The 71862-nt window shown below is 39.4% G+C and overlaps 6 protein-coding genes across 7 annotated transcripts in view; 5 read left to right on the top strand and 1 right to left on the bottom strand.

Annotated features, from left to right (window-relative positions):
* Nucleotides 1-901, top strand: part of LOC122032402 — a 3582-nt gene extending 2681 nt beyond the window's left edge. The window contains exons 3-5 of the mRNA XM_042591692.1: nt 1-216; nt 303-380; nt 744-901. The exon at nt 1-216 is cut by the window's left edge and continues 91 nt beyond it. Of these exons, the coding sequence (XP_042447626.1) occupies nt 1-216; nt 303-380; nt 744-800 (351 nt within the window). The 3' untranslated portion in view covers nt 801-901. The remainder of the gene's footprint in view (nt 217-302; nt 381-743) is intronic.
* A 17958-nt stretch (nt 902-18859) lies between these two features.
* Nucleotides 18860-20497, top strand: LOC122032286 (CBL-interacting serine/threonine-protein kinase 12-like). Its single transcript, XM_042591566.1, has one exon. The coding sequence runs from the start codon at nt 18915-18917 to the stop codon at nt 20358-20360; it is 1446 nt and encodes a 481-aa protein (XP_042447500.1). The 5' UTR covers nt 18860-18914; the 3' UTR covers nt 20361-20497.
* A 94-nt stretch (nt 20498-20591) lies between these two features.
* Nucleotides 20592-29415, bottom strand: LOC122032285 (protein MALE DISCOVERER 2-like). 2 transcript variants are annotated; one of them, XM_042591564.1, is made up of 14 exons: nt 29261-29415; nt 28801-29084; nt 28596-28728; nt 27950-28021; nt 27139-27282; nt 26908-27048; nt 23341-23436; nt 23171-23247; nt 22647-23090; nt 22121-22311; nt 21891-22023; nt 21646-21800; nt 21369-21557; nt 20592-21202 (listed from the first exon to the last, which is right to left on the bottom strand). In XM_042591564.1, exons 2-14 carry the CDS (start codon nt 28895-28897, stop codon nt 20942-20944), a joined length of 2133 nt encoding a protein of 710 aa, XP_042447498.1. In that variant the 5' UTR covers nt 28898-29084; nt 29261-29415; the 3' UTR covers nt 20592-20941. The 2 variants fall into 2 exon arrangements, with proteins under 2 accessions (XP_042447498.1, XP_042447499.1); XM_042591565.1 differs by having other exon boundaries at nt 28801-29109; nt 29261-29384.
* Nucleotides 29416-40883: 11468 nt separating this feature from the next.
* On the top strand, nt 40884-43026 carry LOC122030935 (RING-H2 finger protein ATL40-like). The gene is made up of 2 exons (XM_042589972.1): nt 40884-41176; nt 41300-43026. Exon 2 carries the CDS (start codon nt 41992-41994, stop codon nt 42886-42888), a length of 897 nt encoding a protein of 298 aa, XP_042445906.1. The 5' UTR covers nt 40884-41176; nt 41300-41991; the 3' UTR covers nt 42889-43026.
* Nucleotides 43027-56748: 13722 nt separating this feature from the next.
* Nucleotides 56749-59418, top strand: LOC122032373. The gene is made up of 4 exons (XM_042591659.1): nt 56749-56963; nt 57966-58130; nt 58216-58557; nt 58636-59418. Exons 1-4 carry the CDS (start codon nt 56885-56887, stop codon nt 59232-59234), a joined length of 1185 nt encoding a protein of 394 aa, XP_042447593.1. The 5' UTR covers nt 56749-56884; the 3' UTR covers nt 59235-59418.
* A 1330-nt stretch (nt 59419-60748) lies between these two features.
* On the top strand, nt 60749-61928 carry LOC122031646 (gibberellin 2-beta-dioxygenase 3-like). Its single transcript, XM_042590737.1, has 3 exons — nt 60749-61122; nt 61199-61544; nt 61641-61928. The coding sequence occupies exons 1-3, from the start codon at nt 60749-60751 to the stop codon at nt 61926-61928; spliced, it is 1008 nt and encodes a 335-aa protein (XP_042446671.1).
* The last annotated feature ends 9934 nt before the right edge of the window (nt 61929-71862 follow it).

Below are 71862 nucleotides of genomic sequence, written 5' to 3'. Positions count from 1 at the left end.
AGCGACGCTGCAGATCCGGACCAAAAGCAGCCACCGCCATCGGATCCGAACCCAAGCATGGCGAAGGAAAGAATCAATCTGGATCATTTCGAGTGGCCGAGGATCCAACTCTGCCTCTCGAGGAAGGAGAAAGAGGACGATTTCCTGGCCATGAAGGGCACCAAGCTCCCCCAGCGCCCCAAGAAGAGGGCCAAGAACATCGATAGAACCTTGCAGGTATAATAAATAAATAAATAAATAAATGTTTTTTTTGTCTCAAAATTTGATTTTTGTCTCTTTTTTTTTCGGTGGTTGGAAATCAGTATTGCTTCCCAGGGATGTGGCTTTCGGATTTGACGAGGGGGAGGTACGAAGTAAGGGAAAAGAAATGCGCGAAGAAGGTATGTATGATTCTGATGGTTTCTTCTTCTTCTTCTTTCTTCTCTGTTTTACTTCGCCTGAATTTTGACCTTTTCTAGCCTTTACTGATGCATAATAAATGATTTTAATTGGCAGTAGCTTTTATTTCGTTTCCTTATTATTAATTTTCAGTATGGGTATGACTTTGTTGGCCCCTTCACGTGACGCCACGTATGTGCGGCGTGGCTCCCTCTCTTACGCTTTTGTTGTTTGCCTTTTTCCTCGATGAGGATCTCGATGCTTTCATTTATATCTATTCATTAATGTTTTAATAAGAATAACTATTATTATTATTATTATTATTATTATTAATATTAATATCTTGCTTGCTATTGATCGTGCAGAAGCAGAAGCGAAGGGGATTGAAGGGAATGGAGAGTCTGGACAGTGATTCCGAGTGAAGTCATTTTCCCTTTTTTTAAAATTGTTTTTTCCTTGTTTCTTTCTTTTATAAAAGAATTAATTGAAGATGCTGTGTGTTAATGAATTTTTGTTGCCTGAATCTTCAATGACCCAACCATTCAATTGAGTTCATAACCAAAAAGGGTTAGGGCCCAGTTTACTTGCAGAGATAGAGCGCCCTCCTGTTTCAGTCTGGTCCACGTTCTCCAACTCGTTTCGGCATCCAACTCGAACGCCAACAAAGAAATTGAAGCGCGGCAATTAAACAATAAAATGAAAGATTTGAAGCTTGTTGTGAGATTATAGCTTGCTAAACAATGTACTTAGCTGTATATGAGCCGAGTTTTGGTAAATTTTACGATGTTCAAGTTGTTTTTGTTAGATTATATGATTTTATTAGAATTATTTGTTTATCATTTTTAAGGTAATTTAATTTTTTATCTTTTCAATTTAGGGATTAGATTTTTCTTATAAATTTTTTTTAGTACAACTGTACAGTTTGGATTCGGTTTCTTTTATTTACGTAATACTTGATTTTATTTGGTGTTAGGTTATTTATGAGCATAATTTGTTCTATCATCATGAGTGGTCGCACAGAAGATTTACTTTAATCGAGCAGTGTTTGATTAGATGGAAAAAATTATTCGTATTGGGTATATATTTTAGGTATGCGAGTTCAACCAACGAACATCAATGTTGATGATTATATAAAGTCGTTGGATGTTTGGGAGATCGATAATGCGAAGATTATTACTTGGATCAATAATTCTATTTCACATTTTATTGGTGCTTAGTTGGCCAAGTACGAGGCAACCAAAAAGGTTTGGGATCATCTGACAAGATTATACACGCAATCTAATTTTATCAAACAATATTAATTGGAAGCAGATATCCGTGCACTTCGACAGTAAAATATAGGCATCTAAGAATTTTATTCTACTATATCAGAACTATGAGAACAGTTAGCACTCATAAAATTCTCAAAATTACGAGCATTCCGGGCTTATGTCACTCATAGAGAAGAACATCTGGTCCAATTCTTGATGGCTTGTCGTATTGACTTTGAAGGATTGTGTGAAATAATTTTACATCGTAGTCCTCTCCCTTCTGTTGATTCAGTAATACATGAATTGCTAGCTGAGAAGATTCGTTTTAAGTCTCAGGTTGATAAGAGGACTATATTGCACCATCTACGCCATTTATTTTTGTAGCACCATAGCGATCTATGTCGTATAATCAAAATAGGTTGACTTCGAAGGTTTCTAGTGATGCGTGTGCTTATTACAAAGAAAAAAGATATTAAAAGTCTCAGTGTCCGTTATTATTTAACAAAGGTAAACTATCGCAACAACAAAAACGACCACCGCAACAGCAATATTAGCAACCACGACCTCAACAACCACCATTGCTACATCAGAATGTTTCATGGAAATCTGATAATCAATCACAACAATTGCTAAATGGACTATCTCAGTCTAGTAATACAGTGGCTGCCTCCTCTTTAAATTCACATATACTTGAGCAGTTTTAACAATTCCTTGCTTCACAGCCCTCTGCTATGTTTGCTTCTTCTCATATAGGTTTATCATCCTCTAGGACATCAGGTATATCTTCCTTTTTGTGGATCTTAGATTCTGGAGCCTCTAATCATATGTCCCCTAACTTGTCATCTTTTATCTCCTTATCTTCTGATTCATCTTTATCAATTATAACGCCTGATGGTACTTCGATGTCATTATTAAGTGTTGGTTCTGTTGTTACAACTTGCTTATCTTTTCTTGATGTTTATTATATTCCTAGTCTTACACTTAATCTTGTTTCTGTTAATCAATTGTCTGAGTATGGATTCAATTTCTTTTTTTTTTTCATCCAATTGTTATGTGCAAGACTTGTGATCCCATAAGGTGATTGGGATAGGTTGTAGAAAAGAAGGCCTCTATGTCTTGGATAAGTTTCAAGTACCAAATATTACAGCTTCTAGTGTCAATTTGTTATCTTTTCGATTGAGTCATTCTTCTTCTGATTTTACTAGATTATGTTTCAGCATCTCGTTTACAATTTTAGCTTCGTCCAGAGTATTAGGAACTTTAAAAAGTCATGATATTTCAAATTGTAATGGTTGTAAACTAGTAAAATTTTCTACATTACCTTTCAATAAAAGTCTATCTTTTTCTCCTAATCCTTTTGATCATGTTTCTTTTGATGTGTAGGGGTCTTCTTCTGTTACTACAAAGGGGGATCTAGATATTATGTTTCTTTTATTAATGATTGTACTTATTGTACTTGGGTTTATCTTATGAAACACAAATCTGATTATCTTACCATCTTCAATGTCTTTAAAGCTCTTGTCAAAACTCAACATTCGATGGTTATCAAGTATTTTCATTGTGATTTGAGGGGTGAATACACTTCCAATAGTTTTTCTTATTTACTTACATCAAAATGTACTATACATCAAACCTCATGTCCAGAAATACGTGAACAGAATGGGGTTGCAGAGAGAAAGCATAGATATCTTGTTGAGACAACTCGTTTATTCTTATTATCTACAGATATTCCTAGTATTTTTTTAGAGAGAAGCAATTCTTACTGCTACTCATATAATTAATAAGATTCCAACTTCTCACAATTCATGTTTGTCTCCTTTTTAAAAATTGTATGGTTATGCTCCTAACTATTCCTCTTTACATGTTTTTAGTTGTACATATTTTGTTCTCCGACCACACGTCAAGCATGATAAGTTGTCCTCTAAGTCTGCTTTATATGTCTTCCTTGGTTATGGTGTTGGTCAAAAGGGATATTGTTATTTTGATCCAGTTAGTAAAAAATTGTATGTCTCTCATCATGTTATGTTTCTTGAACATATTCCTTTATTCTCCATACATCTTCTACCACATGACATGACTCATGCAGCTCTTATTCGCATTGATCCCTTCAGTACCAACACCGACGAAGCCTCCCCCATGACTACTCTTCCACATGACGGCTTCACTGAATCTGGTATTCTAGAGACATCTCCACCTCCCCCTCCTGCGACTGTTCTATCACCTCTAGAGATTGCGTACAATCCTATTCGTCGGTCGATATATCCTTGTAAGTCTACTAAGCAATCTAATTTTACTTATTCTTGTTATTCCACTTCCTTTGTTTCTTTTATTGCCTCTGTTTATCCTCTTTCTGAGCTTTTGTCATATAGAGAAGTTGTTGGTAATCCTCTTTGGCAGAATGCTATAGACGAGGAATTAATTGCTCTGCATCATACTCATACTTAGTATTTAGTACCTCTCCCACCAGGGAAACACGACATTGGTTCTCGTTGGATCTCTAAAATTAAAACTAAATCTAATGGTTCTATCGAAAGGTACAAAACTCATCTTATTTCTAAAGGTTATTCTCAGGAGTATGACATGAATTATGAGGAAACTTTTGTCCCTGTTGCTAAAATGACCATTGTTATATGTTAATTGTCATTGCCTTTGTTCATCAATGGAAAATATCTCAGATGGATGTCAAGAATGCTTTCTTAAATGGTGATCTTCAAGAAGAAGTGTATATGGTGCCTCCTCCTTGAGTTACTCATCGATTTGGTGAAGTTTGCAAGATTCACAAAGCTTTCTATGGACTCAAACAAGCACCACGTGTTTAGTTTGCGAAGTTCTCCATGGTGATTACCTCACTTGGCTTTCGCCCCAGTAATCATGATTCAGCTTTATTTGTCAAGAGTACGCGTACAGATCGTATACTTTTATCGTTATATATGGATGACATAATAATTACTGATGATAGTTTTGATGGAATTAAGTCTTTGAAGTTTAAATTATCTTGTTGTTGTAGGATCGATGACGTGCTAAAGGGGAAGGGGTGAATAGTGTTGGTGCGGGAAGCATCCGACGATCGAACTCGTGTTTTGATAACGACAAAGAATTCAAAGTTAAGATGTTTTTTAGTCTAACAAGTCTACTTGAGGATTTCAGGAAAGTCCTAGCTGCGGTTAGGCAAAGGGAAAACCCTAGGGGGCGGTAACCCTAGGTCATAGGGGGTGGTAACCCTATGCGGAAAGTCTTGGCAGGTCGATGACTTCAGGCAAAAGTCCTAGGGGGTGGTAACCCTAGGTGGAAAGTCCTGGTGTCGCGAACCAGGTGAAAGTCTGGACTAGCCGGGAAGCGGATGTCCAGCAGAAAGTCCGGAAGCATCGAGTGCTGAGCAAAAGTCCAGTCGATCTGGAGGATCGCACTGGCAACAGGTAAATCTCCTGAGTGGAGTAGGTGAGGACGCGTTCCCCGTAGAGGGAACAGTAGGCGTCGGGTAGACCTAGGATTTCCGGCTAAAAATCCAAAGTTAGACTCGGACAGTCCGAAGACTGTCAATTATTACTTACTGTGTTTTATCATATTCTAACATTGTCGTGCAGGGTATTTTGCTCGGACTAACCTTTGTTTGCAGGTGAGGAACCTGCTGGAAAAAGGCTGTCCGGGCGCCCGGGACCAAATTCTATCCCCTGCGCAACTTCGCCACGTGGAGCATCCTGGTTGGTTGGCCACGTCACACTCCAGGCGCCCGGAAGGGATCAAGGCGCCCGGAACCGCATATAAAAGGAGGGTTGAGGTGCAGCTTTAAAGGACAACGAATTCTAAGTAATCTTTCATCTACACGCTGCTCCAAAAGACGCTTCGAAGTGCTACTACAAGTGCCCGACGACCCGAAGCTTCAGAATTAGCATTTCTTGTTGTCGGTATAATTTTTGATAGCTTTTATTTGTATTCATAATTGTAATCTTTTAACGAGCTTATAGTTGTTGCCCACCGGAAACGATCAAGGATCGCGGGCCTTCGAGTAGGAGTCGACTTAGGCTCCGAACGAAGTAAAATCGACCTGTCTCTTTATGTTGTCTCTTTATTTTATTTCCGCTTATTCCGCTGCACATTTTAACTCCGATAGTTTTCCGATAATCGAACGAAATAGCCACGAGCGCTATTCACCCCCCCTCTAGCGCGTCTCGATCCAACAATTGGTATCAGAGCGGGGTCGTCTTGAATCAGTGCAACCATTATTCGAGACAATTTTTTTTGTGGTTTTGTTCGGAGTCGATTAGAATTTAGCCTCATAGCTATATTCTAATTTTTTTTACGAATCAATTTTCTGCTCAAAGACGGTCAATACCACTTGAGCCTGTAATTTTTTTTCCTCCCGCACTACTAATCCAAGACTTAGTCTTGGAATAGATCTTGTTGTTTCTGTTTTTTAGATCTAAATGGCCCAACAAGAAGGATTTAGCACCGTTCGTCCCCCATTATTTTCCGGAGAAGACTTCGGATATTGGAAGGGGCGAATGGAAATTTATCTAAAGATCCAGTTCGACACCTGGATGATCGTCAAAACAGGATTGCAACTACCAACAGGTACAGACGGTAAGCCTACATCCTGTGAGAACTGGGAGCCAACATTTATCAAAAAGGTGGAAGCCGACGCCAAAGCCACCTGCACAATCCAGTGCGGTCTCACCAAAGAAGAGCTCAACAGAGTCGGTCCATTCTCCTCCGCAAAGGAACTATGGGAGAAACTGATCGAACTACACGAGGGCACCTCGGAAACCAAGGTAAGTAAGCGTGATTTGTTACTAAATAAACTATACAATTTGAAAATGCAGGAAGGTGAGACGGCAAGCTCTTTGCACGCCCGAATTCAAGATATCCTGAACTCTCTACATGGAATCGGGCAGAAGGTAGAAAACAGAGATATAATAAGGTATGCCCTTAACTCATTTCCTAGGAGTACACTATGTGCATCAATGGTAGATGCCTATAAAGTCTTTAAGGATTTGTCCTCCTTGAAATTAGACGAGTTATTTAGTGAATTTGAACTCCATGAACAAACTAATGCACAGCCATCCGAGAAAGGTATTGCTTTGATTGCAGGAACGAGTCGAACACGGGAATCAAGACGACGGCGAAAAGTTGAATCAGAATCAGAAGACGAACCCAATTCAGAAGATTCAGAAGATGAACTGGCCAGCGAGTTTGTGAATCTTGTAAAGAAACTCTACAAGAAGAAGAAGGACTTCAACAAGTAAGATCTAAAGAAGGCAGTCCAATCCAGGGAGGCCCAATAAAACTCAAAGGTAAAGTTCAAAGTCACATGTTACGGGTGCAACCAGAAAGGACATATCAAGGCCAACTGTCCCAACCAAAAGGAGGCCAAAAAGCAAAGAAGAAAGAAGGCACTAAAGGCAACCTGGGACGAATCTTCTTAGGAGGACGAAGACGACGAACTCGACCAAACAAGTTTACTCGCATTGATGGCCCTGGACCAGATCAGCGAATCCGAGAGCAAGTCAGAAGCCGACTCCGAGCAAAGCCACGGATCCGCATCCGTTTCCGAAGGGCCAGACTCCGCTGTAAGTATTCCTAGACTTAATAATTTAGTCAATTATTTACTTCGCAAATTAGCCAAGTCAAATTTGAAAATTAAGTCACTTTTAAAAGAAGTAACCATTCTTAAAGAAGTAACTAACTCAAAATCTTTACCTGATCAAGTTCAAATTGAAGACTCAACTCAAGTACAACAACTTGAGAAAGAAAATTCAAATCTGAAAAATCAGTTAAAAGATTTAAAAATTACTTTAGAAAAGTTCTCTCTGGGCTCCAAGAATTTGGATCTAATTCTTGGGACACAAAGAGCCGTCTACAACAAAACTGGACTGGGATATAAAAGTAAAAAGAAATATAGATCTTATTTATCATTAATAAAACAAAATAGCAAATCAGTCCAAGCATGGGTCCCCAAGTCCAAATTGATCAATCAAGTTGGACTTGGCCAATACTGGGTTCCGAAGGATCAAATATACTACCTCGACAGACCGTATCGAGGCCGTGATCCAGGGAAAACTAATATGAAAACGATCTACAAAATCTAAATTCTAAATTCGAATTTAAATTAAAAATTCAAAATTAAATTAAAAATTCAAAATTAAATTACAAATTCAAAACTTAAATTACAAAATCTAAATTCTAAATTCAAAATTAAATTACAAAATCAAAATTCTAAATTCGAATTTAAATTAAAAATTCAAAATGTAATTACAAAATCTAAATTCAAAATACAAAATTAAATTAAAAATAGATGGAGGATCCAAACTAGCTGGCACCTCTAACAGAACTACCCGGCAGGGTAACTGAACCTAATTTACCCAGAATGGGTAAAACAAGAGTAGACTACCCGGTAGGGTAATTAAGGATAGATTAAAAAGGATAAGTTTAACTTGAACCACAGTACTGGTGAAATTTTTGGATGATAGTACGTTAGGGAAGCTTGGGCATCGCATGTCTAGGAAGATATGGCTTCGACCTGGTGCATTTGGCCAAGTGGAACTGACCGAAGCTACCCTTAAATGGATCCTAACTAGTTAGACCAAGGATTAGTATTAAGTTCAATGGGTAGGACTATTTGGAAGACCTCGAAGGCATGGTTACATTAATGAGCTCCTTGTGACTCACCATAGCCCAGAAGTTTATCCAAAGAATGCTTACTTGTTGAACCCAAAGCTAAACCTGAATCTAACACAAAGTTAAACCAGACCCTTGAATTCAACAATAAATCATCTCACAACAATTATAGGATTCCCTGATTAACAATTTAGATCGGGTGAGATGACTAAGAAACAAAATTATTTAAATCTTTTCAAAATTATTTAAAAATCTTTTCAAAATTAATTTCAAAATTATTTCTTTTCAAAATTAATTTCAAAATTAATTTCAAAATTATTTAAAAATCTTTTCAAAATTAATTTCAAAATTATTTAAAAATCTTTGCAAAATTAATTTCAAAATCTTTTAAAAATCTTTTCAAAATTAATTTCAAAATCATTTAAAAATCTTTTCAAAATAATTTAAAAATCTTTTCAAAATTAATTTCAAAATTATTTAAAAATCTTTTCAAAATCATTTAAAAATCTTTTAAAAATAATTAAAAAATCTTTTCAAAATCATTTAAAAATCTTTTCAAAATCAATTTAAAAATCTTTTCAAAATTATTTAAAAATCTTTGCAAAATTAATTTCAAAATTATTTAAAAATATTTTCAAAATTAATTTCAAAATCATTTCAAAATTATTTAAAAATCTTTTCAAAATCTTTTCAAAATTATTTAAAAATATTTGTAAAATTAATTTCAAAATTATTTAAAAATCTTTTCAAAATAATTTAAAAATCTTTTCAAAATTAATTTCAAAATCATTTCAAAATAATTTAAAAATCTTTCCAAAATTAATTTCAAAATCATTTAAAAATCTTTTCAAAATAATTTAAAAATCTTTTCAAAATCAATTTAAAAATCTTTTTCAAAATAAATTTCAAAATTATTTAAAAATTCTTTTAAAATTAATTTCAAAATTATTTAAAAATCTTTTCAAAATAATTTAAAAATCTTTTCAAAATTAATTTCAAAATTATTTAAAAATCTTTTCAAAATAATTTAAAAATCTTTTCAAAATTAATTTCAAAATCATTTCAAAATAATTTAAAAATCTTTCCAAAATTAATTTCAAAATCATTTAAAAATCTTTTCAAAATAATTTAAAAATCTTTTCAAAATCAATTTAAAAATCTTTTTCAAAATAAATTTCAAAATTATTTAAAAATCCTTTTAAAATTAATTTCAAAATTATTTAAAAATCCTTTCATAACTAATTTCAAAATCATTTAAAAATCTTTTCAAAATCATTTAAAAATCTTTTCAAAATCAATTTCAAAATTATTTAAAAATCATTTCAAACTTAAATTTCAAAATTATTTTAAAACTTAAATTTCAAAATTATTGCAAACTTAGATTTCAAAATTTAAAATTCGAAATTAAATTAAAAATTAAAAATTAAAACATTAATAAAAAAAAAATTATACCAAGGTCAAAAACCGGGGGCAGGCGCCCCCGGTATTCAGACCCCGGGCGCCCGGACTCCCTTATATATAGGGGGCAGCAGGCGCCCCCTACCCTTGCACCCAAGTCTTCCTTAAGCTTCTTCTTAGCTTCCCTGCGAAGTCTTTTAAAATTAAAATTTGTTTTCCGTGGTCGATACGAAGTCGTGACTCAACCGAGGTCGTCAGTTCTAAAATTTCTAACAATGGCTCCTCGGTAAAATTTCTATCCCTTCCTAAAATTCATTTTTATAATTTTTTCTGTCTTCTTCTTCTTCCTTAGTATAATATTAGTTTCAAATTTAGGAAGCGTACTAAATCTGGTGCTGGGCCCTCTACCCCTAGCATTGACCCTAGGTTTCCCACCGACGAACTTAGGATTAAGTTTATGTCAACAAATTATATGACCATTAGAACCAAATGTATAGACAGATCGTTCTTTTTACGCTCTTGTATTCCAGTCTCCGAGACTATAAACCACTATAGGCTGCGAAACCTAGGTGAGTGCACCAGCGCAGTAAACATAAGTTTATGTGCCGAATTTTACAACAACCTAGTGAAAGTAGATGACTACTCCTATACCACTAGGGCAGCTGGCACGGATATCACACTATCTCCCACAACCATCCGTGAGTTTCTAGGATTACGAGAGTCACCATGCACCTTTTTATGCTATCCTCCTAGGGAGCTACCTTTTGGAGATCCCTACTCACATATTACCCTCGATACGATCTATTCGTTCCTCTTTGAGGACCAACGTGATCCCACTGAGACCCAGTTTAGGTCACTTAACCTTAGAATTCAGGACTACGCCCTTTATAGGGTTCTAGTACTTTGTATTCTACCGCTAACCACTCATGACATTGCGGTGATGCGTCCATTTCACTCCTTCCTGCTCTATGCTCTGTGTCAGAGGTTAGACATAGACATCAGTCTTCACATCTTTTCCACTATTATTTATGCAGCTAGATACGTGACCAGCAGACGAGTACATATGCCTTATTGTCATATTCTGACAGCTTACATGTCCTCATTACACATTGATGTCACCAGAGGTGACATCCGCTACATGACCGAGTTTGACATCATAGGAGCTAGGAACTTTTCCCTAGCAAATATCCATATAGACGATGAGGGTACCATGTCCTGGCGTAGGGGGGCACAGCACCAGCAGGCGGAGGAGGCAGAGCATGATGAGTTCATGTTGGCACTATTTCCTGAGGAGGCTGCTCCTGCCCCACCACCACCTCGAGCACCACATCCAGCTCCCCGCACTCTCGCTGATCGAGTTTCCGGACTAGAGAGGGCTATGTCGAGTCTCCAGCACGAGAACTCCGAGTTTCATCAGTCCATGCGACGAGAGGTCTCCGATCTTCGACGAGAGGTTCGACAGGAGGTCTCCAACTTACGACGAGACGTACGACAGGAGCTCTCCGACTTGCGCCGAGATCTACGAGAGGACAATCGGGCTCGTCACACTGAGATCCTGACACTACTCCGGTCGCTGGGTTCCGGACCACCTCCCTCATCATCTCAGTAGCTCCCACTGTTGCTTTATTATGACTCTAGTACAGCTTGTAGCAGCTCTATTATGACTCTTTTATCTATGTCGACTTTTTAGTCTAATGGATGGTTTCATTTCAGGCTTGATTGACTATACCTTAATCTAATTAGTCTTTTAGTCACATTTTTTTAATATAAATTCTAGGAATAACAGTTTTTCAAAACTCCAATTTTACTAGACTCTCAAAAGTTGGGTTTAGTCTAGGATTTCCCCCCTAGATAGCATGTTCCCCTAGAATTAAGCCAGAGCATCTCACAAAACACCTAGGTTTACCTTGATTGTGAATAAAAAATATAGAATGGCGTGAGATGCATATGGTATAGCCTGGACTCAAGAATGCTTATATCTGTGCATCAATATGAGTCTGGGCGTTAAATATGCAATAAACATTAATCAAGTTAAAGTTCTCCAGCTCTATCTGGACCTAAATAACTTAACTTGACTAACCTAGTAAAAGCTATTGTCCTATAGACAATCAGCAAGTAACTAAAGGTTAGACAGCTGGCAAAAGATACTCAATTTCTTTTTCAAGAATGTTTTGTTCTCTATGGCTCTGATACCTAATATATAAACATGACTTGTGCTTGGACTTAAGGACCAACTGAACTTAAATGAATAAACTGGTCCTAAAAATTTAAATTTCAATTGACCTTAACTTCCAAACTCTGTTGAATATTGCTAACTTTAATCATGTACAACTCTTTATACATTGCCTATTTTTTGAGTTATGACAAAGGGGGAGAGTAGCAAAAATGTAAACATAAAATTCAAGAAGTTAAAAAACTAAGGGGGAGCAAAAGTTAAGGGGGAGCCAAAGTTAAGGGGGAGTATATAGGGCAAAATTTACTTTAGTTACATTGTTCAGCTATACTTAGCAAATTTTACCTGTGTTTAAAATGACTTTCTATTCGCTTGTTTACTTAACTTCGAATTTGTGTTGCCATAATCAAAAAGGGGGAGATTGTTGGTGCGGGAAGCATCCGACGATCGAACTCGTGTTTTGATAACGGCAAAGAATTCAAAGTTAAGATGTTTTTTAGTCTAACAAGTCTACTTGAGGATTTCAGGAAAGTCCTAGCTGCGGTTAGGCAAAGGGAAAACCCTAGGGGGCGGTAACCCTAGGTCATAGGGGGTGGTAACCCTATGCGGAAAGTCTTGGCAGGTCGATGGCTTCAGGCAAAAGTCCTAGGGGGTGGTAACCCTAGGTGGAAAGTCCTGGTGTCGCGAACCAGGTGAAAGTCTGGACTTGCCGGGAAACGGATGTCCAGTAGAAAGTCCGGAAGCATCGAGTGCTGAGCAAAAGTCCAGTCGATCTGGAGGATCGCACTGGCAACAGGTAAATCTCCTGAGTGGAGTAGGTGAGGACGCGTTCCCCGTAGAGGGAACAGTAGGCGTCGGGTCGACCTAGGATTTCCGGCTGGAAATCCAAAGTCAGATTCGGACAGTCCGAAGACTGTCAATTATTACTTACTGTGTTTTATCATATTCTAACATTGTCGTGCAGGATATTTTGCTCGGACTAACCTTTGTTTGCAGGTGAGGAACCTGCTGGAAAAAGGCTGTCCGGGCGCCCGGGATGGATCCGGGCGCTCGGAGGTCCGGGCACCTGGAGGTCCGGGCGCTCGGAACAGGTCCGGGCGCCCGGGACCAAATTCTATCCCCTGCGCGACTTCGCCACGTGGAGCATCCTGGTTGGTTGGCCACGTCACACTCCAGGCGCCCGGAACCGCATATAAAAGGAGGGTTGAGGTGCAGCTTAAAAGGACAACGAATTCTAAGTAATCTTTCATCTACACGCTGCTCCAAAAGACGCTCCGAAGTGCTACTATAAGTGCCCGACGACCCGAAGCTACAGAATTAGCATTTCTTGTTGTCGGTATAATTTTTGATAGCTTTTATTTGTATTCATAATTGTAATCTTTTAACGAGCTTATAGTTGTTGCCCATCGGAAGCGATCAATGATCGCGGGCCTTCGAGTAGGAGTCGACTTAGGCTCCGAACGAAGTAAAATCGACCTGTCTCTTTGTGTTGTCTCTTTATTTTATTTCCGCTTATTCCGCTGCACATTTTAACTCCGATAGTTTTCCGATAATCGAACGAAATAGCCACGAGCGCTATTCACACCCCCCCTCTAGCCGTCTCGATCCAACAAATAGTACTCATGGCTAATTCGTTCGTTTCAGAAAACTCAGAATAACGTAGCGAAATAAAGAAAAGAAACAAATACAATCATTAACAAGTTTCTTTTACTTGGTTCAGAGCCTGTGACGACTCCTACTCCAAGGTCCGCGATCATTGATTGCTTTTGATGGACAATCACTAATAGCTCGGAAATTCTTTACAAGTAAGTAATTACAAGTACAAAACTAAACAAAGTATACCGATAATATAAGGATGAGTAAAAGAGTTGTCGATTGTCGGAGCAGCAGTTAAACGTTGTTGAAGTGTTTCGAAGCAGCACATAGGAGCACAAGTAGTCTGATTTTCAGTGTCTTTGAAGTGTTGGCTGAGACCCCTTTTTATAGCTTCTTCAAACCTGATCCAGATCCTCTGATCTCGGGATCAAGTTTTGACTCAACCCGGATTGGTCGACCAATTCCCAGGTTTGGTCGATCAAACCTGCTGAATCCACCCGACCTTCCATCCAAATGCAGTCTCTCTGGATGAGCTTTCATTCGATCAATCAATCCCTCCGTTCGGTCAACTGATCAGCTGATGGTCTCCGCCTTATCTGATCCGATCAACCTGGTTTGATCTGGTCACTGCTTATCCTTGGTTTGGTCGAATGATCCCAAGGTTCAGTCGACCGATCCCTCAATGGAACCAGGTCTAATCTCTCGAAATATAATCCCACTGTACTGGGGTTCGATCGACCGATCAGGTCATTCGATCAACCGATCAAGGCTAAGTCCGACCCTACAAAACTTCTTACTTTCTTGCAAAACAGAGTTAGACAAATATCAATTAATATGTAAATAAATAACTTGACAGCTTTCGTACTGTCTGGTTCTGACTTCGAATTTCCTCCGGAAACCCTAAGTTGAACCGACGCCTACTGTTCCCTCAACGGGGAGCGCGCCCTCACCTACTTCTCTCAGGAGAAGTTACCTGTTGTCAGACTGATCCTCCAGACAAATTGGAATTTCCATCTAGGGTTATCACCCCCTAGAACTTAGGGTTACTATCCTCTAGGACCTAGGATTACCACCTCCTAGGGTTTTCCACCTGCCTAACCGCAATTATGACTTTCCATGACTTAGGGTTATTGGCCCCTAGGACCTAGGGTTACCACCCCTAGGATTTTCTATCTATCTAACCACAGCTAGGACTTTTCATGACATAGGGTTATCACCCTCTATGACCTAGGATTACCACCCCCTAAGGTTTTCCACCTGCCTAACCGCAGCTAGGACTTTCCATCACCTAGGGCTACTGCCTCTATGACCTAGGGTTACCACCCCCTAGGGTTTTCCATAACCTAGGGTTACCACACCCTAAGACTTAGGGTTACCTTCTCCTAGGGCTTTCCATAACCTAGGGTTACTATCCCCTAGGACCTAGGGTTACCTCCCCTAGGGTTTTCTATCTGCCTTGAATCCACTAGGACTTTCCTGCAAGCTCAATCACGCTTGTTAAACAACAAGACATCTTAACTTTTGAATCCTTTTCCATTATCAAAATATAGGTTTGATCGTCTAGTGCTTCTTGCACCAACAGTTGTTTCGCTATAAAAGACTTAGGTTTACTACGCTATTTTCTAAGGATCGAGATCGCCTCTTCACTTAAAGGTTATCTCTTATCTCAGTCAAAGTACATAGCTAATCTATTTGAGCATACACGTCTCACTAACAATAGGATAGTTGATACTCGGATACTCCCCTTGAGACTATTGCTAGGTATTCTCCATCAGATGGTTCTCATTTGCCAGATCCTAACCTTTATCGTACAGTTGTGGTAAACTTAGTTTATCTCACTATGACTCGTCTTGATATTGCATATGTTGTACATGTGGTTAGTCAATTTGTCACTACATCAACCACAGTTCATTAGGTTGTTGTTCTTCACATTCTTCGATTCTTTGGAGAACTCAGTTTCGGAGTCTTTTATTTTCTTCAACCTCCTCATTAAAGCTCTATGCATTCTTTGATACTGATTGAGCGGGTGATCTTACGGATTAGAAGTCGACTATCAGCTTCTGTATTTTTCTTGGAGATTTTCTTATCTCTTGGAAGAATAAGAAAAAGATTGTATTTCCAGATCCTCCATAGAAGCTGAGTATCGTGCTATGACTTCCACCACTTATGAGATTGTTTAGTTACGTTTGTTCCTTGTAAATATGGAAAATTTTCTTCAGAAACCTACCGCTCTTCATTGTGAAAATCATTCAGATTACACGCAATATAATTTTTCATGAGAGAACGAAGCATATTGAGATAGATTGTCATTTCACTCGTCACCATCTACAGTTTGGCACTATCACACTACCTTTTATTCCTTCCTCATTGTAAATAGCAGATATGTTTACCAAGACTCATTCAGCTTCGCGCTTCCGATTTTTGTCTAACAAACTCTCAATGCTTGTGATTGTAGCATCGTAAGTTTGATGGGGGATGTTAGATTATATAATTTTATTAGAATTATTGTTTATAACATTTAGTTCAATTTAGTTTTTTATCTTTCCAATTTAAGATTTAAACTTTTTTTATAATTAATTATATAAGGCTTTGTACTATCTATTTTTAATATTTTTTGGATTTATCAAATTAGATGGCGACTTTTACTCTGGTGTCAATTTATATATGTTTAATAAAGTAATTGAATTGAATCAAGTTTAAAATTAATCAAGTCGTGGACATGGTTCTTCAAGTTTGAGTTTTTTTACTAACTTAAAATTATTTAATGTAGATCGGTTATATTAACGGTTTCTTAATGACGGTCTTATGAATATGAAGAGAGATACATATAGATACACAAATGTCAGGTGCGTGATGAAATAAATTTTAGATCATTAATTCTTAAGAATCGATCCTTGGTTATTATGTTAAAGATGTTATATGTCCATTATATATGCTATGTCTGGAGGATAACTTAAGATTATTCTGATATTTGTTCAAACTCTCATATTAAATTTATTTGTTTGTTGAAAATTTTTATAGTTTTAAGCGATTGACCTTATTGGCTCATTTAAAAAAATTATTTATGTATGAATATCGTGAATAATATTTGTCAACAAAACTAATTAACTTTATTCACGTGCAAAACACTTAAACTATATTCATGAATATTATTTTATGAACTCTACATGATCAAAATTATGTAATACTGTTTAAATTTATTTATTTAATTATATATAGTGGCCTCTGTTTTTCACTTCCATGTATCTTCTTTACATAAAGCTTAGAGCATTTCTAATCTTCAGAGCTCTAAATCAATTTTTTTTTTATGATTTCAGTATCTCATATGAATGTTATAAAAATTTATTGAAACATTTATAATAATTAGAGTTCTAAAATTTTTTTATAGTCAAATTCATATCATATAATTACATGACTTCATATATATTATATTAATTTTAAAACAAAAAAAATTCATTATTACTTTTAAATAACAAATTTTAAATCTCATCTCTATAATGGTACAATTTTTTTTATTCAATTTTTTAAAAAAATTTTATAAACCTTTTACAAACATTATATTGGAGATGCCGTTAGATCCACGTTCCAACTCATGAGATTCAACATCCTGTGATGTAACACAGGTTAAGCTTGGGTCAGTTTGTTAGCACAGCTCTTTCGATGTTCAAGTCAGTTACCGACAAAGAAGAAAGAGTTGGGTGGAGAAAAGTCATCTCCACTTGCGAGAATAAGAAGACCGACGTACCTTATATCTTACCTGTGCTTAAATAGACCTTTGAAAGGAATCTACACGTCATCCACCTTCGCGCCCTTTTACCTCTTTCCGCCAGAGTGAGATTGAGGTTTCTAGTAATCCATTATATACCGTTTCTCCATTTACCGATCTCCATGTAAGATGAGGAAGGAATCAATGGAACCGTCTCCGACACTCACTACTTGTTTCTCAATTGATCGATCGCCACATAAGATAAGAAAGGAATCAGGGGACCCGTCTTTGACACCTACTACTTGCTTCCTCATTGATTGCTCGCCACATAAGATGAGAAAGTTATCAAATGAGCTACTTTTGACACCTCTCCATTCAATCATCACCACATGTTGATAGAAGCTTCATAACACTTGGTACATGATGAAAGAATCACTTTAACAAAGGAAGATATCATCCTTGCCCAGTGGAAGACTCCCTCAAGTACCAATATGCAATACTATATTGCTAAGGGGAGCTTAACGATATTGCTTGATAGACTTTCAGGATTATTGTTATGTGGAAACCTCCATAACATTATTCTACCAGACTTAGCCTTATTGTTCGGCAGACTTTTAGTAATATTGTCATGCGAAACTCTATCATTATTGCTATGTAGAAAACTCCATATGTTATTCTGCAATGAACCTAGTTATATTGTTCGGGAGAATTACATCATATTACTTAGGAGCAAATTGTATCGTTCTGCAAAACTTTGACGCTATTGTCCCATAGAGCTTTGATAATATCCCTTTGTCATACTTAACCAATTTGCGGAGATAGAACTCGACAGTATATTGTTCCGCAAAACTTTGACGCTATTATATTGCCTTGTAGAACTTTGATAATATCACTTCGTCATACTTAACCAATTCATGAATCAAAGTATATTGCTAAAAAAACCCTTACTAATATGGCTCGGGACGACTACCATGAATATATATATTGAACCAACCTAAACTATATCCCAAGTGAAACATCAAGTTTATCTCCGGCTTATCTCTTTAAGTGAATATAGCTTTGTCCTATAGTTAGGGGTGAGCATTCGGTTAATTCGATCCATAAATTAATCGAAAATCGATTTAGTGTTGACTAATCGAATCAAATCAAAAGTTTACTATAATTGAATTAATCAAATTAATTATTTCAGTTAATACTGAATTAACTAAATTTATTTAAAATAATAATAAAAAAAATTATATAAAATTAATATTAAATTAACTGAATTAATCGAATTAATCAAATTCTCACCCGCATTTTCCAAATTTATTCATAACCTAAAATCACCGTCCAAAATTATATCGCTTACGTATCACGCGTGGCATAAAGCCGACACGAATCATTGATTATTCCGCTCAGAAGAAACGGGCGGCCTTGTTTGACCGACTACAGTTAGATCCTCACACAATTGAAAACGTCGTCATTTTCGCGCTCTCAGATTATTTATTACACATGTTTTTTTGTTTTTGTTTTTGTTTTTTGGCGCGTGGGTAGTAGAAAACAGAGTTTTGTTGACGGGGCAGCGACTTTGTTTTATTAATTCTTCGAATTTATTTGATATATATATAAAGAAAAAAAATGAAAAATAGTGACAGAACAAACACGGTGGGAAACGGGGAAGAAGGAACCGTGAGAAAGCGACAGACTGCCGTCGCGACGCCCGCAGACGCGCAAATCTTTCCAATCGAGCGATCACCAAATTTAATGCTTCGGGGCTAAGGATTGGAAAGAAACGAGATTGGAATCTCTCCCGTCCCCGATGGCGGAGCCGGCCGCAACGAAGGCGGCGAACGAGCGGGAGGCGATGGGCGAGAAAGGTGGCGGCGGAAGAGGCAAACGGCTCCTTCTCGGGCGGTTCGAAGTCGGGAAGCTCCTAGGTTCTGGAACCTTCGCCAAGGTCTATGTCGGCCGCAACGTGCGCACCGACGAGCTCGTCGCCATCAAGGCCCTGGACAAGGAGTCGATCCTCAAGGGAGGACTCGTGGCGCACATCAAGCGCGAGATCTCCATCCTCCGCCGCGTGCGCCACCCCTACATCGTCGAGCTCTTCGAGGTCATGGCTACTAAGACCAAGATTTACTTCATCATGGAGTTCGTCGGCGGCGGCGAGCTCTTCTCCGTGGTCTCCAAGGGCCGCCTTTGCGAGGACACCGGCCGCCGCTACTTCCAGCAGCTCATCTCCGCCGTGGCCTTTTGCCACGCTCGCGGTGTCTACCACCGCGACCTCAAGCCGGAAAACCTCCTCCTGGACGAGAAAGGTGACCTAAAAGTCTCCGACTTCGGGCTCTCCGCCGTCGCCAACCAGATTCGGAGCGACGGCCTTTTCCACACCTTCTGCGGAACCCCGGCATACGTCGCGCCCGAGGTCCTCTCCCAGCGAGGCTACGACGGTGCCAGAGTTGACATTTGGTCGTGCGGCGTCATTCTCTTCCTGCTAATGGCCGGCCACCTACCCTTCTACGACCGAAGCGTCGTGGCCATGTACCGCAAGATCTACAGCGGCGTCTTCAGGTGCCCCCGGTGGTTCTCGCAGGAACTCACCGATCTCTTACACCGCCTTCTCGATGTTAATCCCCAAACCCGGATCACCATCCCCGAGATAATGGAGAATTCCTGGTTCAAAAAAGGGTTCCGCCACGTCCGATTCTATATCGAAGACAACGAACTGCACAGCATAGCCGAACCGGAAGAAGACGGCCGATCGCAAAATGACCACGAATCAGGGTCCGAGTCCGACTGCTCAGTCGCTTCCTGTCCGGCTTCCTTTTCAGACGATCATCGAGAGCCGCTAGGTCTGCCGAGGCCGCCGAGCCTTACGGCATTCGATATCATTTCTTTCTCCGAGGGATTCGACCTCTCTGGATTGTTTGAAGAAACCGGGGAGATGACCAGGTTTCTGTCCAAGGAGCCTGCGCCGAAGATCGTAGCGAAACTAGAGGAGATTGCGAATGTCGCAGGCTTCAAGGTTAGAGGGAAGGATTGCAGGGTCTTCTTGGAAGGGACGAGGGAGGGGGAGAAGGGCCCCTTGACGATTTGCGTGGAGATATATGAGTTAACCCCTTCAATGGTCGTGGTTGAGGTGAAAAAGAAGGCTGGGGATGAAAAGGAGTACGAAGAATTCTGCATCAACGAGCTGAAGCCTGGATTAAAACACCTCATGTGCGAGTCGCCTCCTGTATCGAAAACCACCGCCAGCATCGGATAGGGATACTTTGTGTCAGTTATGTTGTTATTTTCCAGATTCGATACCATTAAAAAAATTTTACATAGAAACAATAGTTTTGACTTGGATAGAGAAACTCTGCAATTCCATTTGAAATCAAAGCTCCAAGAACCAAATCAGCATTCGTGTCAAAAGAATACCCTACTCAAGCAAACGGGTGGGCTTCAGTAGCCTTCAACAAGAATTCAGTTTGCCACAAGCACAACACTCTAATAGTCTTACAAATTAAAGATCGAGTTCATAAAGGAATTTAAGAATATACACTCCGGCCATATAATCTTGGTCCTGAATGCGCCATACTGCAGTAATTGAACACGAAGATTATACATATTTTAGTTCTTATGAGATCTACTTTGACACACCTTAGTTTCTCACAAAACTCGCAGATTGCAGCAGAACTCCCCTTGTTCACAACCATAAGTAATGGCTAAAAAAAAGTAGGACAATGCATCACCTTGAGTATATGCACATTCAACCACCTACTACAAAGGGCTATGAATGTATAAGGCTGGTGAATAAGTGGACAAAAGGATTTGTGTTTGGAGCATGTTACGGATTTCAGATCAACTCGCTTCAACTGACAGGATCTCAAGTTCAGCCCACCAAAGGGGAGAAAGTCTTGGAGTAGCTGCTTCAGGTGAAATTGTAATCACCTCCCGTAATATGTTAGTGACTTCCTTCATACTTGGCCTCTTGCTTGGATCAGGATTGATGCAATGTTGGATTACCTTACAAAGGATATCTAGGTCCTTGTCTTTGTGCAATTTTAAAGTGGATTGAATCAAAGAGTCAGCAGTGTCATTGCCACTAAGGTACTCTGCAACCTGTTATTACAAAAAAGTTGACACCTTAGACAACAGTGCATATCTAACCATCCAAAATGATGAGATTTCCACTAAAACTTCTCAAAAGGCTAAAGAAATGATGAGAAAAAAAATATCAAAAAGAAGAACAAAGATACAAGATACAGTTAGTGATGTCTCAACTCACCACATTAAGAAGTTGCGTATGTTCTTCAGAATATGGAACCTTTCCAGAAATTACTTCCAATACCAGTAGTCCAAAATTATAAACATTACTTGCAGGATCAGCAGAATGGTTTCCAGGCTGATCAAAGTCCTTGTCACCATTTGTCTTTCCCTTGGCAAAAATTTCATTCCAAACATTAACATCCACTACCTGCATTTAATGTATATCAGCATCTATTCATCCATGTATTTTTAGATAACATAATCAGCCATGTTATAATCTAACAAAGAATCATTACCTTAGCAGCAGAATCCTCTGATACAAGGATAGAGCTTGATGAGAGATTTGGATGAGATATGGGTGGGTTCAACTCATGCATGTACTGCAGACAGTAGGCTGTTCCCATGATTATCCTCATTCTAGCATTCCAGTCCAAATGCTCAAATTCTTCCACTGCAGAAAGTTCAACATCATTACTATGGATTGTCATTAACTTATAAATCATCAACTAATATCCAATCAAATTAATGGTTTTCTACTTACAGTGAAGATGCTCAAAAAGTGTACCATTGGGTGCATATTCAAGGACCATCATTCTCATAAATGGTTCATTTTCCTCACAATAACCAAGGAGATTAACAAAATTCTTGTGGTTTATACGAGACAGAGTATCTATCTGAATGCCCAAGATAACAAAAGGTGTCAATGCACCGACAATCAACATGACAGTGTAGAGAGAAGGCAATGATAATAAAGATAGCAAAAATTAAAACCTTTTTCCTGAAACATATTTCTGCATGCTGCGACCAATCATTTGCAGATGTGATTGTCGTTGAGGCGACTGCTATCTCAACCCCACTTGATAATGTTCCCTTAAAGATAGTAACCTCTGGAAAGCTGACAACAATATTACTAAAATCCTCGCAAGCAGCTAGCAGTTCTGGGCGATTCAATTTTGGTACCCCTGTTTACGTTAACAAGAAGAAATAGGTCATGCATTAATTTACATGACAACAAGCACCTATGCCTAGTTCAAAACTGCTTAGTCAGAGAGCCATTTTGAATGTAATTCCAATCTAAAATTTTAATTCGAAGGTTAATATGCTTCAAAGCTTCCCTTCATTCATGGCTAAGATCACTAATAGGCTTCACAAAACAATATCAACTTGAGAAAGGCTTATTGAGGTAAAATGGTGAAACTAATTATTTATTCTATTATCGGATATAGTAGCACACTAGTACTTATCATGTCAATCAAATATTGAAATAACAATCAAGCATAGAATACAAAGGATTTACCTGTCACAAAAGCCTTCTGCAACTGACCACTTAAACCAGTTTTCCAAGGACCTATTGTGGTTGGCCCATTGTTGCGATACACTATAAACATGCATATTCCTACGGCAAGAAGTAAAGCAGCAACTGAAGTAATAAGTACGTACACCCATCCTGATGAATTTTTATATGATGGAAGAGAATTAGAAGGAATTGGTGTTGGCTGAGGATGAGGTATTAATGGAGATACGGATGGGCTCGGAGGTATTGAGGATGAAGATGGCGTTGGTTTAGGTTTAAGGGGTACTGCTGGAAATGAACCACTTGGAATAGGTGGGACACTGACAACTTGTGCCACGGGACCACTGGCTCCAGGAGCTGCAGGAAGGTTCCTGGTTTCTCCAGCCAACCTACGGCGAACAACTTTTACACCTTCACTCGTCAAAATGTATTGCTCACCAAATCCAGCTACATAAAGTAAAGACAGTGGTTACTATATTATAAATCTTGCACTGGTCAAAGTACAGTGCGTTTGCATTTTCACTTACAAGCTACATCACTTGTTCTATCCATTTGATCATCAGAAGCACCCCCTTCCTGTCTCAAGCTTGAAAAAATACCTCTTCTGTAGTTGAGATATTTTTAAGAATACATCATCAGCCAAATACCTATTTCTCACAAGATGATATAATAAAAGATGGAAAAAAAGAATAATTACTTTGGCAATATGTCAAAGATTTGCAAGATCTTCTCTTTGATAGGGATCCAAAGGGAATTAGAGCTTTTCAGTTTTTGCCAACTTGTCCCCCACAAGCTGTTACATTAATCACAGTAAGTCCTTGCACATAAAGTCCACAATCCGCCCATTTAACTTATACATAAAAACACTTGCACAACATATAAAAAGAATCAATGTAACGATATAAAAGCAAGTAAAATGATTGATCTTAGTAAGGAAAATAGTCCTGTTCCTTTTGATTTCCCATTTTCCGTTGAGAAATTATCACTTGCAAAAGATTGAATAATTGGCTTTTTTTTTTCTTATTTTTCCACAAAGCTTTTACCAATAATAGGCACACTAAATTTCAATATAAATTATTGATCTTGATTCCAGTGGATTGTGTTATCTATCAATGATCAGAAGTCCCTAACATTAGATAGAATTTTATCAGTAGTGTAGAGGTTGTTCCTTTGGGAAAATAGTATAAACATATATATAACAGAAAATGACAATTGCAAAAAGATGGTTAGCCTTTTCAGCTCAAAGCAAATTTGGTGAGAATAGTGATAGAACATTGAATCATAAAATTCAAGGAATATTCATCATTGGTTCTTTATTTACAAAATAAATAAATAAATAAATAAATAATTCATGCTTTTGCAACAGTTGACAAACTAGTCAAATTTCTTGCCATTTAAGTACATAAGGCCACCCTTGATTCTTCAATTCAAAATCATGGCTGATATGAGCAGTATATTATAACTTTGTGATAAAAAACAGCAGTGATGCTATTAGATTTTTTTTGAAGGAAAAAGGCATCTAGTAGATTTATCTTAAATCATATAAAATTTGTATACCAATTGAGAGAGTTCATCAGTTTCACTTCAGCATTTTATCCATGTGGTTCGAGCTATCAAGTTAGCAGGACAATTTGGAGCTGAGTCATGGATAGATTAGAATGCAATTATAGCTTAATTAGAGGATTTGACTGAAATTTGAGCTACCTGAAATGTGATAGTGAATTTTTATATATTAGAATGCAATTATAGCTTAATTAGAGGATTTGACTGAAATTTGAGCTACCTGAAATGTGATAGTGAATTTTTTATTGCCAACTACGAAATATGCTATGATTCAAATAATGCACTAGGCAGGGATTTCATAATCGGAGGATATTGTGGTATCTCAATTCAATCTGACCTTATGAAATATGGGCTAAAAAAAAGTTTGTATGACCTAAATGAATCAATTAATACAACCTAGTTTGGTAACTTAACGAGGTATTCAATTTAATAAGTATCTCATTAGGGTGAATGGTGATAAATCATGAGACCATAACTTAGTCATATATTAAAACCATAGCTAATCAAGGGGGTTCTTAAAATCAAATGAATCTACTATGAACTTTTACTTGAGCAAGCAACAGTGATCAATAACAAAAAAGATAGTGGGTCAATCTTTGCTCAGACAATTGGGTTGTCATTAGGGTTTGAGATCTCGTGCCAAGCCGGTCGAAACGGGCAAAACATTTCGTTCCACCCGCCAACCGGCACTGGCACGAACCCGACACCAGTCCTGCAGCGCGGAGGAGTCGCAACGCTCGCAATCTTGCAGAAAGGGTGTCACGATGCCCGTAAAGAGAAAGGGCATTGCGACGCCAAAGGCTGCGCAGGAAGGGCATCGCGACCCTCGCAACCATGCCGTGCGACCCCTCCGGCCGAGTTGGAGGGGTCGCGCGATCCTCACGGCACGACCCCCCAAGGCCACGCTGGAGGGGTCGCGACTGCGCCTGGGCTCGCCACGGTTGATTTTTTAATTAAATATTTTTTAAAATTAAAACAATTCCCATGGTAGAGGGGGATAATTCAAAGAGGCTTTATTAAATTATCTAATTAATTAAATATTATATTTATTTTAATTTTAAAAATATATAATAAATATTTTATTTATTTATTTAGTTAGTTATGTTATTATTTTTTTAATGATCAAATTATCTCTAATTTAAATAAATAATAATTTAAAAAATATCCTAATTAAATTATTCCATTAAATATATAAAAATTAATTTAAAACTCTAAAAAATTCTATTAAAATATTATATATTCCTAAACCCTCCATAGTAATCGCAATATAGCGATGGTTTCTGCGGGTCACCGAAAACGCAATTTTTTAGTTTTTTTTTATTTAGTTAATTTTTTATTTTTTAAATATATATTTTTTATAAATAAACTATTATTATTAATAATTATAAAATATTAAAAATTATTTCAAAATTTTTAATTTTAATAAATATTTTATAAAATAATTTAAATTTTTTAAAATAATTTTAAAATTAAACATAAATTTAAAATAATCTAAAAAAATTAAACAAATATATAATTCTTAAACATTTCAAATAAAATTTTAAAATTAAAAATTTACAAATATATTAAAAAATAATTTAAAATTTTCAAATAATTTTATAATTATTTTTATAATTTCAAACTTAGTTTTGAATTTTAAGAATTACTTATTTTTTAAACTTTTTTTTATAAAAATTTAATTGTATTATCTTATGAGAAAATATTAAAATATAAATTCAACATCTCAAAATATAAATATCTTTAATAATCAAATATTAATATATATATTTATATTTATATTTAAAAAATACTGAAATTATATCAACATAACACGATACGATACCGAAACCATATCGTTCCGGTCCGGGACCGAAACCTCGGCACGGTCGATATTTTAAACCATGGTTGTCATAACATGGAGGTTCTTTCTAAGAAGTACATGAAAGGAAAGGTCGAAGCAAATTCCACAAAAAAAAAAAGAACAAAGAAATTTGGAACAGGTTACGCAATTTTCTTTTTTTCCTCACTGCAGCAGGAAATATATTCGTCACAAAAAGGCAGCTGAAGCTAATTGTAGGATCAAGTAATTCTAGCTAATTCCAGCTACCTTCTTTATTATCATTTAAAAATTATCCAACCACCATTCTTGTGGCTTTGTCTTTTTTTATTATTTCTATAATATTACTAAGGACACATACTAGTTTAATTTAAAAGGCTTGAACACATTTTAGAAGGCACAAATCTTTCCAAGAGTATTTAAAACTCATATGAACCAGATACTTTGGAACTATACTAGTACAGATATAATAGAACGATGAAAACATATTCAATAAATTGAGCCCTTAACTAGAAATTTGAGTTTTTCCTCCCCGCAACTGGATAATCAAATCCTTAACATGGTATCAATGTGCAGGACATGAGTTCATAGTGACTTCGACTCCTTTTGGCACATAATGTAGATCATGAACTTTAATCCCGCCTCATTCCCTGTGTTATCTATTTCAGTGTGTACTTTTTGATTTTGCATGATGATCCTATCTGTAGGACATGCAATGTGTCTGACAAATAAGTCTATATACCATAACAGATCTATATGCTGTAAGGTGTATGTTAAATTGTAAATTTATATGCTATAACAAACACAACAATGAAAACAAAATCTAACCAGCAACTTATGTTAGCTAGGTTACAGGGACATTTAAAGAAACAAATATTTACTTACCAATGTTTGACCTTCCTGTTTATATGATTCAGATTATTAGCCATATTGCAAGAAAGGTTTGGATCCTTCATCAGATCAAAGTATGTGTTACGATTTACAATCAACGGCCTGTTTCCTTGGAACCTGTTACCACAGAGAAAGCTGCAGAAAGAAATATAAAATGATATTTTTCCCAATAAGCATTTTTCTTAGCTGATGCGCAACATAGTAAATATGTAACAGGAGGCTCACAGATGTTTGAGGGATAACATTCCTCCAATCTCCCTTGGAATTGTACCATTTAGCATATTATTACTCAAATCCAACACCTCTAACATGCTCAATCTTCCAATCTCCTTAGGGATGACTCCAGAAAATTTGTTCTGATAAAGCACACTGTTGATAGAAAATCAGTTAAAGTAACAATAGAAGCCCGAAAGTAGTAAAACAAATAATCATAGCAGGAAAATCCAAAGATGATAACTGCTTAGGAGCATGTAATGAAATTTATGGAAAAAGAAAAAACAAAAATTGTCACTCAGTCTTCAGAATTATGGCCAATGTGCAAGCACACAAAAAAAAGACCTTTGAGCTTGCAAAATAAGTCCCAAGAAAATCTATTATACATCTAACGATCACAAACAAAAAATCACAAAAAAGTGTCAGTAACCTAGCTTGGTGATACAGCTCTTCTTTTATCTTTCCTCCCACTAACACTTGCTGATATATTTCATGTTCAAAAAGAAACTGTCTTTCATGTGAATATAATTATTAAGACGGCATTAATAAAATAATACAAATTTGAGAATGTGTTAGCCTCAAATAGAGATAAAGAAAAAAAAAACATGATAGAAGCATGGAGTTATTATAAATTTCTTTGATGGCACCCAATGTGGGCACTGCATATTAAGGAAGATGAAAAGATGGGGGTAAATAACTCATGCAAATAAACGACATGAAATTTTTAGTGAAAATCATAGGATCTATTAACCAAATCATAACAATTGAATTAGCTGATTTAAGTGTGATCTTGAGTTGAATATGGAAAAAAGGTGCAACTTACAGAGCTTTCAAGTGTCTGAGCTTCCCAATCTCAGGCGCCAAAGTTCCTTGCAGAGAGAATCCTTTTAGATCCCTGTGAACATGCAGAGCTTGTTTTCATTCTTGAAGAAGGAAAGTGTACAAAAGATTTAGAAACAGCAAGGTGAACTCAGGATTATGAATTTGGAGCAAACTAACACTAGTCCCCCTCCCAAAAAAAGATGGAAAATTTAGAGATCATAAATTTAGAAATCTCCATTAATAGAAGCATTAACGTCATAATTTTTTTTTTTTGCATGTAAACTTTGCATCTAAATAGAATCATACTGACAACTAAATTTTCTAGAATGAAGCCATGAAACGATGGCTGTAGCTCCTTTTCGAGTAATCTTTTAGTCTTATAGTGATTTGCTACTGATCCCAGCATCATTGCTTGAGCTACTAAAAGACCGAGACTGAGACAGATCTTGTGCTTCCCTAACAAAGATAAAACTTATGCGAGATCAGCAGTTCCGTGTCAATATGCATACACGACTTTTACTATCAGATCAAATGTGAGGAGCACATCTTTAAGTCAAATAATTGCTCTTATACGCTAAAAAAAACATGCACGATGCCAAGATAACAACTAACATGAGAAACCGAATAAGAGGGCGAGATGATCTTACAGTGCAACGACTTTATCGTCAACACAACCAACACCGGTCCATTTGCAAGGGATGCTATCACTGGGCCTCCAATTCTCTAATGCCCCGAAAGGATCAGACTCCACTCTCGAACGAAACTCCAACAGAGCCAACCCTTTACCGAAAACCAAATTCAAGATCCCACAACCAAAACACAAAAATCCACAGAACTAAGATGTGCAATTACCTTCGAGGTTAATCGACGCGCAATCCTTGCCGAGGAGACAGATCATGAGCGCGGCGCATAATACCTTGTGCAGTTGGAACTCGCATCGTCCCCCCATTCCTTTGAATGCTCGTTAACCTATCCACAAGGGTTCCCCTCTTCGACTTCCTGAGGTCGAAATCGACGAGGGAATCGTTTCATAAATCGGCAAACAACTACTACTCCAGAATCACGCCATGTAACCAGAGCACCAGGAACAAGCTGAGGCCCGGCTCCCTCAACCGAACGCCCTCATCTGTCGGCACCTGGATTATCGATCCGAATAACCCACTAAGAAAAAAGGGAAGGAAAACAAAAAAGAATAATAAAGCCCCCACTTTCCTGACGAATCCGATGATGCTTCGATCTCACGGAATCCGATTGCAAAAGGAGATGGAAAATTGCAAAACGAAAAAGATCAGAAAAGAAGGAACATGCTCACATGGTGACCGGACGATCAAAAAGTGCGGAAGAGAACGGAGACGTTGCGTTGTAGTTGGGGAAGGTAGGAGCGAGACGCAGGGTTGAGTTCCGAAGCCGATGGGAGTGGAATTGTGGAGTTGTTTATTATTATTATTTAATTTCATAAAAATGGAAATGCGAGGAGTAATTATCTTGGCGTTGGCGTGGGGGTGGAGGTGGGACCGGGGGCACGGCCGCATGGGGCGGACGCGCAAAGTGTAGTCACGCTCACCTATCGTTCTCAGGCCTTGTCGTGCCTCCGCCTAACGGTGTTCGAAGTTGGGTCCACCTGTACAAATTAATTAGCTGCTGGATACTTTAGAAAAAATGATTATTTTTTAAAAAAATATTCTTATTGGATTTCTATTGCTGTGTCTTTCAAATCTATTATAATAATAATAATAATAATAATAATATAAAAAATTCAAATCTCCTCGAGATGAATAATTAATTAATATATGATGATATTATTATCATAATATATGAAAGTTAAATCTTAATTACTAGTTGAGTGTCTATATTCTTCATAAATTATGCTCAATATTAAGAGTGTGTTTGGTTCAAGTCATCATGTATAATTTTGGTTATTTGATTACCAGGTAATCACATAACCAAGATTATAAGGAATAAAACATAACCAAATGTTGTTTGGTTCAACTTAGGTAATACAACAAAAACTTGTTTGTTTGAAGGTTTTAATGAATACCCTAGTTTAATATTTTACCGTATTACCCTCAGTTACAAAACCAACTATACATAATAATAATAATAATAATAATAATAATAATATTATTATTATTATTATTATTATTATTTATTTTTTAATGTTTTTTTACTTTTCTTTTTCCTATATATTTTTTTACCTTTTTATGTGTTTTTTTATTTTTTAATGTTTTTATATTTTTATATTATTTATATTTATATTTTCTTATTTTTTACATTTTTAAAATTTTAATTTTTATTTATTTATTTTATTTTTAATTTTATTTTTATTTTAAAATTTTTTTAAATTTTTAAAAATTTTTAAATTTTTATAATATTTTTTTTAAATTTTATAATTTTTATTTTTAAAATTTTCATTTTTTTTATTTTTTTAAATTATTTATTTTTTAAAAAAAATAAATTTTTAAATTTTTTAAAACATTTTTTTATTATTTTACATTTTTTTATATTTTTTTACATTTTTTCTCTTTTTTTTATGTTTTTTCTTATCGAAGGGTATTTTTGGTAAAAAAAATTCGTTAACCCCGGAATCAACAAAAATCTTAGTTTTCTGAGATTTTCCGATTCCGGACTGCATGACCCTTTTGCTGACGTGTCGGGCATGGAACATTACTTGGGAATCATCGAATACCTAAACCAAACAAGGTTTTTGTTGATAACCTTGGATGGATAACCAAGGTTATCAAGAATAACCCCGAACCAAACGCACCCTAATTGTCATCCGTGATTTACTTTTTCCATATTGATCAATGAACGAACCGACAGAGGCGCTTGGGCCGAATGAATCGTTCTTTTTGTCATTGTAATAATAAATTCGATAATTTACCAAATCAAACACGTAAATTTTTGAATTGATCAAAAGACGCACATTACTTTAATATATCAAAGAGCTTACTCGACTATGTGTTATATTCCTTCTGTCAAATTTGACTTTTTTTTTTATTTTTCTCTTTTTTCTTTCTTATCTCCAATGCATGCAATCTCCCTTCTTTTCTCTCTCTTCATGCATAAATATTCATATCAAGTTCACGTTGACCCTAATATGAACTGTATGATTCATATTAAACTCATGTTAGGGTTTAGAGTCGATTCTTTCTTATTATATTTTAACACTTCTAGAGAAATCGAAATAAGTAAAAAAGAATACTATTGAACTCCTTATAGTCTTAGAAATCTAAAATCCCTGAAATGATTTCAATCCAACATGTCTAAATTCATCATTGATTTTAACTAAAATTTACGGTGGATGTTTACATATTTTAAGTCATGTAAAATTTTGACACTATAAGGAATACAATGGTACCTTTTATTATTTATTTTAATGGTAGACCTCACGTTCATATCAGGATTAATGTATATATGATATAAATATTCATAGAAGTTTTCCACCGGCCACCAGGATAAATCGGGAAGTGTACGTTGTGACCAGCCTAGAAGCCCAACATCCGTTGATTACGCCTCCCATTTAGAGAAAAAATTTCTATAAATACGTCGTAATTGGAATTCGAACCGTGGATATCCGAATGATAATTTGAATATCTTATCGTTACAACATAATTCCAGGGGCATGTACAAAGAGAAAGGAAAGAGAAGAGGGACAGAGAAATAAATCAGAAATTAAAAAAAAAAATCAAATTTAATATGGGATAGAAGGTGAAGAGTATATAATTAAGTGTGCGCTGATAAATATTAGAGTAGTACGTGCTTTTTATCCCTTCACAAACACTGTAATAAATTTCATAAAATTAATTATTGTTTAATAAAATCTGAATTTCATGGTTTTTACAATATGAAAAATCAGTTTTGTTCGACGATTGCGATGAATTATGATGCAAACCCATCGGACTGCAGACAAACAAAATCTCAGGCCACCGGCAAAATCTTTAGGGAAATTTGTAGACATGCGAAAATTCGGGTGGCATATTAGTTATAAATATTAAGCATCAATAATTAACTCTTTGCTTTGCTGTGGCAAAATTAAGGTTCTAGCGTTAATCAGATGAAAAACAAAATCGTAAAGTCATATATGGATAATAAACCATTTTATATGCATTTTGTATTACATTATTGCCTTAGTGTTTTTGTTCTGTTCGTTTTTTTTTAATCCGGAGTTATCAAACTGTTGCATAATTGTTATTTTTTTTTCCTATCTATCATTTGTATATGTAGCCTCTGCACCACACCCAAAACAACTGCCACGTCTGCATAATATCTTATACAAAGTGAATTTCATCAATGACATCTAAATTTTTTATAATTTATAATAATTATTTACTAATAAAAAGTAAATATAGGCAGGAATCAATTTATATATCTCTTACTATTTAATTAACAAATTGAATGGTGAGTAACCAACTATCAATTAATTTAGTGAAATTTAAAATTAAGTTAGGTTAATATCTTGTTTTTCACACCTAAAATAATTTTAAATTTTGTGAGCAATTTTTTTTTAAAAATGTATAACCTAATTTATACTATGTGTCTCACTTCTTCTTGCCACCTTAATGCTCATATCTTTTTTATATCACAATACATTAATTCATCTATTTCGATTTCACCCCCTCCAATCCATCCTATTAACACGGAGGTAAATCTCGGTTTTACCGAAATTCGAACCTCAGACCTCATGACGGCAACACCTTATGCGCTAGCCACTAAACCCATCCGAGGAAACTAAGATTTTTATAGAATGAATCATATTAACATTGAATAATGTTTAATTATTTGGCAATAAATATTTATTTTATATAATTTACGCATATTCATATATTATATTACACATGCAATGTGTGCACGATGTTAGTGTGTATATGTATATATATAGTGACAAAAGATTACTATGCTTATATCACACACCCTTCATAGTCTGTTCATAAGATATATGATAAATTATCGGTTATAGTATTCAAGATAAATAATTTTAAGATATAATATATATATTTATATGTTTCAGATTTATGATTTAAGAAATTTTTTATTTTTAAAAATAAAAAAAATCTAGGTGCATGGATTAAATTCAAATGCCTCAACAAAAACTTTAAAAAAAATGATTCAACATGGCTGGATTAATTTTAGGCACTCCAAAAAATTTATTACGGATAGTTTTACAGGAATATATTGTTAGATTTATTATATCACAATGTGGAAGTGTGGCATCTCTAATTTTTCGAAAAATAAATAGGATTGAATTTTCAAAATTTACCTTAGCGAATGAATATCGAAGATCTAGGAATCATGAAAAACTTCTCGAATCAAACTCGTAGTCAGGATGATAATCACAAACGAACTATCACCACGGATTCATAACATCTCAATCCAGAGTCCAATGATTTAAGAAGAAAGTGTTAAAAGTCTCTCCTCCCTTGTCTTTCTTTCTACAATGTGCTCTTTATATAGTGCACAGCCTTACCCATTTCTTCCATTACAGAGTCGGCTCAACTATTCTTGAGGCCCTAGACTAAAATTTTTTTTTTTAAAAATAATTTAATATTTTTTAAAATAAATCTTGAGGCCATAAGCAAAAATAAGAATTTAGTATTTTTTAAATAAATATTATTAGAAACATTTAATTTTGTTACTTGTAATAAAAGGTGGAATTTGTCACCCTAGCAGCCCAATACTATCGACCCTATGACCAAGCTGCAGTTGGCCACTGCAAGGAGAGCATTTTTCTTAGCTTTGCCGAGATTCTACACCTTGTCCATTGTAACAATATCTACCATGTATTAGCCAACTCAACCATGTCCCGGGAGCGACATTTAATTTTATTAGTAAAATTTAAAATGGCAGTTTCATATATTGCCAATGATTATTTATACAATTAGAAGCAGTGAGCAATTAAGTCACATAGCAATAACTTTATCTTATGTCAAACCTCATTTTTTTTATTATTAGTAAAATTTTAAAAATAAAAAATGTTTTATATTAACTAATTTAGAATCAAGAAATAAATTATTGTAATACTTTTAATATACATTTTAATTACAATTTTTTTAAAAAATTATCAATCATTTTTAACTTCGAGGAAGGAAAGTCTCGACACAACGATAAAATTATTGTGTGACCTAGAGGAAATAGGTTCGTGTACTAGATATAGTCACTACGTATAATAAACTCTTTCTCATAATCCCGTATTGACGGGAGCTTCGTGAACTTGGAGTCACTACGTATAGTCACTCCTTGGAGTTTTATAGAATCTTCATGGAATGCAATGATCTTTTTCCAAAGATCACTTGTGTTCTGATAATTATCTATACTCAACAACACATTAGGAGGCAATAAATTCAATAGAATTTTCGTTACCTCTTTATCTTTCTCTGATTGCTCCCTTTGCTCTTCGATTCAATATTGAGGTCAGAGACGCTTCCCCTTCTTATCCGTTGGAATCTTGAATGGTTCTTCCAAAGTCATCCAATAGTTCCACTCCATTTAGAACCATGCCTCCAACTGCGTTCTCCAATAATTGAAGTCGTCTCGGTTGTACGGAGGTGGGATCTGGATATCCCAACCTAGCGATCCTTATGACTCAATCTTCTTCTTCCTCTAGCCGCTCTCTTGGTGATTAGTCCAACAAGAGCTCATCTAACTTTGATACCGCTTGTTGGAACCTTTGACACCGGCTAGAGGGGGGGTGAAAGTCTCACCCAAATTGTTGCTTCCTGCACTTGTTAGTACGTAGCAGAAATACAAAACAAAACTAACAAGAAAAAGCTAGACCTTAGAAGACAAGGAACACAAACAAACCTAACATGCTTATGTAGCATGGTTTGGAGATCACTTACTCCTACTCCACGATTGTTCATAAGGTAGATGATCCCGATCCATCGGTGGATGACTCCCCGGAAAACCTCCGGTTAGCTCAAGCTCCTTATCAGTGGAGAAACGTCGGCACAAACACTTGAATACAAGCACACCGATCACACAAGGGCTTGAGAGACTCTAATAGGGATTAACTACCTCTATTTTCATTAATCTTAATCAACCTTCCAAGTCTTTGTTGTATAGGCTATAGGTTGAAAACCCCCATCTACCAGTCGACTGGTAAAAGTACCAATTTATTGCCCTCTATGGAAACTCGATCGTTACAATCCAACGGCTCAATACCAGTCGACTGGTAAAAGTACCAGTCGATTGCTCCACACTGGTCGAGCGAATAAAGACATTTTATTCGCTCTCAGTCGACTACCAAGTCAACTACACCAGTCGATTGACAAAATCATCAATTGACTGGTAAATCATATTAACCTAGGGTTTCCCTCCATGAGTACAATCTCTCAGCACTCGGACTTGCCCACACAACCTAGACCTAGCCTTCTAAACTCCTCAAATTAGTCTCGCGTCTCCCGGATGCCTCCCCATCCTTCACATCTTGTCTTCTGGAGCTTCCATCAGTCTTATCATTGTTGTCGAATCATCCTTTGCTAAGAGGTTGTGCCTTCGGGACTTCATCCATTTCCAAGTCACACTTGAACTTACATTGCCAAGACTACATGCTTCAACTTACACTGCCAAGACTCACCCTTGGACTTTCCTCCTTTCACTACAAAAAAATCTGTAAATAACGACGGCATTCCCGACTGAATTTAATTCAGTCGGTAAATACCGACTGAATATATATTTCAGTCGGTAACTACCGACTGAATTAAATTCAGTCGGTAAATGCTGACTGAATATATATTTCGGTCGGTAATATTCCGACTGAATATATATTTCAGTCGGCAATTCATTTAACGGGTTCGGGTATTGATAGGGCTGTAAACAAGCCGAGCCAAGCCGAGCTTTGGGGTGTTCAAGCTTGTTTGATAAGATAACCGAGCCGAGCCGAGCCGAGCTTAAAATGAACCAAGCTTTTAAAATGAGTGTTCAAGCTTGGCTTGGTTTATTTTTTATGAGCTTGAGCTTGTTTGAAGCTTGGCTTGAGCTTGGTTCGTTTAGATGTTATCAAGCTCTCAATTCAAGCTTGGCTTGAGCTTGGTTTGAGATTGGTTCGTTTAGATGTTATCAAGCTCTCAATTTAAGCTTGGCTTGAGCTTGGTTCGAGCTTGACTTGAGCTTGGTTCGAGCTTGGTTCGTTTAGATGTTATCAAGCTCTCAATCCAAGCTTGTTTGATTATTTGAAACTTTTAATTGTTTGATTGGTTATTAAGATTGATAATTTAAATTTATTTATTTTATTTTATTTTATTATTTATTTAGCATATTGAAAAGAATTTTATTAATAAATATTGTTCGTGAACATTGTTCACGAACGTTGTTCACGAACATTGTTCACGAACATTGTTCACGAACGTTGTTCACAAACGTTAACGAGCTGAACACATATGTGTTCAAGCTTGTTTGTTAAGCTTAACGAGCTGTTCAAGCTTGTTTGTTTAATTAATCTAATGTATATTGAACGAACATAAACAAGCTCTTACCAAGCCGAACACCAAGCTTGTTCACGAACGCTTGGTTCATTTACAGCCCTAGGTATTGATGTTTACCGACGGAGTTAACATTCCGTCAGTATATATCGCTAATCGGGCGATCCGATCAGGGTTAGAGTTTACCGACGGAATCACAATTCCGTCGGTAATCCCCGACGGAATCATAATTCCGTCGGTAATCCCCGACGGAATACACAATTCCGTCGGTAATTACCGACGGAATTATCATTCCGTCGGGGATTACCGACGGAATTGTGATTCCGTCGGTAAAACAGAGTGAAATTAGGGCACGGTGCGACTTTCCTCTCCGCGCGAACTTGATCTCCTCTCCTCTCCGCTTCCTCGGCGATCTGCAACCGACAACCGGCGATCTCGGCGTCCAGCCTCGTGTCCTCTCTCGTTGTCGGCGATCAGCAACAGGCGACTTTGGTACGCTCCTCTCCTCCCTCATCTCTTTTGTTTGATGCGCACGTCGGTGCTACGCCGGCGCCTGCTCCCCGGGCGTGTGCTCCACCGCCGGCTGCTCCCCAGGCACCTGCTCGTGGCAACCGGCCGCCGATGGCGCCTACTTGATGCAGGCCAGGCACCGCAGGCCCTTGCTTGCGGCAAGCAGTTGCCGCAGGCCCGTGCCCATCTACACTGCTTACTGCTTTTCGATTCTAGTTTTTTTTCTTCTCGTATGAGATCGGATCTGTTAGCGACTGAGTTTGTCTCTCCAATGTGCGAGAGAGAGCCTATGTCGGTTTAAATCTCATCTACGCTGCTGATTTCTATGCTGTATAATAGGCTCTCTGCAGAGGAATCTAGATTATTTGTAATTGTTTGTCTTTCGTTGGGTAATATTCTTTGGAGATTTCTCTGGAAGATGTTAACTATGCAGAAATGTAAACTTTATAAAAAATAATTGTAGGTCTGATATAACTTTGATTAGAAAATAACAGAGTCTAGCGACGACGACTTACAAACTGTTGATGTTGAGTAGAACTGTTTCCAGAGTCTAGCATTGATTACATTTTAGCATTATTGTTCATCAAGTAAGTTATGCTTCAATCCTATTTTATTGTCTGATTATCATGTTTGTAAACTTTATTATGATGTGTTGTAATGCTATTTTGTAGATATTATATCTCATAGCAGATCATCCAGCACCACCACTTCATGGATCTACCGTTCTTAGGGTTGTCGGAAAGTCCTAAGTATTTTTTAATTATTAATAATTTATGTTCCTTTTTTAAACATATAGCTTATGTCTTAAATATTAGTGTTGTTATCTACAGTTTCTAGTTGTTATTAATTCAATATTAGTGTTGTTTGATTGTGAACCGAACATCTGGTTTACTTTTTCCATCATAAAATTTCTCATAACCACACTTTAACCATGCTATTGGAAGAAGTAGAAAAAATAAAGAAGCTAGATTATTGATATACTTACAGTGTCTTATTTGATTGATTAACCATCCTTAACACCAATAACCAAGCCCTCCACAACCTCTAGTTTGTTAAACTTTAAGTTGTTTTGCCTAGTGACAAACTCTAAATTTGTTAAACTTTCATTTGTTGTTTTTTTTAATAATCCAAGTGTCCAAACTTCACCCGATTAATTTTTGAGATAGACAACCTTTCCCTAATTCAACTATCGAGTAAATTCGGAGTGCAGCTTATGCACACTCAGAAACTAACTTGATATTCTTATTGTTTCTTTGAGTACTAGTGTTGTATTGTTCCATGGCCAAACCAACTCCAATACAACTCTGCTGACAAGTAAACTCATAGACACTAGATTTCATGCATAATATGTCCTCCAATGGGACAAGGTTCTAAGCATAACCTAAAGGTTCAGATTTGTCTGTTGTCCTCATTAGGCTTATGATACAATAACTTGAACTACTTCAATCATAAAATAAATATTGTAGTTGTTTTTATAAGGTTTCAGATTCTTAAGTGGTTGTGGAGGTGGCTCAATTTTAGTAGTTGTATGCTTAAAGTATATTGTAGTTGTTTTTAGGTTTCAGATTCTTAAGTGATTTTAATTTATCATACATTAATTAAGTCAAATATAATTATTCTATTTGGATATTCTTAGATATTTATCTTAAATTGTATTGCATTTTGCAGGAGTCCATATTGATACTTTCACCACTGTACTATCATTGGATATCTACAATATAATTCAGGTATTTTATTATATGCAAAATTAGTTATATATTACAATTATATCGATTCAGTCTGATTATAATCTCTTATATTTGACTTTTACAGGATTATATTTAGATTTATGTGTAGGTGATGTATCATGGTAAGTTTGGATATTTTGTATTTAACGTTGACTTATCAGTACTTTTGGATGCTTATGATTGTCAGTACTTCATATTTGGTTATGTTTTATTTGTATTAAATTTTGGAGATATGGCCACTTGTTATATGTTTTGTATTGTTTTTTAGACAGTTTTATTATTTGTTTGTGAGCATATTGTATGTTGTGTTGGTCGTTGATTGTGTGGATTGTGATTATATATGATTTGTGCTTGTCTTACCATCGTTTGTGATGGTTTTTATTATATAAAAATTGTATATATGATAAGTGGGAAATGCAGGGCAGGGATTTCAAATTTTTTTACTGCATATTGCCGACGGAATTTAATTTTCCGTCGGTAATTTCCGACGGAAATCTACATTCCGTCGGTAATTTATCGAACAACAAGTTTTTACGATACCATGCCGACGGAATTAACCTTTCCGTCGGTGTTCACCGACGGAATTCTACATTCCGTCGGAGAATACCGACGGAATATTGAATTCCGTCGGTAATCACCGACGGAAAATTGAATTCCGTCGGTATTCTCCGACGGAATGTAGAATTCCGTCGGTATTTTACCGACGGAAAGATTAATTTCGTCGGTGATTACCGACGGAATTAAATTTTCCGTCGGTAAAATACCGACAGAAAGCTTATTTCCGTCGGTAAAATACCGACAGAATTTGATTCAGTCGGCAACCTCCGTTACATGCCGTTTGCCCTTTGCCGACGGGATAAGTTTTCTGTCGTTAATAAATACCGACGGAAGTCATACATTCCGTCGGTAATTTCCGACTGAATACAATTTCCGTCGGTAAATTAAGCGCCGACCCAATTCTTCCCGATGTCAGAAATTCCGTCGGTATTCCGTCGGAAAGTTCATTTACCGACGGAATGCCGACGGAATATTCAGTCGTTAATCGCGACTCTTTTTGTAGTGTTTGCCAACATCACACTTGGACTTTCCTTGTTGTACCTGTATCCTGAATACTCACAATACATATCAAATACAACAATAAACTTAATTTAAATCTTTGCCTAAATATCAAAACTTAGGGTACCCATATTGCTCAAATAATTTCATGTCAATCCGAGGTCATTTGGTTCATCAACCATTTTTGTCCAAAATCAGTTGATGGATCAAATGACCTCGGATTGACATGAAATAAATACTTATATGTTCGTCTACTTTTCCTAATTATATTCATGCCCTCAAACCTAATATATTGAGAGCAATAATTTTTTGAACATGAATTTAATTTTTTTAAATATATTCGTATTTAAAAAATCATTGCTCTCAATATATTGAGTTAAATTGACATTTGAGCACATGAATATAATCAGGAGAGGTAGAGAAACACATAGGAACTAGTTTCATGTCAATATGAAATTATATGGTATATCAACCTATTTTAGGTTAAATCGACTGGTGTACCAAACATCAAATTGATATTTGAGGGCATGGATGTAATCAAGAGAGATAGACGAACATATAGGAACTAGTTTCATATCAATGTAAGGTCATTTGGTCTATCAAACTATTCGATCTAAAATTGATTTTGATTGGATTGATATGATTAAAAATCGAACGTTTTGATATAGAACTAAATCGATTTAACTATTCCAAAACATCAATCGACTGATAAAGATAAAATCAAAAATAGATACATACCATTTTAAAATTTTCCTATGTGAAATAGGTATTTTATAAACTCATGGACATGGTTCAGTAATAAGCCGAATATTTTAACGTGGAGTTTACAAAGTGATCCTCTATCCGATGCGTTTACTAGGAAGGAATTCTACGTATCATGTAACACCTCATTTTTTTTTTAACCCATGTAACACCTCATTTATCACCATATGTTGCTTTACATTCCTGTAATATGTAATTTCTCCTTTACTTCATTAATTACTTGTTTAATGCCACAGGGAAAAAGTTTAAAAGGTGCGTCACATGAAGAAAACAGACGGAAGTTGGTGATCAGTTGCGTGGCTTCTGTGTTGAAGCTCCGGTGGTGGAGTAAAAGACGGTTCACCAACACAAAATGTTTTTTTGTCACCGTTTAATTTAACATGGAATAATGCAAAAATTATCCTTGACATGGATTCATGGAACAATAAATTAGATGAATAAATTTATTTGGAATAATAAAATAAAATAAAATAAAATTTGGAAGGCGCTGAAGAACTTAACGGCCGGCCCATCAATCCCTTTCGAAGTCCCAGCGCTTTTACACCGGAAGACGGAAGAGCAACAATGGCTCGGCGATCGCATCCGACGGAGATCAGGTGCATCGCCCGCGACGAGCTGACCGAGGGCGGAGCCGGCGAGAGGCCACTCGCCCAATAGTCCTCGTCGTCCCTTCGACGACATCCTCGCCTTGCCCTCGGCACCTCTGTCGGACTCCTCTTCATCCATTCTGCCGGAGGCGATCTGATCCACAAGCAGGTACACGGAGTTCCCTCTTTTTGTCCTTGTCTCCCTCGATCTAATGCCGGATTCATTTCGTTAGTTGTTTTCTTTGTCCTCTGATATGTCCACAACCTGACATTATTCGTCTCGTATCGTAAGGCGTCGATTTCCCCAAACCCCCAAAACCAGGTGGAATCACAGAAGCTTCCATTTCTGAGGAACTCTGTGTGGTGTTGCCTAGCGTTGTTGCCCGCTTCGAAGGCCACTCTTCCTAAGATCGCCTAATTGTGCGGTGCCGCAATCGCTGAATTGTGAATTAAGTGGGGCGATAAAACTATGAAGATACGAACTGTGATGGAAGACCACTCTTCCTGAGAGTCTCTTTCACCTTCGCTACCCTGCCGACCAAGTTACGGCAGTCCGGATTGAAGATGCCACGGACGATTGCAGGGAAGGGGGCTCGGTAGACGATGGTGAGATCTGGTGTAAATCGGTCCAAGGCTCCAAGCGACTTTCTCACATAAAAAAAATGATAAACGGGTTAGACTAGTAGTCAAGTCTAACTTAAATCAGTGCCGCAAACCCCACGTTGTATTGATCAATTCAAACTGCTCCGTTGATTTATCGAGCCCGATATTTCAATTCCGTAGAGTTTAAGCCTGTGTATTTAAGGCTGTAAATTCCCCTGTTAAGTTCCACATGTTTGACCATTCACGGATTCAGACTGAATGATAAATATGTGAATTAATTCGACTAGATTTACAGCTCCCAAATCCAAACGGCGATTCTTGCCCATCAATTGTACTTAATTCGCTCTTCGTCGTCCAATCCCTGCCGCCGCCGCCGCCGCCATGTCCAGTCCCACACAACCGACGCCGGATTGGTGGTCGAGGCCCTCCGACCAGGGCCGCAGCAGCTCCTACGACATGAGCTCGGGCATCCTCGCCACCGGCCTCATCTCCCTGGCGCTCGTCGTGGCCGTACTCGTCTTCCTCCACTTCTACGTCCGCTACGTCCTCCGCCGCCGGTACCCTCGCGGAGGCGGCCGCAGCAGCCTCGCCACCGCCATGGACTTGTTCCGTTTCGACTCCGCCGTCGCCGGGCTCGACCAGGCCCCGGGAGCCGCGGGGCTCGACCCCGCAGCCATCGCCAACCTCCCGTCCTTCCCCTATCGGAAGACGAACGGCGAGGAGGAAGAGGAGGCCTCCGGAACCGGCGGACCAGAGTGCGCGGTGTGCCTTAGCGTGGTCGAGGAAGGAGAAATGGTCCGGCGGCTACCTGCGTGCAAGCACGTGTTCCACGTCGGCTGCGTCGACATGTGGCTGGCGTCGCACGTAACCTGCCCTGTCTGCCGCGCCACGGTGGAGCCGACGTCACCCGACGCCGCAGTGGTAGAAATAGGGGATCCTTCTCGGCCGGCAGCGACAGCGGAGAAGTGGCCATCTCAGGAAGGACCGTCGGGGACGAAGGAGGGTGGGTCGGGGTCGTTTCGCTTCGACTTGAGCGCGTCGCTGAAGAGGATGGTGAGCCGGAATCGGTCCTCTTCGAGCCAGCAAGTGCAGGAAGAAACTACGGAAGATTTACCGCAGGAAGGGACGTCGGGGACGGAGGAGAGCGGGTCGCCGTCGTTTCGCTTCGACTTGGGCGCGTCGCTGAAGAGGATGGTGAGCCGGAGTCGGTCCTCGTCGAACCAGCAAGTGCAGGAAGAGACAACGGAAGATCTTCCGCCTAATCTAGAGAGATTGTGATTGAATTGCAGCAGTGGACAATAAGCTCCTGGCAAATAGTTTGTTTCATTACGCGTGTGTATATCGAGATTAATAGTTAGTATTGTTCTGTTTAGAAAATTTCATAAAATCAAACGAGAATTATTTTTCATTTAGCAACTCCCCGTAGTTGTAAATCTAATTTTGCTGGTATTGTTTGCCACGTATTCCGGTTAAATATTGTACTACATGATCAAACCATCAATTAACGGACGATCCAACTTCGTGTTCTCGAGAGATGGCTGGCGTGGATGATTACTAAGTTTAGAAATAAACTTCAATAGAGAGTTAGATTGGGATCGAAGCCCTGGTAGCAGGCCATTTTGACATTCAAATTAGGATTTGTACGATGTAATATCCGGGAAAAATAAAATAGAGAAGGAGAAAATTTACTATAGGATTTAGAAATTAGGATCCTTTGTACTGACATTCTCTAGGATTTTATAGGCTTATAGCTATTAAGAGAACATCTCTATACAGACGATGTATATTCCCTTGTCATCATTCTCGTATGAGCCAACAAGAAGACCAGATCTAACAGTCATTAGCTATATTTCCATCCACAGAATGCCCTGTTGAAAGAAGAGTGATGAAGCGATAAAGAGGGCCCGCCTGGCAAGGTATCAAAGTCAAGATAGTCAACGCCAAGGTATCAAAAGGCTCACTCACGGTAGCCAAACGGAGGATCTTATTATGGCCGGTCGGGGCAATCAGTGTCCAATCGACAAGAGACTTGTTCGAGTGGGTTAACCATTTAGTTTGGGATAAGACGGTAAGACAGCCAGACGCTTAGTGTGGAACGACAGGACGCTGAGGAGACCGAAGAGCTTGTCCGATCAGGAGGGACAAACTATTACGCCCATTCACCGTAAGGAAGAGCAGCTGAGACCGACAGAGCGGAAGAGTCCCGGCCGAGCGGCTACCTCGCTCGGCCAAGCAGTAGGACCATTATTATATCTCTCGATATCCTTGTGGGAGATAGTGCCGCTGACACGAGGCATGATCGACATGTGAATCATACGGCGAAAGTTTTTATTGTCTTATTAGAGATATGCATGCCCTGTTAAGGTATGGTGTCAGAGGCACTTTCCTGACATGTCCTTTCATAGGACACATTGGAGAACGTGTTCATATCTCGAGGAGTGTGCACGTCGCCCACCAAGACTCTATATAAAGGGGGGTCTAAGCACCGGTGGAGGTACGCATTATTCACTGTTTGTGTTTGCATTATTATTGCTCCACTTTCCTCTATAGCTCCGGTGATTGACTTGAGCGTCGGAGAACCATACAACAATCATCACATGATCAGCTATAGGGCTCTCACTAACAATACTCATGTTCTTCGAAGGGGTAAATATTCACTAAAGTGGAGATTGTGATAAGTGGCTCATATTTGAATGAAGGTCAATGCGAGGAACGTCATGGAAGAAAAATTTGTTAAAGTTTTTTTATAACATAATTCTATTATAATTTTTTATAATAAAATTCTGTTACTATTTTTCATATTAGAATTCTATTACAGTTTTATTGGGTCTGAGGTTTAAGTACTATTTATAGGGATTATTATAAACTTATTCTATAATAAGAATTATTGAATATGATTCTCTTTTATAGAGATAATTTTAATAAAGTTTTGGTCGTTTTTGTGGAGTAGGCATGCCGCTGAACTACGGTAATTCTTTTTCTTCTTGTTCTTCTTCGTGTTTGCTCTTTCTTGTGCTTCTTTATCTTGTTGCTCTATTCGATCTCTTTCTCTCTTCCTCTTCTTCCGTGTTAGACGTTGAGAGATATTGCCTTCCTTCTTTGTGCAACAAATCTGTAGAAAATGAATATCACAACGAGACCAAACTAGTCATTATCATATATCAAGAACTAAATGAGGGATTTTTTTAGACACGAAGTAAAAGAAAAAATTGTTAGTATTAACCTTAGTACCAATTATGAGATGATTGACAATGACACTTTTTTTTTATCATATTTTATTAATAAAAGATAAAGTTAGTTATTATATTTAATTCAATTCAGTGTCGAATGAATAAGTATAATAATGTCCTACAGTAGAAGGTTCTAGTCTACAAAATATTAATTGGTTAAATTAATAGTGGGATGAGGAGAGAGAAAATGTGATGAGCGAGAAAATATGATGGAAGAGAATGAAGAGAGAGAAAGAATTATTAGAGAAAATAAGGAGAGAGAGTGTGTGATTGGAGAGATTGATGAGAGAGAAAGTGTGATGGGAGAGAAAGCATGATGAGAGAGACTGAGTAGAGAAAATGTGATGAGAGAGAATGAAGAAAATGAAAATGTGATGAGAGAAAATAAGAAAAGAGCATGTGATGGAAGAGATTGAGGAGAGAAAAAGTATGATGAGAGAGAAAGTGTGATAGAAAAAAAATAAGAAAAGAAAATGTGATGAGAGAGGAAGTATGAGAAGAGAGGGTCAGGAGAGAGAACGTATGATAAGAGAGTAGTAGGAGAGAGAAAGTATGATGAGAGATAAAGAAGAGAAAGAAATAAGGAGAGAGAATATGATGGGAGATATTGAGAAGAAAGAAATAATGATGAGAGAGAATAAGGAGAGAGAAAGTGATAGGAAAGAAAAATTGAACAAATATATTAAAGACATTTTTGTCCAAAACTTAACTCATTCCCATTCTCGTCAAACCCCAAGTGAGGAGGTGGGTTTCATTAATACCTAAATTTTTAGGTTTCACTCTAAAATTTTAATTTCATTCTCATCAACCAAACATAAAGTTTGAGAATGAATTCATTCCCTCATTGTCAAACCCTAAATCAAACGCCACCTAATATTTTATAAGCAAATTATCATCGAGATTTTATTCTCTTTTATCTTTGAAAAAAAACTCACCAAAAATTTTAAACTAGAATAAAATAGATTCATGCGTAAGATCGTCTAAGAGGGGCATTGATGAGATGTCTAAAACGTTACAATGTCACCGACCACTAAGGAGATGAGGGGATGGTTAAGTATGTTCGTTGGTCCGGCCCGATAAGAAAGAGATAGAGGAGTAGAGGGTTAGAATAGAGACTAAGAGTGTCTTAGCTCAGTCACTCCGATACTCAAATCAGTTTTCGATGACGGCAAAGTTAAAAAGATAAACAGAAAAAGAGAGGAATAAAGATGTATGCACATGTAGGTAGAGCATGAAAATACATATTGTAGTAAAAATTGGGGATATTTTTTAATATATTAAATATATTTTTATGTATATATTTTTTAAAAGAATGAAAAAGAATATAACATATGTGATAAAAAATTTACAACATCTTATTCTCTGATTAAATGGTTCTTATGGATAGAGTCATAAAGAGCTATTTTTTATATTTTAAATTTATTTTTAATTATGTAAGTTATTTTATATCATCTAATCTATTCAATTTCAAGATATATCTCAATCCTAGTCTTTTCTAGTTACGTTTCTCTTTTGTTAGTGCCACTTTCTCTTAGAACATGAATTAGAAATTTTTTAGGGAAAATTTGCATGCAGTCCCCATTGGCAAACACAACTTTGCATACACTCCCTATTGGAAAAATTTTTTGTTTTCACTTCCTAGTCTAATATACTTACCTAATTGCCCATGATATTTTAAGTATAAAAAGTCTAAAAATGAGTATAAAACCTCTTAAATTCAGTACATTAAACTAGAATCTAGTATATTTTCTATCAAATTGAGTCCGATTCTTTTTCCACCTCAATTGGATGGAAAATATACTAGATTTTATTTAAATGATACTCAATTGGATGGAAAATATAATAGATTTTCTTTAAATGATACTCAATTAGATAAAAAATATACTAGATTTTTTTCAAATGGTACTGAATTTAGGAGGAATTATATTAAATAGGAAAAAAGTCGTACTCAATTAAATAGAAAATATACTCGATTCTAGTTTAAAATACTGAATTTAATAGGAATTATACTCATTTTTAGACTATTTATACCTAAAAAATATGAAGGACAATTTAAATAGAAAATATGCTCAAATATACTAGATTTTCTTTAAATGATACTCAATTTGATAGAAAATATACTAGATTTTCTTTAAATGATACTTAATTGGATAGAAAATATATTAGATTTTCTTTTTACATGGTGCTGAATTTAAGAGGAATTATATTAAAATAGGAAAAAAATATACTAAATTTAATAGAAAATATACTCGATTCTAATGTAAAGTGCTGAATTTAAGAGGAATTATACTCATTTTTGGACCTTTTGTACCTAAAAATCTGAGGGGCAATTATGTCACAATATTTGCATGAGGGAGTTGAAACAAATAAAACTTTGCATGTAGGGAGTGGAAACAAAATTTTTTATGAGTGGGGATTGCATGCAAAATTCAAGTTATCATTGGGGATTTTTCTCTACTTTACCGAATTTTTTATCTTATAGGTATAATACAAAATAAAAATGCTAATTTTTTTTTCAAGTTCTCCTCTTCCCCCCTTTCCAACTCTCCCTCTTTTTGCTTCTCTCGCTCGTTGAGATTGGAGAAGAGAAACAACACCTAACACTATCATGCTAATTTGGTTGGTGCTACTATGATATTTTCTTAATTAAATTCAAATGTTGATGCATGCGTCCGTATTGTGTCTTCTAGAAATAGAAGATTTTATTATTTATTTTAGCAATAGCGAGTTAGATATATCTATCATTTTACTTCTTTGATAGACATTAAGTTTAACTTTTATTTAGATGTATTTACCGTCATAAATTATTTGATTTCCCCTTTGTCTCCATTCTATCATTTACAACTATTCTAGTTTAGGTGATGAAAAATATAGTTTATTTTTGTAAGGATCTAGAGTGCTAAACACGCAGAAAGCACAGCGGAAAAATACTAACTAGATCATTTCTAAAAGATCCATGCGAAGGAGAAAACAAATACTAACATATACTAAGTTTGTTTTAAGGGAGTTATACCTTCGGTGCGTAAACACAAAGTCCCGACAGCAAAGATCTCAGCATAATTATGTGTCCGTGCCTCTAGCGGTATCCACACGAACAAGCTTTCTATCTGTCTCACGAACTCTCGAAGTGGAGAAGAAAAGCAACCAAAGGTTGTGCTAACAACCACAAGGGGAGATTGAGGCCAAAGGTGGAATAAGTAGGAAGAAAAAGATACATACCTCAAAATGAGATGAAAAAGGTCTTTTGTACTTCATCCAATGAATACCCTTAATGAGCATTAACACTCCATTAAGACAAGAGCCTTTTGGTCTTCCTTCAAGAATTCAAATCAACATTTGAATTCTTTATGAGTAAATGGTCAATTTCGAAATTGACCTTTCATCTTCCTTCATGCAATTCAAATTCAATGCGTCGTCATCTCATTAATTTGAATTAACACAATAAGTCTAGTATGAATTTGACTCAATCCAATAATTTAATCTAATTCAGTCTAACTCAATGAGTCTAATTCGGATTAGACTTGATCCAATGATCCATCATATAAACTCATCTCCAAATCAATTTGTTCTTTGTGTGTGACCCAATAGGCTCTCTTAACGTTAGCAATGTCTCTAAAACTATTCTAGATACATAAACAATGAGTGACATCTAAAAATGCATCATTACTACCCAAGTGACGAGAACATCGAGATTCGACTTAACCTTTCCGTATCTATTATTTTGTATGACTCAATCCTTCTATCCTTGATATTTAGATTGATCAATGAGGTATAGACTGTGTTATTCTCTTATTAATATTTATATTTCTTGATCTCTAAGTAGACGCACTCAATCAAATAAGTTCAATATCGCATATTGACTCATTTGAGCATGACCATGTATTATTGTATCTTACTAATTAAGGGGTCCACAGATATCACTTCCATCATATGGAAGGAATATATCCCATCTATATCACTCACATCCCTCCGCATAACTTATTGCATATCCAGTAATCGACTTTATAGTCCATCCTGTTACAGACGACATTTATCGATACCAAAGTATACAACTTCTTATGTAGGGAACCATAATGACTTCAGGTCTAAGAACTATTCATACTAATAGTCACCATGAGAATATTTATGGCACTCATATAATGATCCATAAAATATCTCATGACGGGTCATTCAGTATATATTTTTAATATATATCCATGTGTTAACCTGATATCTCATGTCCATAACGAGCGAGAGAAGCAAAAAGAGGGAGAGTTTGAAAGGGGGAAGAGGCGAACTTGAAAAAAAAATATTTTTATTTTGCATTGTATGATAAAAAATTTCTAATTCATGTTCTAGAAGAAAGTGTCACTAACAAAAGAAAAACATAATCATAAAAGACTAGGGTTGAGATTTATCTTGAAGTTGAATAGATTAGATGATATAAGATAAATTACATAATTAAAAATAAATTTAAAATATAAAAAATAGCTTTTAGGACTCAATCCATGGGAACATTTAATCAGAGAATAAGATATGGTAAATTTTTTATCACATATGCTATTCTTTTCCATTTTTTTTAAAAATATATACATAAAAATATATTTAATATATTAAAAAATATCTCCAATTTTTACTACAATATGTATTTTCATGCTCTACCTACATGTACATACATCTTTATTCATCTCTTTTCCTGTTTATCTTTTTAACTTTGCCTCCATCGAAAATTGATTTGAGTATCGAAGTGACTGATTTAAGACACTCTTAGTCTCTATTCTAACCCTCTACTCCTCTATCTCTTTCTTATCGGGCTGGACCAACTAACATACTTAATCATCCCCTCATCTCCTTAGTGGCAGGTAGGGGTGCAAACGAGCCGAATCGAGTCGAATAATGTAAAAATATTAATATTCAAATTCGAAATATATATATGCTGTTCGAATTCGATTCGGAGCTCGAAAGTACTAATAAGTTTAGCTCGAATTCGATTCGAAATAGGATTGGAGCTCGAATTCTATTCGAATTATTCGAATATTAATTCGAGCATAATCGAACTTTTAACTAGAAATGCCTTAAGTTCGAGTTCAATTCGAATTATTCGAATCTAAATTTAGTTATATTCAAACTAAAATTAGGTGCAATACAACAAAACCACAAAACAAATACACAACGGTTTCATAACATAAACAAAATATAAATACAAAACAGAATAAAAACTACACGACACATAACATATACAAAATAAAAATGAAGCCTAAACAAGTAAACAACATATAACATATACAGTTATACACAATAAAAATATAAAACAGAATGAGATTAGTCATTAAAGTAGGATAATAGCCAAAATGAGATACACATGCTAGAAGCATATCTCATAATGCATATCCCAAATCCCAATTCTCAAATCCCACTCCAGAAGCTCATAACATAGACAAAATAGAAGTTTAACTTGAGTTAAAATGAGATTAATGGCCACAAAACTAATTACGGGAAGCCTCCTCTTAATGCATCCCAAACTCCCAAGTCCAGACTCCAGAAGCTCTCCATTTCTACTGCATTCCAAAGCTACCCAATCATGCTTCCATTTCAAAGCTCTCTATCCTTCTGCCATCCCAAAAGCTCTCCATTCCTCTTGCTGCATCCAAAGTTCACCTGTCATTGCATTTCCATGTTACACAAAAGAATACAAAGACTTTAGAAAATAAAAAAACTTTATACTTCCACGGTTCCAGGCTTTCATCTTTTCAATCTGTGCAAAATTTAAAAATAAAATATATAAATGATTAAATACGTTAGCAAACTCAAAATATAAAATGCTAAAAATTAAATTTATACCTCAATCCGTGACATAACCATTCAACTTCTAATTATCAACTTTATTTATAGGTAAATCAATTGTCAAATGTTGTTTTTCAACCTGCAATAATAAGGATAAAAAGTATCATTTATTTTTAAATTTGTTTTCTGATTAGAAGCAAAAAAAAACATAAACAAAATATTTTAACATCATATCTTAGACTTTTTAGTCACTCCATGTCGCTTTCGACACCAATCTCCACCGCACATCAACATTTCTACTGTTGTAGGAGCTAAAGAAGCACGATACTTGTCAATAACATGACCTCCAGCACTAAAAGTTGCCTCTGAAGCTACTGTGGAAATGGGTATTGCTAATATATCTCTAGCCAAAGTTGACAACACTGGAAATTTGTATGTATTGAGCTTCCACCAACCAAGAGCATCGAATGCATCATTTGGATTATGCCTATGACATCCTTCCTCTAGATACACATCCAGCTCAGATTTTTCAAGTTGTACCATTTCAATTTCTTTTAAATAAAAAGAGAATTCAGTCCATCCAGAAGAAAACGTAGTATGTTCTCTATTACTTTGAATTGAGGTGTTGCTATCTTGAGATTTAGAATTGCTTTTTGATCCTTGAAGCTTTTCAATAGTAGGATCTGAATATTCCTTATAAATTGCATACAAAAGCCTTTGGACCTATTTAATATTACTTTTTGATTCAAATGAGTTATAAAGTTTAGGAAAAGTGAATTCAAGTACTCGCATTTTGCATCTAGGATCCAAAACTGAACTAACAGCCATTAATAAATTGCATTCACCCCAATATTTATCAAACTTTTCCTTCATTTTTTGCACCATTTTTCTAATAAACTCTTCTTCATCACAAGATTTCTCATCCAAGATTACTTTTACTCGATATACTTCATTTAGAAAAAGATTGGCAGTAGGATATTCAGTTCCAGAAATAATTTTGGTTGCCTCATAGAATACTTTCAAAATTGAAAATACTTTATGCAATTTCTCCCAATCATCTTCTGTTGGACAATGAGTGTAGCTAGGTTCACAATCTTTAAATCTTGAAAATACTTCTTTAAAACTAATTGATGTTCTCAACATCTCATAAGTTGAATTCCATCTTGTCTTACAATCATCAACCAATTTTCTTTCTTGTAACTTCAATTGTTTCACAATTACAGCAAATTGAATGAGTCTATCATCTGTTCTTCTAATGAAATCTACACTCTGACGAATTACATGAATAATATCCTTAATTTCATTGAGGCCATCCTAAGCTATAAGATTTAAAATATGTGCACAACACCGAATATGGAATAATTCCCCCCCACAAATCAGATTTGTATTAATTTTCAAGAAATCTTGCTTCATATATTTAATTGCAGCATCATTAGCACTTGCATTATCTACAGAAACAGTATATATCTTATTTTCAATTTCCCATGCTTTTGCACACTTTAGAAGGATATCTGAAATTTGAGGGCCACCACGAGGAGGAGGAATATGAAAAAAAATTAAGAACACATTTATTCAATTTCCATGAAGAGTCAATCCAATGACCAATGATAACCATGTACTCTATTTTTTGATTTTTTGACTTCCATAAATCTGTCGTGAGGTTGATCTTTGTTACATTTTTCAGCAAACCATGCAATTTTTTTTTCTCGACTTCATATATTGCAAAACAACTCTTTTTTGCTGTTGTTCGTGATATACGGGTCCACTCAGGTATTCCACGTCTACAAAACATATTAAAACCTTCTTCTTCTAATAATATAAATGGATGTTCATGCATTAGGATCCATGACGCAGTTGCTTCTTTCAATCGTTCCATACAAAATTTTCCATCAACTAATAAAGGTGGCATAGTCGTTTCAACACTTTTGAAGCTTAACAATAGTTGTTGTTGTTTGAGTTTATCTTCAAGTTTCTTTTTAGACTCCAAGTGTTTAGTACAGTGATCCAAGTGTCGTCTGAAGTGTGTTGTAGTGCTTGACTTCATTTTTGCAAGGAAGAGATTACAATGTTTACACTTGTACTTATCGCCTTTTGGATCCTCAACCTCAATCATGTCTGACCATACTAGAGACCTCTTTTGTTTCTTTGACTTGTGAAGCAAATTACCATCCTCAATCAAATTGTTAGTCACACTATCCCCTTTATCTATTATTTGTTCAGAGATTTCATTAGACTCTAATGAAGCTTGAATAGCTGAATTGCCGATATTAACAATGCAATAAATTATTCAAAGTATCCTAAATCCTAATCAACATATCTTCAAGAATAAAGCATAAATTACACAAATAACTTAAATAGAAATATTACTGTATTTAAATATGTAAAATTGTAACTCTAAAGTTATCAAATTCAACAACTATTGCATTAAAAATCAATATTTAACAACTATTTCTTTAAGAAAAAAAAATAAACAGATAGATTAAAGAAAAAAAAGGAAATAATTCCTTCAAAAAAAAAAAGGATAAAAACAACTATGGAAAGGGTTGAATCCATTATGTACTTCAAAGAAAAATTAGAGATTGAGGGGAAAAAGACATACATCTTAGGTTTTTCCAAGCACAAGTAGTATGTGGACTTTGGCAAGAGTAGAGAAAGCAAGAAAAGTTGCGCTTGATCTTCCGACAGAGGGGGAGGCAGCAGAGCCACCAGGAGCTCTCGACATCGATAACGCAGAAAAGGCAGTAGGCACCAGCAGTGACAATAAGAGAAGTTGCACTTGATCTTCTAGCAGAGGGGGAGGGGAGACAGTTGAGCCACCGGAAGCCCTCGAGTCTCGACTCTCAACGTCGATAACGCAGAAGAGGCACTCCCCCAGCGCATTCTTCTCCAACACCAACTCTAGATCCTAAGCACTTGAAGCACAGTCGCACAACCTTATCATCTTAATTCTTCAACTTCAGCACTCTTTGGAATTTCACTTGAAGCGCAATCGCATGCCAGGAACCCTAGCTATCTTCCGTCGCCATTTGAAATGAATTCCTTCGTTGAAAGATTAGGGTTAGCTTTGTAAAAAGGATTGTGATATAATATAAATATAAACTATTATCCATTAACCCATAATCCATTAACCTGCAATTTTTTAACCCATTAAGCATGAGTGCAGAATCGTTACTCATCAAATTCAAAATTTTAAAACTATTATAATACATTTATTGAATAACATATTAGAAAATAATAAATATATAATAAAATTATACAAAAGCTTGCAAGCGGCTCGCGAATATTCGAACAAAATGTTATAGATTCGAATTCGGCTCGAAATCTTATCGAACATGTTCGAGTTCGGTTCGAATTCGATAAATTCGAATACGAATCGAATATATTTCGAGCCGGCTCGAAAAGCTCGCGAGCCGGCTCGATTCGTTTATAGCCCTAGTGGCAGGTGACATTGTAACTTTTTAGACATCTCATCAATGACCCTCTAGGACGATCTCACATAGGAATCTATTTTATTCTAGTTTAAAATTTTTGGTGAGTTTTTTTTTCAAAGATAAAAGGGAATAAAGTCTCGATGATAATTTGCTTATAAAATATTAGGTGGCTTTTGGTTTAGGGTTTGGGAATGAAAAAATGGATTTATTCTCAAACTTTGTGTTTGGTTGATGAGAATGGAATTAAAATTTTAGAGTGAAACCTAAAAATTTGGGTATTAATGAAACTCACCTCTTCACTTGGGTTTTGATGAGAATGAGAATGAGTTAAGTTTTGGACGAAAATACCTTTAATATATTTGTTTAATTTTTTTTTCTTATCACTTTCTCTCTCCTTATTCTCTCTCATCATTTTTTCTCTCTCTTCAATATCTTCCATCATATTCTCTCTCCTTATTTCTTTCTCTTCTTTCTTTCTCATATACTTTCTCTCTCCTGATCCTCTTTTATCATACTTTTCTCTCATCATTTTTTTTCTCATTTTTTCCTATCTTACTTTTTCTTTCATCATACTTTTCTCACCTCAATCTCACTCATCACACGCTCTCTTTTCATTTTCTCTCATCACATTTTCACTTTTTTCATTCTCTCTTATCACATTTTCATTTTTTTCATATTCTCTCATCATATTTTCTCTCCTCATTCTCTCTCATCATGCTTTCTCTCCTATCACATTTTCTTTCCCCTCAATATCTCCCATCACACGCTCTCTCTTCTTATTTTCTCTCGTCATACTTTCTCTCTTTTCATTCTCTCCCATCATACCTTCTCGCTCATCATATTTTCTCTCTCCTCATCTTTTCATTATGCTATTTCATCACATTTTTTTTCTCATTTTGTCTTATCATATTTTTTCTCTCTTTATTCTTTCTCATTACATTTTCTCTCTCATCAAACTTTCTCTTTCATCGTTCTCTTTCATCGTATTTTTCTCTTACATCTATTTTTCTCTCCTATTTTCGTCTCCAACCAATTTTTTTTTAATTTGTTCTGATATAAAATATTTAACTAATCAAATATTATTTTTAAAAATAATATTCATACTCATACTCATTTCCATTCTTTTTCCGATTCCGATTCTTTCTATTTTTATTCTAATTTTGATTCCTAGGAAAAAAAATCAAAAGTCACCTTGTTTCTTTATCCTTTTTTGTTTTACTAAAAAACATGTTTCTTATATTTTCTAAAATATAAACAATCTATTTATTCAACGTATCCTAACACAAAATTTATATGATTATATATTTTTTTATATTCGTTGGATCTTTTGAAAGTATACTGGCGTTTTCTTTTTCTTATTACATCCTCTATATTGTCTGTTTTTTGCTTTTCAATAAGTTTGACGATTTGACATTGGTCACTGAACGTCGTGGTATCGCCAGTACGTAAAAGGCGGAGGAAATTATTACCATTATATTCTTTTTCCTTTCATTTTTTTAATTTAATTTTCTCCTCCATTCTAATCACTTCCTCCTTTTCCTTCCATTCAGGTGGTGTTTAGTTTCAGAGTTTAGAAAAGAAAATAGATTCTCTATCAAATCTTTAATTTAATTAATAAGAGTAAAATTAAAATTGTAGAATGAAATTTAAAAATTTAGATATTGATAAAATACATTTTTTTTTTAGATTTTGATAAAAATGAAAATAAAAATTAAACTTTAGATAAAAATATTTTTAATATATTTTATTCAATTTTTTTTTTCATTTTCCTTGTTTTCTTTTTATTTTTTTTAATCATACTATTTCTCTCATCGTACTGTACTTTCTCTATCCTCATTTTTTCATCATACTTTTTCTCTCAATATATTTTCTTTTTCCTTGTTCTTTATCATTATCTCCCTATATTCTTTTCCATTACACATACTCTCTTTATTCTCTTCAATCATAGTTTATCTTTTATCATACACTCTTTTCTTATTTTTTCATCCTACTTTATTTCTCATCATACTTTCTCTTTTTCAATCTTTCTTACCATACTCTCTCTCCTCAATTTATTTCATTACACTTTCTCTCTCTTCATTTTCTCTCATCACACTCTCTCTATTTTTTTTTCTCATCATACTTTATTTTTCTTCATTTTCTCATCACATTTTCTCTCTCAACCTACTTTCTCTCTCAACCTACTTTCTCTCTCCTCAATCTTTCCTCATTTTCTTTCATCACATTTTTCCTCACTTCATTTTTTCATTACATTTTCTCTCTCAATACATTTTCTCTCTTATCATAATTTTTCCTATCATAGTTTCTCTCTCCTATCATATTCTCTCTCCTCATATTTTTCATTACACTTTTTCTCTTATCATATTTTTTCTTTAATTTAATTTTTTTTCTTATTATTTTTTAAAGGTAAAAAATAAAATTTAAATTAAATCAGATTGAAAATATTCAACTAAACATTATTTTTAAGAATAATATTAAAATTTACTTATTCTATTCTGATTTTATAATATTATGATATTTATTTCTACTTCATTTCTTATGAGTGAACTGAACGCCATCACAATATACAAATAATTAAATATATCTATTTTTAATCTAATTTTTAGTATAGCGAAATTACATCGAGTAAATTACCGAAGCAAAAAACTATTGATCGCATTCCCCACTGACCAAACAAAGTGCCAAAGGAAATAGAATCAGAGGTAATAAAAAGGCCTGCCACTGAGCCAAGCGAATGGTGCGTCCACTCACTCCTCGGAACTGCAGGAAGAGGGCGAAGGGGGAAGAGCCACTCTGCTCAGTCCTGCTCCTGATCCGCTGCTGGTCACGTCACTTTCCTGTCTCCCGGAGATGAACCCACTCACTCCTCTTCCTTGCCTCACCGTCCTCCTCCTTTTCGCTCGTTGTGTTTCAGCTGCAGTGGAAGACGGTATGCCTCTTTCCCTTCCGCGTTCTCCTTTCATCCTGGATTCCCAATTTCTAAAGGTTATTTGGAATTTTTGTTCGTTTAGCTGCCCTGTTATCATTCCTTTCCAAGCTTCTAAAGAAGAAAAATTTAGCAGTCTGATAGCAAATCTGAACTTATTTCGTTCGCAGTCCGATAGCATTCATACTGCCATCTTAGTTAGTTTTTCTTTCTTGACTCGCTACACATCCCTGCAAGAATCTCTTGTAATAGCGAAAGCACCGGAGTGTCTTAGTCTTCCTTCTTTACCAGCTACCTAAAATGTTACTTACTATTCTGCAGCTAGCTGCAGTTGTTGACATAGAGATTCCGTATAAACTGTGTTACGTACTCGTCGGTAAATATTTATTGCTTCGCTGTCCTCCGCATGAGTTGCAACAACTCTTTTAATTTCTACTTCATGTGCATTTACTCTTCACCATTATGCCACCGTCTGGTTAAAGTGAGTGTAGATCCTTATTAATTAACCTTGACTTCTCTTAGCTTCGAAGAAATGATAATGACTAGATGGTCCAAAGCAGGATCACTTGATTATCTTATTCGACAAATGTCAATATCAGTCACTCATATTGCTATAATCTATCTATTCCGTGATTATATTAGATTTCTAGACATAAAACAGGATTCCATGTGACCTCTATATCTTACATAGAAGTAGCAACCGTTAGGTACTTGTTTGATTGGGTTGTCTTGATCAACCAACGTAAACAATTTGAGCTTTAGAAAAAGTAAAAGCTTGATGCCGATCGAGATGAACATTAAACAAAGAAATAGTTTTTAGTTCCTGCATCATGGAACGGAGAAAGTGGGCAATGTTGGACTTCGTTCTTCTGCTACGCTTTGCTGATGGCGCACTTTCCTAGGCCCTTGTTTGTCTGCCACTATGCCATCACCATGGCCACCCCTAGCTCGGCATGGCTGGCCGCCGGCCCGTCATCTGACTATTCCATCATGAACAAAGTGCAGGTTTGATTAACAACGGGGATTTCGAGACTGCGCCCTCGGGCGGGGCCGCCAGCAGTGGTCTGGGCGAAGGAATCACCTCCCTCCCCGGCTGGACCATCAATGGCATGGTGGAGCTCGTGGAGTCCGGGCAGAAGCAAGGCGGCATGATTCTTATCGTTCCCGAAGGTAATTAATTAATTTCATGGATGTTTTTTCTCCTCTGAATTTTTGGTTGCTCTGTTCTATTTGACTTTAATGGCATCTGCTGTAGGGCTTCGTGCGGCGCGGCTGGGTAACGAGGCGCAGATATCACAGGGGCTGCAGCTGGAGAAAGGGGCATCCTACGCGGTCACGTTTAGCGCGGCGCGGACGTGCGCGCAACTGGAATCGCTTAATGTGTCGGTGTCGCCGGCGGCGTCGACGGTGGACTTGCAGACGCTTTACAGCGTCGAGGGGTGGGACACCTACGCCTGGGCATTCCAGGCCGAGGCCGACGACGGCACAGAGTCGCTGCTCAGCTTCAAGAACCCCGGCATGGAGGACGACCCCACTTGCGGCCCCATCATTGACAACATTGCCATAAAGAAGCTCTTCGCTCCCGAACGACCCAAAGGTGCGCGCAGCACGCGTCGTCGTCTTCGTTCTATCGTTCCTCGTCTGATTCTGCCTCGTTCGTTGATCAATTTTGCAGACAACGCCGTGGTGAACGGGGACTTCGAGGAAGGCCCGTGGATGTTCCAAAACGCCAGCCTCGGCGTACTCCTTCCGACCAACCTCGAGGAGGCCATGTCGGCCCTCTCGGGCTGGTTGGTGGAGTCCAATCGCGCGGTGCGCTACATCGACTCCAACCACTTTTCCGTCCCTCAGGGTAAGCGCGCCGTCGAGCTTCTCTCCGGCAAGGAAGGCATCATATCGCAGATGGTGGAGACCACGGCCGACAAGCAGTACAGCCTCACCTTCACCGTCGGCGCCGCCGGCGACTCCTGCCAGGCGCCGCTTGCGGTCATGGCATTCGCCGGCGACCAGGCGCAGAACTTCCACTACGCCCCCACGGGCAACGCCACCAGCCAGCCAGCTAACATCACCTTCACGGCGCGCGCGGATCGCACGCGAATTGCCTTCTACAGCGTCTACTACAACACCAGGAGCGACGATCATAGCTCCCTCTGCGGCCCTGTTGTGGACGAGGTCAGGGTGTGGGGGGCCTCTGGCGCGGCCGCCGCGACGCCCGCTTGGGTCGCGACTCTTCCCAGTCTGCTTGTAACTGTACTTATGCTCATCTCTGCCTGATGCCCAGTCGACTGCAATGTAACCTGTTCAAGGCAAATCTCAAAGGATTTGCCGCTCAATGTTCGACGGAATTACTGTGTGTGAGGAGAGCAAGTGTGATGGTAGTGGCACCGAGTTTTTGCTTCAATTTCACATTTCACATGTATTTGGACATAATAATGGCATGCTTTCAGCAATTACGATATCGATGATAAGGATAATTTGACTTATAGTCATCTCTATTTACTACCTGTGGATTGATTCCTTCAGACAAAGTTGAGCATACAACAGATCCATAGCCTTTTGGTGGTCTAGACGGTGCATGGGCAGACGGTCCCAATCGTGCGTCGTGTTTAAAACTGTCCTTGCATGCGCAATAATATCGTTTACTTTCTGCTGGATCGAATGACCATGATCGATGTCGCTGTATCCGAAAATCTGATACATCGAATGGGCCTGGCCTGAAGGATTGCTGCTATTGAACCCCACGAGCATGCACCAGCTAGAGTTGATGTCCGCGTTCGATGGACTGTTACGTGCAACGAGGTAGATTGGATAGCACTTTAAACTGCCAGTCCAGTTTGTTGCGTTGCTCGTGGTTTTTCCTGCTCGACTTGCTTTCCAGATTCATATCCCCTCATTATTTCGGGGCCGATCGGTTGAACCAGCTCACTCACTCACTGCTCTCCCATCCCTCCAGATCTCCGTACGCTATCCTCTTGCCAAAGCTTGCGCTCTCCCCTGCCCACTCCATGATTAGAGTTTGTTAGATTCCTCATCCACTAGCTAGCTAGCTAGCTAGCCCCCTCGCAGCTCCATCTTTTCCGTCCAACAGCTCACTCGCCAGTTAAAGATCCCCCACGATAACTAGGAACTCGCTAGACTTTGTGACAGAGATGAATCGTTCCTTCTTGCAGAAAAAAGATCCGTATTATGCATGCACCGAGTAACATGATTCGTTGAACCGAGGGAGCCCGATGGGTGGGGCCACCGGGCCGCTGCGTGCACTAGTGTCGAGGGCTTAAGGAAGGGTCGAACTGTAGAGAAGCTTGTGGGCCGAAGGCCAGAGAAGATCATGTCCTTTGTCCCTTTGGAACTCCTGCTCTTGAAAGAGAGAAAGATTAATTATATCAATGTCGTCTGTCGCGATCGTGTTATTGCCTGCGGCTTCGGAATTAAAATGTGAAGCGCGGGCGGGCGAGGATGATGACCCGGTTGGTGTCTCGGTCAAATTCAGACCCGACCAACATGGACGAGTCAGGTCTACCTTAGCGGATGTGACTGACTGAGTTGGATCGATGCGTGTACCTTTGACTACTGTGGATCGAAACAAATCAGAATAATGCATGTACTACAAAGTTTAGTGTCTCATGAAATTATTAATCAGGGAATTCTAAAGTGTAATTAATTATATATATATATATACTCTTTATCGAGATACCTGGCCCTGCCACTATATAAGCGGCCACCTCACGCGCCGGTCCTCGCTTGCAGGTTGCTTTGCTGCTCTGTTTCGATTGAATTCCCCTTCGACGATGGTCGTCTTGTCGAATCCCTCCCTGGATCAAATACCGCTCATTCGGCCTCCCAAGGCCGCCGCCGCGTCCGTCTCGGTCGTCCCCGTCGTCGACCTCTCCGAGCCCGACAATGCGGCGGCGCAGCTCGTCGTCAGGGCGTGTCAAGACTTCGGGCTATTCAAGGTCACCAACCACGGCATTTCTATGGAGCTCGTGCGGAGGCTCGAAGCAGAGGCTGTGAGTTTCTTCTCCCTGCCTCCCTTGGAAAAGCAGAGGTCATGCTCTCCCGATTCTTTTGGTGGCTACGGGAATAAAACCATCGGCGCTAATGGCGACGTCGGCTGTCTCGAATACCTCCTCTTCGCCGTCACTCCGAACCAACGCCCATTTAGGTACGTGGAATATAATTAAGCATCTAATATCTAGACTCTGTTTTAGACGTGGCGTCTATTCAACGTGTGCATGAAGCTCTACGTTGAGGGAGTACTTATCGGCTATCAGGAAGCTTGCTGCTTTGGTGCTGGAACTCATGGCCGAAGGGCTAGCGATCGAGCCGAGAGACGCCCTCAGTAAGCTAGCGACGGGAGAGCAGAGTGACGGGATCTTCAGACTGAACCATTACCCTCCCTGCCCGCTGCAACTCCTCCACGGCTTTAGCCTGACTGGCTTCGGAGAGCACACTGACCCGCAGGTCATATCTGTTCTGCGTTCAAACAACACCTCTGGCTTGCAGATTTCACTCAAGGACGGGAGCTGGATTCCAGTCGCTCCTGACGAGGAATCCTTCTTCATCAACGTCGGCGATGCCCTACAGGTCTGGGACTGTTAACTAACTAACTAAAGGTTTATTAATACGTAGCACATAAGTAATTGAATTATAGGTTGAGATGGTGGAATAAAATGGGTACAGGTTCTGACAAATGGGAGATTCCGGAGCGTGAAGCATAGGGTGGTAGCCAATGGGGTGGACACGAGGGTGTCCATGATCTATTTCTTTGGGCCAGCGCTGGGGGAGAGGATTGCACCATTGCCACAAGTGATGGGGGAGGAGGAGCAGAGCCGCTACAGGGAGTTCACATGGGAGGAGTACAAGAAGGCTGCCTACAGATCAAGGCTGAGTGACAACAGGCTTGGGCTGTTTGAGAAGGAGACTAGCGATCAGACTCAGAGGTCACTGTCTCATAACTTGCATGTGTGACTCACTGAGGAGGAGTGAATAGTGATGATCAAAAGGACTGCAGTGCAGGCTCCGGCATCTGGCTTCACTTCACTGGACTGCACTGCACTGCACTGCTGCGTTACATCGTTCAATCTTTTAGATTAACTTTTTGAAATTTCTAACCAAAGACGGTAACCAAACTACCTTTTTTTCCTGATGTATGTTTTTGCTCCAAGGCCTTCCTTCCTTCCTTCTGGTCCCTGAATCTATCTACAAGGGACCTCTTACTTTCTTACCAGAAGTAAGAAAACATGCAGCTTAAGGGACAGGATATCTTGCTTAATCTACAATGTTTTGGTGGTGAATTAATATTGCTCATATTTACAAGAGTTTTGCTGCATGCTTCCATTTTAGTAGTCATTTTTAAGTAATGGTGAACTGATAAATGGGAGGGGGAAAAGCATCTGAAAACTACCTTTTCCAACAACTGATGTGCCATAGGCAGTATATTTCCTCTCATTCTCCAAATAAAAAACTATGGGAATGAATATTTCTTTTTTGTTGAACAATATTTCTGTTCTATCCACTCAATAAATATCAAATCAATATTTTAGAATGAATTTTTTGAATATATATTGATCCTGTCAGGAAGCTGAGAAGACGAATCTGCCGGAATGACGTGTCTGGAAGGTTGACCGCATCCCCATGACCCGGTTGATGATCTGTCCGCTGCGTTGACCAGATCGTCAGAAGTCCTCCTCCGATCAACTGTACCTGTATCAAACGACCGGGTCGCCCCGGCCTCTGGCACCTCGATGCTCGAGGCGAATCCAACAGATATATGAGCAACCGAATACTAATGACAGAATAGTTAACTAAATGCAGAAAAGGTACGAGAACGTACCCTGGCCCAGGGGGCGCCCTCGGATGGATGGATGAGCTGGTCGAGCTACTAATCAAGTCGTCGCAGCCCAGGCGGCATGTAAGTCAGAATATATCCTCGGCTCACAGGCCAGGCTACAACACACACTGACGGCTCCTAGGCCGGCTGGTAAAATGTCTCACCATCATAGCAATAATACAAAGAGCAGGACATCACGGCTCGATGGCCGGAAAACACAATGGATGTCTGGAAACACCGAGGAGGGCTGGATCTACGCCAAAAGCAGTGGAGACAACAAATGTACAGCCGTCGATGCGGACTGTTAGGGCGCCGGAGCTAGCTGTGGGGCCGTCGGAAGGGGCAGCGACGCCAGTAGCGCCCTCTACTGGATGTGCTCGAGGCGGAGAGAACCATGAGGGGAGAAGATAGCGTCGAGGAGAAATAAAGAAGGGGAACGACCATTGACGTCGGTGAGGAGCGATGTGAGAAGGAGCTTCCTTCGTCGAATCTTCTGGCGGTGGACCAAGACCATCGAAGCCCTCTTTCCCCCACTGTTCCTAGTGGCGGCTCTCAACCAAGCACCCTCTGGCCGGTGGGCACGCTGAGGAGAAGAGGAAAGGAGGTGTAAGAGAGGAGGAGGAAAGGAGTGGCTAGCGCCGCCCCTGGTGCTGGCCGGCAGCGTGAGAGGAAGAGATCCTCCTCCTGGCGGCGGGCTTGAGCACGAAGCCAAAAAAAAGACCCCCTTCGGCTGTGAGCAGTGCTCCCTAAAAACACTCAAACCCTCAAGTTCTCCAATGACCCAATTGCCCTCCCACATCTCCTTATTTCCCCTCATGTCCTCAATTACATCCGGATCACAAGCCTCCCCTTCAAGTCTAGTCGAAGGAGGCGTGAGTCCGACTGACTGGACAGTCTATTGCAAAGAATTGAACCGCTCTAGATGTCAAAACCAAATCACTGAACCGATAATATAATGTCGCTCGGGCGGTCACTATAATAGTGGTGTCGTAGGAGATGGTAACGATACCGAGCGGACCAAGTCTGTAATCGGACCAATGCCGAGTGCGCAGCCGCGAAGATACCGACCGGACGATCGAAGTGCTGTCGATCGGATGGATAGATGCTAGACGGACGCTGTCGTGCAAGTGATCGAAATGATGCCGATCGGATGGATAGATGCTAGACGGACGTTGTCGTGCAAGCGATCAAAATGATGCCGATCGGATGGATAGATGCTAGATGGACGCTGTCGTGCAAGCGATCGAAATGATGCCGATCGGATGGATAGATGCTAGATGGACGCTATCGTGCAAGCGCTCGAAATGATGCCGATCGGATGGATATGAAAGTGCTGACTGCGCAGCCTCAAGAATAGTCAACGGGCGATCGTAAGGTGCCACCCAGCAATCGAGTGAACTAAATGGAATGATGCCGAGTGACCGCATCACTCGTGAGTCGATCGGAAGTGTAGCCCGTGAATCGAAGGCTCGTGGAGGCGAAAGTCACGAGCCGAATGGGCACATAACCTGTATTCTGGTTTGAAACCAGTAGAGATACTCTTTGTTCGCGACCATCGGAGATAGCTCGACCCCGATCGGGGGAGATAAGATGCTCTTATAATCTGATCTGTGACCAGCGAGAAGCGCTCGACCCCGAACGGGGGAGATAATAAATACGATATGCTGATAAGCTGGCTCGAGGCTAGTGATAATCGCTCGACCCCGAACGGGGAGATAAAATCTCTGATAACTAGTCCATGCAACGATCTTTAAGCCGGGGTTTTATAGTCGCCGGTTCGACTCTACGGTTTAACGTCTGGGCTAGACGGTCTTCAAGCCGGGGTTTTTATAGTCGCCGGTTCGACTCTATGGTTTAACGTCTGGGCTAGACGGTCTTCAAGCCGGGGTTTTTATAGTCGCCGGTTCGACTCTACGGTTTAACGTCTGGGCTAGACGGTCTTCAAGCCGGAATTTTTATAGTCGTCGGTTCGACTCTACGGTTTAACGTCAGGGCTAGACAGTCTTCAAGCCAGGGTTTTTATAGTCGCCGGTTCGACTCTACGGTTTAACGTCTGGGCTAGACGGTCTTCAAGCCGGAGTTTTTATAGTCGCCGGTTCGACTCTACGGTTTAACGTCTGGGCTAGACGGCCCTGAGAGCTAATTCAAACCTGGCCGATCGGCTCGGGGGTCTTCTCCATCGAGCCTGTGGCTCGTATATAATCCGCCCGGCCGATCGGCTCGGGGGTCTTCTCCATCGAGCCTCGTATATAATCCGCCCCACCGATCGGCTCGGGGGTCTTCACCATCGAGCCTGTGGCTCGTATATAATCCACCCGGCCGATCGGCTCGGGGGTCTTCTCCATCGAGCCTGCGGCTCGTATATAATCCGCCTGGCCGATCGGCTCAGGGGTCTTCTCCATTGAGCCTGCGGCTCGTATATAATCCACCCGGCCGATCGGCTCAGGGGTCTTCGCCGTCGAGCGTGTGGCTCGTATATAATCCGCCCGGCCGATCGGCTCAGGGGTCTTCGCCATCGAGCCTGCGGCTCGTATATAATCCGCCCGGCCGATCGGCTCGGGGGTCTTCGCCATCGAGCCTGCGGCTCGTATATAATCCGCTCGGCCGATCGGCTCGGGGGTCTTCGCCATCGAGCGTGTGGCTCGTATATAATCCGGTCGGCCGATCGGCTCGGGGGTCTTCACCATCGAGCCTGCGGCTCGTATATAATCCGCCCGGCCGATCGGCTCGGGGGTCTTCGCCCGAGGAACTAATGCAAATCATATAACTGACAGAATAAATAACGGGAAAACTGACCGGGGTCATGAGAATGGCAGAACTCCCCGGCATCGTCCATCTTCACGTTCCAAATCAGGCGCGTTCCCACAGACGGCGCCAAATTGATCCTGTCGGGAAGCTGAGAAGACGAACCTGCCGGAATGACGTGTCTGGAAGGTTGACGCATCCCCATGACCCGGTTGATGATCTGTCCGCTGCGTTGACCAGATCGTCAGAAGTCCTCCTCCGGTCAACTGTACCTGTATCCAGCGACCGGGTCGCCCCGGCCTCTGGTACCTCGGTGCTCGAGGCGAATCCCACAAATATATGAGCAACCGAATACTAATGACAGAATAGTTAACTAAATGCAGAAAAGGTACGAGAACGTACCCTGGCCCAGGGGGGCGCCCTCGGATGGATGGATGAGCTGGTCGAGCTACTGATCAAGTCACCGCAGCCCAGGCGGCATGTAAGTCAGAATATATCCTCGGCTCATAGGCCAGGCTACGGCACACACTGACGGCTCCTAGGCCGGCTGGTAAAATGTCTCACCATCATAGCAATAATACAAAGAGCAGGACATCACGGCTCGATGGCCGGAAAACACAATGGATGTCTGGAAACACCGCGGAGGGCTGGATCTACGCCAAAAGCAGTGGAGACAACAAATGTACAGCCGTCGATGCGGACTGTTAGGGCGCCGGAGCTAGCTCTGGGGCCGTCGGAAGGGGCAGCGGCGCCAGTAGCGCCCTCTACTGGATGTGCTCGAGGCGGAGAGAACCATGAGGGGAGAAGATAGCATCGAGGAGAAATAAAAAAGGGGAACGACCATCGACGTCGGTGAGGAGCGATGTGAGAAGGAGCTTCCTTCGTCGAATCTTCTGGCGGTGGACCAAGACCATCGAAGCCCTCTTTCCCCCACTGTTCCTAGTGGCGACTCTCAACCAAGCACCCTCTGGCCGGTGGGCACGCTGAGGAGAAGAGGAAAGGAGGTGTAAGAGAGGAGGAGGAAAGGAGTGGCTAGCGCCGCCCCTGGTGCTGGCCGGCAGCGTGAGAGGAAGAGATCCTCCTCCTGGCGGCGGGCTCGAGCACGAAGCCAAAAAAAAGACCCCCTTCGGCTGTGAGCAGTGCTCCCTAAAAACACTCAAACCCTCAAGTTCTCCAATGACCCAATTGCCCTCCCACATCTCCTTATTTCCCCTCATGTCCTCAATTACATCCGGATCATATATATATATATATATATATATATATATATATATATATATATATATATATATATATGATCCGGTGGTAAGGACGAGGGACCTCTTTTGAGGGAAGTCAACGCCACGTGGAAGTCAAAAGGTCAAACGGCCGACAGGAGAAGGGGGGACCGGTCGGCCGAACGGGGTCTAAGCGAAATCAAAGACAACCCGACGGGGAAGTCGGGTCTCCGACGCTCATGGGGAACAGGGTCGCCTGGCCGATCGGGTAGCCCGCTCGGCTGAGGTAGAAAGCAGCAATACTGTGAACAGTCAGCAGAGCACACAACCGGGAGTATCCCGAGCGGACCAACACCTACGACCGGATGGACGTGAGGGGATTGCCGACCGGCCGGACGCTCGGCATGGTGTAAGAAGAGACAAAAGGACAAGGGAACATCTTCTGACAGTAGGTATGTTCAACGACCAGGCCATACGCAGGATCTTACGACAGAGGGTTCCGCTGTCCCATTAGAGAGGTGCTCGGACTGTAGCAGTATGGTGTCAGGCAAGCTCCTTTGACAAGCCCATACTGAGGTATGGTAAGAGGACGCGTATTCGCCTCGGTATGTGTACATAAGCCTCTTCCTGGCTCTATATAAGGGTCCTCATTTTTCACCGGAGGTACGCATTCTCTCGTATTTGAAGCCACTTTTGCATTCCCTCTTGTCTGACTTGAGCGTCGGAGGATCGTCGCCGGTAATCCCCTCCCGGCCCGACTTCTTTGCAGGTTCGTCGGAGATCTGTACGGCCGATCAGAGACCCACGTCGTCATCTCGGAGAGCGCCACGTGCCCAGCGTCCGTCGATTCAGCGTTCGGACAGGATCAAATTGGCGCCATCTGTGGGAACGCACCTGCATCCGATCGGAAGAGATGGACGAAGTTGGACGACATCACACCGTGATGCTCTCCTCAGAGGAGCTCGACGCACTAGTCGAGGCAAGAGCAGCTAAGTTAGTGGAGCAACAGAAATTGAAGGCGCAAGCCGAGCGGCTGGAGCAATAAGCGACATCAGCATCAGGAGGTCGAGCGGAAGCAATGCCTGCCACAGTTCCATTTCATCGGGACTTATTCCGTACGCCCCTGAAGTTGCAGCAGCTAACCGTGACCAAGGATCTTCATCCGACGAGGTGCCCGTGCGAGACAACAGAAAAGGAAAGGCCCCCCGAACGGACGCTTCTCCCGAGCGGATCAACCGACAATTTTCAGAGGCCATCTTGCGGGACCCTCTGCCAAAGCATTATGTTCCACCGGCGATCAGGGAATATAACGGAACCACCGATCCGGATGACCATCTGGGTAAGTTTGACAACACGGCTACCCTAAATCAATACACAGATGGAGTAAAGTGCCGAGTGTTCCTTACCACCCTCTCGAGATCGGCGCAACGGTGGTTTCAGAGGCTGCCGGACGAATCTATTACCAGTTTCAAGGAGTTCCGCACGGCCTTCCTCCACCATTTTGCAAGCAGTCGGCGTTACCAGAAGATTAGTGTCAGTCTGTTCGCTATCAAACAAGAACCCAGGGAGTCGCTCCGAGCTTACATTCAGCGATTCAACCGAGTGGCCATGGATATTCCAACGGCCACCTCAGAGACGATGATGAATGCCTTCACGCAAGGCCTAGTGGACGGTGATTTCTTCCGTTCACTTATTCGGAAGCCGCCTCGCGACTACGATCATATGCTATACCGGGCCAATGAATACATCAATGTGGAGGAAGCCCAGACTGCCCGAAGAAAAGAAGCTCCAACCGAGCGGCCAGCAACTGCCAAGCGGAAGCATGTTGCCCGTCAGGAGCCGCCTAGAGGACCTCGAGCCGAAGCAAGCCGCCCTCCTCACCACGTAAGGTCCCATGTTGTTCAAGAGGTAGCCGCCGAGCGGCCCAAACCAAAGAATAAGGTATGGACCCCGATGTTTTGCTCGTTCCACCGGACTGACGCACATAACACAAGAGATTGCCGAAGTCTTCCCCTGATCACCCACCCCATTCCCCAGAGTGGCCGTCGTCGATCGCCATCATCCGACAGGCGACAACGACATCATGAAGCCAATCGACGACAGTCTCCCGAGCGGTATCATCCTCAGAGGCATGAGGACAACCCCCAGGTATCCAAGGAGCGTCCTAGGTCGTCCATCCGGGAGGAAGAAAACAGAAGCAACACGTCCCGGGGCGAAATCAATGTCATCGTCGGCGGGCCGACCGGAGGTGACTCCAACAGAGGAAGGAAGGCGAGTGTCAGACAGCTTCAAATCCATGCGGTCGGCTGCAGTCAAGAGCGGGCGAGCGGACCCGAAATCAGCTTCGAGCCCAGGGACTTGGAGGGAGTCGAAGTGCCACATGATGACGCCCTCCTCATCAAAGCGGTAATAGCTAATTATACTATTCACCACATTTGCATTGATACAGGCAGCTCGGTCAACATTATCTTCAAAAGGCCTTTAACCAACTGCAAATTGATCAAGCTAAGCTGATGCCCATGACAACCTCCCTTTACGGGTTTACGGGCAATGAAGTTATGCCGGTCGAACAAATCTGACTAGCCATCTCGCTGGGAGAAGAGACGCTCAGAAGGACGAGGACGGCAAACTTCGTCGTGGTCGACTCTCCCTCAGCGTACAACGTTATCTTGGGGACGACCCGCGCTCAGTGAATTCCTAGCGACCGTCTCCACCTTCTACCAGAAAATAAAGTTCTCGATCGAAGATAAAGTGGGAGAAGTGCGAGGAGACCAGCTGGCGGCTCGGCGATGCTACGTCGAGATGGTCCGAGCCGAGGCTAATGCCGCTCGGAAGACGCCACGGATCGAGGTGAACGCCATAACTGAGAAACCACCCTCTTTGGTTTATGAAGAGAAAGAGGAAGTGCAAATTCACCCGACCCGAGCGGAGGCCACCACATTCATTGCGGCCGATCTGGAGGTGAGCCAGAAAGAGAAGGTGATCAAATGTCTCCAGAGAAACTGCGATGTCTTCGTTTGGTCGATGTATGAGCTGCCGGGGATCTCGCCGAGCATAGCACAGCATGAGCTTCACGTCCGACCGGACGCCAAGCCGATAAAGCAAAGGAAGAGGGACTTCAGCGCCGAACAGAACGTCATCATCCAAGCGGAGGTTGAGAAGCTTCTGGAGGCCGGCCATATAAGGGAGGTCCAGTTCCCGAGCTGACTAGCCAATGTAGTGCTAGTCTCCAAGCCGGACAACAAGTGGAGGGTTTGCATCGATTTCCGGGATCTCAACGAAGCATGCCCAAAGGATTTCTACCCTCTGCCCTGGATTGATCAACTGGTGGACTCCACAGCCAGGTGCGAGTTAATATGCATGCTAGACGCCTATCAAGGCTACCATCAGGTGCCGCTCGCCCGAGAAGGTCAGCTTCGTCATAGCCGACGGCACTTACTGCTACAACGTAATGTCGTTCGGCCTAAAGAACACGGGAGCAACCTACCAGCGCCTGATGAACAAAGTATTCAAGGAGCAGATGGGACGCAATCTAGAAGTATACGTGGATGATATTCTTATCAAATTCGTCCGAGCGGCTGATCTTTTTGCGGACATGGAGGAAACCTTCCGAACGCTGAGGAAGTATGGAGTCAAGCTGAACCCTCAGAAGTGTTTGTTCGGAGCAAAAGGCGAGCGCTTTTTAGGATATATAGTGACCGAGCGGGGCATAGAGACAAATCCCAGCAAGGTGAAAGCGTTGCAAGATATGCCGCCCCCGAGAAATCTAAGGGAAGTACAGCGCTTGACCGGTCGAATAACTGCGTTGTCAAGATTCATCTCCAAGACCGCCGACCGAAGCCTCCCTTTTTTCAAAATCCTGCGTAAAGCTACTAAGTTTCATTGGGACGAGGAATGCGATCGGGCGTTCGAGGAGCTGAAGACATACTTAAATTCCTTGCCCATGCTAGCCAAGCCGGCCATAGGTGAGCCGCTCTGTATTTACTTATCTTCAACCGAGCAGGTAGTAGGCTCGACATTAGTGAGGACGAGCGGAGGAGAACAACCAGTGTACTTCTTGAATTATATTCTAAAAGATGCTGAATCTCGCTACACTGGGCTTGAAAAGTTGGCATTTGCTCTGGTCCTCGCTGCTCGGAGACTTCGTCCTTATTTCTTTGCACACACAATCATCGTCCGGACAAATAGCCCATTGGGGAGAGTGCTGTTGAACCTAGAAGCGTCTGGACGGCTTATCAAATGGACAACAGAGTTAAGCGAATTTGACATTCAGTATCAACCCCGGTCGACGATAAAGGTGCAGTCCTTGGCAGATTTTGTTACAGAAGTACAAAATCCCGAACCCGAAGCTATGTGGAGAATATTTGTGGATGGATCGTCCACTCGGCTCGGGAGCGGAGTTGGCGTGCTATTACTCTCTCCCCAAGAGGAAAGGATGCATCTATCCGTCCGGCTGGACTACAGAGCCACAAACAATGAAGCGGAGTATGAAGCCCTTATAGCTGGCTTGCAGGCAGCACGGCATGTAGGCGTCGGTCGGGTAACACTCCACTCAGACTCCCAGCTTGCCGCTCAGCAGCTTTCGGGCACTTTTGAGATTAACAACGCTCGGCTCAGGCTCTACGTGGAGGCCTTCGAAAAGCTTAAGGCTCATTTCAGAGAAGTCATTATCCAGAAGATACCCCAAGCGGAGAACCAGGTAGCAGACGAGGTAGCAAGACTCGCAAGTTCAATATCACCGGTCGTCATACAGCAACCAATTGAACAAATATCCTTGGTGGCGCATATTGACCAGATGGAAGGTCTAGCTTTCCCGAGCGACTGGAGGACAGCCATCATAGAGTTTCTATGCTCAGGTGCGACACCGTCCGATCGGGAGGCCGCCCAGCTACTAAGAAGGAGAGCTGGCCGATTCACACTCATCGGAGACCAACTTTACAAGAAGGCCTTCTCCCGCCCGCTTTTGAAGTGTGTGAGCCCGGAGGACGCGGAGTACATCATCCAGAAAGTGCACCAAGGATCGTGCGGCGGGCATCCGGGCGGACGATCACTGGCTAGGAAGATCCTGTTGGCCGGGTACTTCTGGCCAACCCTGCAAGAAGACGCCGCT

The sequence above is a fragment of the Zingiber officinale genome, chromosome 11A (genome assembly GCF_018446385.1).
Source record: "Zingiber officinale cultivar Zhangliang chromosome 11A, Zo_v1.1, whole genome shotgun sequence".
In the NCBI taxonomy this organism is placed as follows: domain Eukaryota; kingdom Viridiplantae; phylum Streptophyta; class Magnoliopsida; order Zingiberales; family Zingiberaceae; genus Zingiber; species Zingiber officinale.
The sequence above is the reverse complement of the archived record's forward strand: the minus strand, read 5'-3'. Positions and strand labels throughout refer to the sequence as shown.

Coding starts and splice junctions, on each gene's coding strand:
- LOC122032286 (XM_042591566.1), top strand. CDS start 18,915: ATGGCGGAGCCGGCCGCAACGAAGGCGGCGAACGAGCGGGAGGCGATG.
- LOC122032285 (XM_042591564.1), bottom strand. CDS start 28,897: ATGGGGGGACGATGCGAGTTCCAACTGCACAAGGTATTATGCGCCGCG. Junction 28,022..28,595: donor GACGATAAAGTCGTTGCACT/GTAAGATCATCT, acceptor GCATGTTCACAG/GGATCTAAAAGGATTCTCTC. Junction 21,203..21,368: donor ATACGCAACTTCTTAATGTG/GTGAGTTGAGAC, acceptor TTGTAATAACAG/GTTGCAGAGTACCTTAGTGG.
- LOC122030935 (XM_042589972.1), top strand. CDS start 41,992: ATGTCCAGTCCCACACAACCGACGCCGGATTGGTGGTCGAGGCCCTCC.
- LOC122032373 (XM_042591659.1), top strand. CDS start 56,885: ATGAACCCACTCACTCCTCTTCCTTGCCTCACCGTCCTCCTCCTTTTC. Junction 58,131..58,215: donor GATTCTTATCGTTCCCGAAG/GTAATTAATTAA, acceptor CATCTGCTGTAG/GGCTTCGTGCGGCGCGGCTG. Junction 58,558..58,635: donor CGCTCCCGAACGACCCAAAG/GTGCGCGCAGCA, acceptor TCAATTTTGCAG/ACAACGCCGTGGTGAACGGG.
- LOC122031646 (XM_042590737.1), top strand. CDS start 60,749: ATGGTCGTCTTGTCGAATCCCTCCCTGGATCAAATACCGCTCATTCGG. Junction 61,123..61,198: donor CCGAACCAACGCCCATTTAG/GTACGTGGAATA, acceptor GTGTGCATGAAG/CTCTACGTTGAGGGAGTACT. Junction 61,545..61,640: donor ACGTCGGCGATGCCCTACAG/GTCTGGGACTGT, acceptor AAATGGGTACAG/GTTCTGACAAATGGGAGATT.